At 39.4% G+C, this 72,089-nt stretch overlaps 1 protein-coding gene across 1 annotated transcript; it reads right to left on the reverse strand.

Annotated features, from left to right (window-relative positions):
• Positions 1–1,645: 1,645 nt before the first annotated feature.
• Positions 1,646–53,165, reverse strand: LOC128733157 (protein hedgehog). The gene is made up of 3 exons (XM_053826797.1): positions 52,133–53,165; positions 22,044–22,305; positions 1,646–3,254 (listed from the first exon to the last, which is right to left on the reverse strand). Exons 1-3 carry the CDS (start codon positions 52,649–52,651, stop codon positions 2,602–2,604), a joined length of 1,434 nt encoding a protein of 477 aa, XP_053682772.1. The 5' UTR covers positions 52,652–53,165; the 3' UTR covers positions 1,646–2,601.
• Positions 53,166–72,089: the final 18,924 nt, after the last annotated feature.

The raw sequence follows: 72,089 nt of genomic DNA on the forward strand, positions 1-72,089 counted from the left end.
GGAAGGGGGGGGGTATTGGTAGCTATGCTTGACAAGTAGTCATTTTGACTCCTACCTTTTGTCCAATGCTGGAAGGTGCATGAGTCGAACCAAGCTGTAATCTGAGATTATAACCGGATTCGAACCCACAACACCCCGGTTATAATCTCAGATTACAGCTTGGTTCGACTCATGCACCTTCCAGCATTGGACAAAAGGTAGGAGTCAAAATGACTACTTGTCAAGCATAGCTACCAATACCCCCCCCCCCTTCCTTTCCGCTCTTCCCCCTCCTTCACCAAAAAAAAAAATTTTTTTCATTTCTTTCCCCTACCGTCCCTTCATCAATTGTAGAACCATCGTTTCAAAAAAAATATTAATATATGTATGACCTCATTCCAAGGTCAAGACTAAAATCTTGAGATTAGTCTACCCTAATATGATTTATTACATTTTTGTATAAATAAAATAACTAGATATCTGCAATTATAGAAACCCTGCTATTTATTACTTTACATTACAAACTTATAAACCCGAAACACGCATTTTTCCTGACCAATTCTTTAAAATGTTCTGGAAAGCTTGAAAAAGTGCAACAAATTTATGCTCGATCTTTTCTTTTTAATAAAACATACGCATTTATGCATGTGTTAAACAGTATTGTATTATTTTTGGTTATTATAAATTGATTTTGAAGAATTTTTGAACAGGTTTTGGAGGAAATTAAATTAGGTATGGATAAAAGTGATATTGAAAAATCAGCACCTCTAAAAGTTGTAGCTATCTAGCGGAAAACAAAAATAAAGCACGTATTCACGCATGTATACTTTTTCCACTTTTTCTTTATTTTTTCGGAATGTGGTAAAAGCGAAACAAAATTATTGGAAGAAAAAGCACTGTGAAAATTTCTGTTATTCAAGAGATTTTTGTAAAATCTTTTGAAGCACTGGAATTCGGCTGCAGGTCTATTGTACTTGCAGAGTGTCACAGAACAGAAGTGTAAGTCCGAACGATTCGACGATCACAACTGGTAACAGAGTCTTTTTTGTTTTTATTTTTCTTTGGGAAGGTTTTCGCATAGAAGCGAATAACAGCAATATAAGCAGAACGGTCGCTGCCAATCGCATAGCAGATTTCACAAGCTTTCGTGTGCATTCGTATGCGTTCGTGTGTTTTCGTGGAAAAAAGTGACTCGCTACCGCCAGGTTCGCTAGTATCTGTAGAAAGTAGCAAGTACGTGTTTGGATTTCTACTTCCACTTCTGTTCTGTGAGAGTGTGGTCATTTTCACTTGAATGACATAGGTATATACTAGCGCCACCATATTCACATATCACAATTAAAAGATGCTCTTGTAGCTAAGACTACAACCTTTTTGCAGATTTATTCAGAAAAACTCTTAGCGTACGTTAGTGAAACCAAAACCATCCAAAATCATCAAAGTTTATTCCTTATTCAATTGATAGGTGTATTCTTCACATCAAAAAAGGAAGGTGTTTCTTTTGTGCGTAAGGCTATGCTGTGGTTTATTACAATAGATGAGCACACGAAGCCTGATTGTTTATGTTATGAAGCTATGCAAGCCAGGTATTGCCGAGTAGGGTTGGGTTTTCTCATACTTTCTCTGCAAAGTGTTCATTCTTTTAAGTAACAGATTTCATGTTTGTTTATTACAACTCATCATACTGAAGTCAGTAGTTTCGTATTTTGATATATTTACAAAATGTAGTTTGTTTGTTAAAATGGCAGATTAAAACATTTTCCGCCAGAGGAATGCACGGTTTCAGTTTGTATAAGTAGTCATTCATTCTATCCCTCGACTTTCGTTCGTTTGTGCGTTTGTGTCTTCGCTTAGAAATATTTCACCCTACGTTGGTCGAAGCTTAAAGTGAATTCGTTTTTCGTAGCTTTATGAAATGTTTCAAGTACTGAAAAATCGCAAGCCAGGCAAGTTCTGACTTGTTCCATTCGATTACGTTTCACACGAGAGCTTTGAGTTACTATTTGTTTATAAATAATATTCAGTTACATTCAAACTATAATTAGATATCACTTTTCTTGTAGTTACATAATTCTACTTAATAAATAATTGTTTTTAGATGCGACAACTAAAGGGCTCTTTCATGTCGTTCCACTTGGAAAGAAAAACAGATGATTCACTGGCCGAATTCTCTCAAACAGTATTAACAAATATATTTTTGGATCAAGATTTACAAAATTAGTTAGGTTGAAAGCTTTTTACAGTTAGAATAAATTATTTATAGTATTGGGCCTACTTACAAAAACTAGACGTCGTTACTGATAAAGGATATAAACTTAACCGCTGTTTTTGTCAAGATTTGTTGTCTTTAAATATCAAGGAGCGTTTCACAAACATTCCGAAGGTTGCTAAGCAAATTCTATTACTTTACCTTTCCCGCCAACGCTTTCAATAACATTGTGAGGGGTTCCTTACTTTCGCGTAGTCTCATTCATTCACATATAATTTAAGTAAATCTCACATACGGTCGCGTTTCCTTTCTTTAATTTTTCGAAATGAATCTGTTTATGTGTAAACAATAATTTACAAAATGTACACAATTAGACCACAGTTTGTTTCCCAAGCGGACATCGCCTTGGTCTACTAATGATAAAGCCAGTTTGCCGGTAGCACGTAGTCCTTGATTGCGTATAGTGATTTGGCATACCAATGAATGCCTTCGTGTCGAGGCAAGCTTAAACTGTCACTTTGACTGCTAAATTTGAAAAGATTCATTATTTTTCGTACCACTCTGTATGGTAGGAAACTGAGATGTGCCACTGTCTGGCTGTCGATGAGTGCGTAGCAAGAGGCAGCAATTGAGTCGACCACCACGGTACCCTCTCTAGTCAACGGAGCGTAGACCCCCTGTGACAGTTTGGCAGATATCCGCAGCACCCTTCGCGGTTCCAAGGTACTGTCGATATTCACCAGGATGTAGTCACCTTCTTGGATTCGATCAGCAAAAAAGTAGCGTACTTGACCGAGTTCTTTCTGCCAAATCATCACGAGATGGGCAGGGGTGACGGTCAGTTGCGCTCCATCTTCGGCAACAATGTGCACAAATTCTCGACTCTGGAGGGTGTCTCTGTCCATGAACATCATCACTTCACTGTAAACGGTGTTTCCGGAGCTGTCCACACTCAATACTTTTTCTCCAACCTGAAGCTCACTTAGTTTTCGTTTTTCGCCGCTAACTGTTAGCACCGTACTTTCCCCAGTGAAGCATCCGCTGGCGTGATTGGATTGGGATGAATCTGTAAAAACCAGAAATAACAAATTTGCAGTTAGTATTGGCAGTATAACGTAAAGGTATACATGATTGATAAGGGATTTGATGAAATCGATATCCACAAAGTACTACAAAGAACTAATAGGATAAACATATCGAAGCAAAAATAGCCACAGAAAAGGTGCCGCGGCGCCATGCTGTGGTTTACGTTTTACTATCTCTAGATTTATTACACCCTCCTCCAGCCGCCCTGACCGTTTTTCTCCTTTTCCCACAGTGTCCTGGCCCGCATCCTCTCTTTCAAGCCGGTGTGTATGAATAAACGTAACAAGATTTAATTATCAGCGTGGGATGGCTGCTCATCTTCGTTCGAACTGATTTCTATCTTCTTTCCTTTAATACTCTGGTTTTCATGCGGGAAAACAGTTTGGCTTTTTGAGGTTGCATGAATGTGGCCAGAAGGGAAAATAAACTGTATCAATGACAATGACGGCTAACAATAGCCTATCGGCAACAAAAGAAGGTGGAAAGAGGATCTGACAAGCCTGCCCGCCGGATCCTGTGTGAGGTCTTCTCGATCAAGGGACACCGAACACCGAATGGTTTGCCTTTTTGGGTGCGTGCGCTCGTGTGTGTAGCGATATGATCGCTATCTCCTGTATGTGCTGTCGTTCTGGTTGCGCATTTGTGTGATGATTTTTTTTGGAACCGAGAAGAGAGGAAGGACATTCTGCCGCTTTTGAACCCTGGTTGGTGAACGTGCATGCTCCCTGCAGGTCGTCGGTTAATTAAATCACGGAAGGGAGGAAGAGCATTTACTGATTTTTTTTTTGTTGTTGAAATTTTTTCTTAATGCTGAGATGTTTTGTAAAAACAGCCGACCTTCTTTAAGGCGGCGGACATCCTGCGGACATGTTTTGACAAGTTGTGAATAGTCTGTCACATCATAGGAATTAATGGTTATTTTCCATACCTATCAGAAATGGTTAAATTCTATTCTAAAATTTAATTTATAAATAAATGTGGCTATATTGACACCTTTTACTTTAATTTCATAATATATCTGTGGTCCGGTTTGTGTCTTCTTCTTCTATTTATGTGTTATAAATTTGGATCAACAGGATGATATTGTTAACAATAAATAAATCAAATTTTTGCTTTCCTTAACAATCAAAATAAAATCGTGTGGTAGGGACAAACAGTAGAGAGTATTCATTGCAAGAATAGTTACCGGTCAATCTTATCGTTTTCAATCCGATCAGCAATGGTTCCGAAACGGGTGAAAGTCTACGATAATCCATTTGGCTAACCAACTTTTGCAAAAAAAAATCAAAATCCTGTTTGTAAGTCTGTCAAAAAACTAATTTTCTAAATACATTATCTGTCCCAGATCACTAGCATTACCTTGGTCTTTATTCTTCAGCGTGATCGGACAATTCAGAGAAACGAAAAAGGATTGACTGGAAAACAAGGTTTGTGTTTGTTAAGCTCTCGTAAGTTGCACTCTCGAACCACCGTGCGGTATCTTTGCGGCAGGCAAAGATTTGTTCAGGTGTTTGCTATTATCTTTTTTCGGATAACCTCATAAGGATCACGGGAGTCAGGCGAAAGCGGAGCGTAAAAATAAGCAAACCACAAATATTAAATGTAAATTTTCGTGTCCTCTCTCCTTTCGGTTCTGTTTGGCAATCGTTTTCTCGGTTTCGGCAAGCTATAGGGTTTCAAAATGCCAACTCATGTGGTTTCTCAGTTTCATATCCCGTTCTCACCGGGCCGGTAGTTGCAGTCGAAACGAGCAACACAATGCGAAAGCAAAATTTTCAGAGGTGTTCTGTTGTGGTACTCAATAAAATAAACTGCCCGTCCTCAGAGATGTGGTCGCAGCGCCGCTGGGTGCTGCCTGGCCAACGTTTCGACTGTCGGTCGGTCGGTGTATAAGTGTGCTGAGTAAGCTCCGCAGCGCAGAGAGGTATCCTGCCGGGAAAACCAGTTTGCGTCTAGCGGGGTTTTTTTCTGCTTCTATCTTCAGGGTACCGACCGCCGATCGGTTAGCCGCGATGGACATCGGGAAATAAGCCAACCGTTCGGTTCGAAAGCTCAGCGAGTCTTCCCAAAATGGTACCTATGAATGAATTTTCGATTGGTGATAACCAGTTTGGCCGCGATGTGATAATAATTTGTCGATTTGCTTTAATATTTAATATTTTTATAAGAGGAAAAAATGCAAATTCCATTCGCTTTGTGGGTTTGTTTTTGCCTTCGTCTACGTAAGACTTCGGCATAAAATGGCGTCCCATGGAAGGCGTTTCATTCATCAACATACTTTCGAAGGAATTCCGTTGTAGGTTCGGACGGGTATAAACAGCGTTATAGTAGGTAACCAAGTGTCATCGAAGTTATAAAATCATCATTATAGTAAGTGATGCTTTCGCAAGCTCAACTTTTACTTTTCGCTTGTACCATCAGTATAACAACTTAATGTGTTTAATTTGAACTTATTTGGTATTAACCTTTTCTTTGCTTAGAATATAAACAATCCGGTAAATTTGATTACCCTATTGTTTTATGATATTTTGTTCATCATATGTCTTCAATCTTTTTCTTTTCTTAACTCTATGAACGATGCTTGTGCTAATTTCACACTTTGTTGTTGCATCTTTCATAGACAACTGACGGGTTGGAAGGTTTCTTAGTACATATTGCCTACGAAATATTCGAAGAACAAACTTTTGAGGCTTTCTTGTTGCTGAAAATGTCACGAAGTACCGCTATCCCCCGCTAATTTGAACGATTGGTCACGCAAACAAACGGAGTTTGTTTTTACCTTTGTTATATTATAACAAAGGTTTAAAAATTGGTCGAAAAACACGAAATTGATCCGAGGCCCGGAGGGCCAAGTCACATATACCAATCGATAGGGTTCGACGATTTGAGCAATGTCTGTGTGTGTGTGTATGTATGTAATGATTTTTTCTATCGCCTGTTTCTCAGAGATGGCTGAGCCGAATCGTTCGCTATTACTTTTGTTTGAAAGGTGTTATAGTCTAGTAGATCACTATTGGGTTGTTTCGTGATACGACGTTTCGTTTAAAAGTTATAAGCAAAAATGTGAAAAATACGTTACACGGGTTTCTCCGGAACTACATGACCGATTTCAACGGTCTTAGTATCAAATGAAAGCCCTTATTAAAGTTAAATTGTTCAGGAATTTTTAATTGAAAACAAACAAGTAGTTTAAAAGTTATGCTTAAAAAACCTGTTTTGACAAGGTAATAATTATCGCCTGTTTCTTAGAGATGGCCAAACCGATTTATGCGCTATTAGTCTCATTTGAAAGATAATATATCCTAATAGATCACTATTGAATTATTTTTTGATTGGACGTTTAATTTGAAAGTTATGAGCAACCGTATACACCACACCAAAATTAACAATAATATATAATGATTTTAACCAAGATAAATTACCTAATCTCAATTATTTTAATATCATACGAGAGGTTTTGACGCTACGAATATATATGCAAAATTTCATAAGAATTGGTTTTACCGGTCAAAAGATATTAATCCTCGAACACTCGCGCCAACTTTTATAACACGGTTACTCGCGCGCAAAATAGCCCCAAACCAAAGAAAACGTGTGCACTAGGGTTTTGACTGGGAAAACTTGGTTTTTGGTTTATCGAACCTTTGGAAGAGTTTCTTGAAATTGAAAGCTCTATCGTCTGGTGGAATTCAAATTTTGATTAATCCCCCTAAAAGTAAAATAAAAAAATATTTTTCTTCGTTGTCATTGTGATGTGTTTTGCAAAGTTATAGAGCCTATTATTACAAGAAATTTTGCTAAAGACAGGAACCTTCTATCTCTGCAGCGAAGATAAAAATATCTTATTTATTGTATATGAATTTGTAAAACCAGTTTTTCTATTTTCGCTCTTTTTGTAATTTTTCATGTTGTAGTACATGTACAATGTACAAGTAGTAAAAATACACAACTTTGCTGAAATACCTGTATGTTTGCTTGTTTAGGAACTGTAGAACTTTGATTATAAAGAATACCCTAATTTTGATTCCGAATTACTTGACTACCAGCAGACAGATACATTTTAAGCATTGTACATTTGTTGATAGTTTTGCTGCATACATTTTCCCAACAATTTAAATTATTAATGCATTGAATAATTATGATATTTTGCTCACAATAAGTTTGTTGAAGAATATACGTTAGTTAAACAACGATTTGTAACTTTATAACAATATGGCGTTGAAAAACCTACACGTGTTGTATAAAATACAACAGCGTGAGTAACCGAAAGTTAATCAAAATTGATGAAAATTATTCAAGAAAACTCTATTGATGTGATTCAAATAGAATGGCATTACAGGAAACTATGCATAGTTCAAAAACCTATAAATTAGACCTTTACTAGACAATTCATACGCTAAAGGATAAGATTTCCTCTTACAACTTACTTTTATTTGCACTTACTCAGATTAATAACAACTTACTTATCCTTACTCAGCAATTTCATGAAAAAAGATCTATCAAAATTTAAGTGTTCCTATTTTGTTCAAATTTTCTAAACTTAATCAATTTTCAAAAATTTTATGTAAACCAACGCACTACGCAACGTTAACCGATAGATGAATTATGTTCAGAAGATGTGTCGATTTCTATCTCAAATAGCAAGTAAGACCGTATAACAAAGGTTCCTTTCACCACTAGGTGGATTAAATCGGGTTTTTATTTGACCGACTGGCAACCCTAAATATTTAAAAACTTAAACAAACTGGCCGCCCTGCTTTTTGCTATTGTTTTGGTGGTTTGATTAAGTTGGCAGTTGCAAGCGGCAAATATTTCGTTCTCCGATCAAACTTTTATGAGAAATACCATCGGAAAAACGGAATGTGGAACAATGCTCCATTTTCCAGGTGTTGGGCTCTACTTGGTCTAACCATCGAGCACGCTTCGACCCTCTGCGGATGGTACCAACCAACCGGATTCGAGGCGAACACCATTTTTGCGGGTTTGTTGTCCGGCATTCGCACAACATGTCCCGTCCATTGTACCCTACCAGCTTTAGCAACTTTCTGGATACTGGGTTCGTCGAAGCGCTGCGCTAGCTCGTGGTTCATCCTTCTCCTCCATACACCGTTCCCACATACACCGCCAAAGATGGTCCTAAGCACACGACGGAGACGTTCAAAAACGGCCACTGTCTCTAAGTCTTCGTCGAGCATTGCCCACGTTGCGTGCCCGTAGAGGACTACCGGTCTTATTAGTGTTCTGTACATGATAGATTTGTTACGGGGGTGAAGCTTACCAGGCCTTATGGTCTTGTGAAGCTCGTAATAAGTACGGCTTTCGGCAAGAATACGTCTGCGTATTTCTCTGCTGCACTTGTTATTCGATGCTATCAACGACCCGAGGTATACAAATTCGTCCACCACCTTGAACTCGTCCCTGTCGACCATCACACTATTGTGGTGCATAGGGACATAGTATTCGCAACACTTTTGGAGGAACTATCGCAGCACAAAGATTCGGTCCGTGGTCGATCGCCCGTCCACAAAACCGGCTAGATAAATTCTCACGAATCTATTTGCGTTCACGATTCCGTTTAAAATGACGACGACAGTAGCTCTCGGTAAATTCATTTCATTTGCGATGAACTAGTGAGAACGTTTTGGGATTTGAATCCATTTGTTAATAATAATTTTACGACGTTTTTCTTGATTCACTTGCACTAATTCCACCATGCTTTTGATAGCAATAAGGCTTGTTCGCGACAAAATTTGGACACCCCTAAACACACACAGCTTCGGAAATACATTAACAATGAGTGAAATGTTTTGCAGAGTGGTAGACGTATGTCTGTTCTTTCTGAAAATATAACACTTGTTTATATTACAAGTGCTCAGCGTAAAATGGCGTCGAAAGAAGAGCAGGTGCGAAAAGCAATTGTGTGCGGTCGCAATGAAAATCCGGATCTCTCGTTAAGAAAACTTGCCGAAAAGCTTGGATTTCTTCCAAGCACTGTTCACAGTTTTGAAAATCGTTCGATACTCGCTTGACAACAGCTTGAAAGAAGGAAAGTGAAACAGAAACGGATCTGAGGAACCACCACAAGGATGCGTAGGTAAAACAAATATTACGGAGGAGACATGATCTTTCTGTATGTACCATTGCTCGCAAAATAAAAATGTCGCCAACATTCGTGCACATTTCTATGCAACGACAAGGCATTAGGTCTTTCAAGGTGTAGACTGTGCCTAACCGTAATGATAAGCAAAATACGACGGCCAAAACACGCGCTCGTAAGCTTTGTCGCGAATATTTAACAAAGTTTCCATGCGTTATAATGGACGATGAAACGTATGTCCTAGAAGACTTTAAACAGCTTACTGGTATGTCTTTTTACACTGCCATGAAACGGAATGGCGTTGCAAAGCATTTTAGGACAAAGAAGAAAGCCATGTTCCTAAAAACATATTTGGTATGGCAGGCCATATGCAGCTGTGGTCGAGCAAGCAAAAGTTACATCACTACGGGAACGGTAAACAAGGAAATATACCGTGAAGAATGCCTGCAGAAACGATTGTTACCGTTCCTACACAGCCAGGATGTACCCTCGCTGTTTTGGCCAGATTTGGCATCCTGTCACTACGCCAAAGATGTTTTAGAATGGTATGATGCTAATGGAGTCCATATTGTACCGAAGGAGGCGAATCCACCTAACTGTCCAGAGTTACGCCCCATCGAGCGGTATTGGGCTTTGGTGAAGAGAATAAGCAACAACTATAGATAAATTTCGAAAATCTTGGACAAACGCAGCTAAATTGGCTGCCAACAAGTCTGCACTGACCCTCATGGCAAGGGTAAACTCCAAAGATCGCCAATTTTTCATGCAGACCAAATAAGTAATATTAATTTGTTTGATAATTATTAACGATACACACATAAATGATATAAAATTGTTTCATGGATTAAACTTCTAGCAAATTTGTTTTATTGCAAAAATGAGATGTCCTGATTTTGTCGCGAACAAGCCTTATTTATGATTTTTGAAAAGATCACTTTGTAAACAAAATTAACGGGAGGATGGGTATAGAATTCACGTAACGCAAGACTGAAAGAGGATATCGGCTTACTATTGAATGATACTTTATCACCGTTTTGTCTTATGACTGTACATTAGACATTAAAATAATAAGAAAAATTACCTTGTAAATATTCATTTTGGCTGTGTGCCTTGTAATTTAAAGTCCACAGAGGTCTACGCATAATTAAAACTTGTGGAAGTTAGTTTTGAACATGAGATGAAGGTTAAAGCCATTCTAAATTTCCTATTTTTAAATCCTGCAGTTAATAATCACAAACCGGCCACTACTTACAAGATTAAACCACCTATAAATATGGAGTGAACCTACTAAGCTGTTCCAGGGGCCACACTCGGGCGGGACGTAATCTTCCAATATTGGCGGCTTATTAAATTGCAAAAACAAACAACATTCGAATTGTTTGTCATGCCATATACAAAAAAACTGACCATGCTGATGAACCTCACAATGTAGCTCACAACGTTACCGATAAGGTCAGCCAAGGGAACCGCATTTCAATGTTTGTGTTTTTGTATGTCTACAACTGTAAATAAACACTTGACAAGATTATTTCACGCGCTGGACAGCGAACGTCGGGCGGGGAGTAGAATGACAGAACGCCCATTCCGTTGCTTGTCCGGTGCACGGTAAGCCGCTACACAAGGTCTTTGCCGGTTCAACTGGCGAGGTCTGGCTGGACCAAACAGAGAAAAAAAAAATGGAAATTTCTCATCGAGTATTGCTGGTGGGATCGAGGGACGAGCTCACGCTCATACTTGATACTTTTGTTATTGTTATAATTTCACAACAAATAAATCTTGACATTTAGCGCTGTTGGCATGAATGATTCCTGGCTTAATCCTTTGACTCGGTCATCCGCAAACTTGGCAAGAAGATGAATGGAACGGATAGTTTTTATGTGTACAAGGGATGGATGTGTGACACGAAACCCCGAGGAGGCAAATTGCATTCTCACGATATCGAAATTAAATTTATTTGCATCGTTGCGTTGTACGTGTTGCCGCCAGTCTTGGGTTATTACGGACCGAACCAGCACGCCAAGCAGGGCGTCGGTCGTGTCAGCCGCCATAACGAGCATGATTAAAGGTTTATTAATGAGATTCTCTTTTAGGAAGTATCGTCGACGGACAGCCTAAATGTCTTCGTTTTCCGGCGGCACTGGAACTGTGGTACGTGAGATCTGTTACCATTTTCGTTTCATCTGCTAAAAATGGTGATCAATCAGGAAGGATTTGCGGCTACCATTGAGGGCATTGGTATGCAACAGTGTTGAACAGCACTGGGGTGGGCTCAGTTGGGGATTGTGCCAAAGTCAAAATGTTTGCATGCTGCCTAAACTTCGGCTAGGCTCGAGACTTGCTCTAATTCCATTAGGCTACGGATCCTAAACTAATTTGGCATCAAACAATCACAGTCCCTTTTTGTAGTTAATAATAGTGATTTCTTTGCTTGGTATTGCTGCTGCTGCTGCTGGGTGTGTATTGTGAAGAATAATCGACGTGGCCAACTTTCATTGCACGGCAGAGAGTTTACAGAAGGAAACCAACCCAGCCTGCAGATTGGCGTCAGAGGAAGCAGTTTTGCGTCGTAAACGCACCTATAGCAATGCGTGGTTTGCAGGTACCAATATCTGGCAGCGGTCCCAGCCGTCTGGCTGCCGAAGATGACGAAGCATGGGTCAGGGTCTGCCGCCATTTTATTGATTGAAATTCTTTTGCGCTTCTCCCGTGCATTCCGGTTGTGGGCTTTTTGCTGTTGATATATTTCAGACGATGTTGCCGCTATAAGATGCGAGCCACTGCCTGTTGGATCGCGTTTCATTTTTCCCTTCAGTTCTTCTTGTTAGTGGCTCTCGAGCAGCGGGCAGCGCAAGTAAAATGGAGAAGAAGAGTACGAAAGCTGCTCACCGCAAGGCTGTGGGAAAGAGACCGACTGCAAAATCCATTCAGTTCGGTATGCCCAATCTTTTGGGCGGCTTCGAACAGAGGAAACTACAAACGAGTGGAAAAAATGCTGCTTGGGCAAGCCATAGGCTCCTCGTATGAATACACTTTGCGTGGTTTGCGGTTTCTACTTTTTGAGGAAGTGCGATGAAAAAAGGAACTCTGAATTTGTCGGTTTGAGGGTATCGGTCATTTATTTTCACACGGATATCGGCGTGACAGGGACTTTACTATAAGTTATTGTACATATTCGTTAGCAGAGACCTTGCTGGGAAACGATTTCCGACATGTACTGCGGGAAGGTTCGAACATTTTGTGGAACAAATATTTGTGGGGGAAACCTTCGGAAGCTTCCTTAGCACAAATTTTCCAAAGTCTTGCATCAAGTGAAGGTTGAGATTTTTGAAATTGACCGAAATAAGAGGGTTATTTTGTGCATGTGATAGTGCTGTTGAGGGTAAATGATGAAGCCTTGTCTAATAGAGGGAGGTGTTGTATCTTTCAATAACCTATCATATTGATACAAGCAACTAATTAGTATGAATTTCACATATTCGTCATTTTGGAAAATGCTTTTTAAACCGTAGTCCTACTTAAAGGTTGATTTCTGGCTCGTCAAACTGATCTTCCTGCTAGTGCAGACGTTTCCACATCCACAAAGCCAAGCCAACACGCTTAACTCACAGTACAGAGTGATGCTTTTGGCCTACTTTGCACCTTGATTTTCGCCAAAAATTAAACACATTGGATGTGGCGAGCGTAATGAGAAAGTGAGGTTCGTTTCTCTCGTTAACTTAACGAGGAAACTACCTCGTCAAAGTACGCTGCAGGCTAGCGCAAGACTTTTTCAGTGTTCCTGCTGTACGGTGAAACCGTTTTATTCGTTATTGGGTAAGTAATCATCCGGACAGCATCCATCGGATGCGAATATTTCCACGGGTTGTAGGATAAGAGGTTGACCGAAGGAAGCCCGAAATGGACGGAAAGTCGACAACATAAATGTTCGATAGCATATTTATTACAGCATATTTTTTGATTTTTTTTGTTTTGCTTTTACGTTTTTTAATGGGATCGGTTCTTCAACGATTTGGTTGATTCCCTATAAACATACAACTTGCATTATGTTATGTTTATAGATTGCCCAAGGAATATTTTTTGCTTTATAAAGGGCAGTCTTTTTTCAGCTTATATTGTATAGCTGCTCTACAATTATTTCAAGCAATTTCTATTAAATGCTTATTCAGTCTGTTTTGGGAAATCGGACTCAGAGTTATTGGCCGCTGTAAGTTTATAAATCTAAATCTGTTCATTGACAAATAATTGTTCAAAAAGTCGTATAAGGTTACGAATCACTCGTTAATGCAAAATTAATTTTAAGAAACTTGACAATCACAATAGGTCCAAAAGTAGAACAGTTTTTTATCTAACATGCTCGTCCAGAAGGATAAAAATCAATAAAATACAGTCAAATAGTGAAATCTCGCAAAGCCGAAATTTGTATTCAGATCCGTTAGGGGTAAAATGCACATATTGGTATTCTAAATCAGCCACAAGCAAGAGTCAAAATGCGCCGATTGTTTCATTATATTGATTGCAAGCCGACTCACTTGATTCTTCTCCGCTAGGTGAAAGGCTAGTCTCCGCAGTTCCTCTGTTGTCACTTTTAGATTTACACACGGGTCTATTTGCTGAACGTGCTTCACTAGTTCATCTTTCCGGACAGCATAGACCCGGGGTGGCTCGCGCTGTATCAAAAATTTGTTCGCAGTCCTGGGCTATTTGTCGCCAATTCTCTGAGTGTCTCGCCACTCGCCCCTCTGTTTCTGGTACCAGTAAAGAGAAGAGTTTTGGCAGCACATCCGACCGGCGTCATTGCAATGCGGTTGGCTCACCGTAGCCTCTCGACTTTAGCAGCAAGGTCTCTCGCCAGTAATCTCTCCGCTTTCCGTTTGTACTCCGTCAAAAATAGTCCGCAACACCTTTCGTTTAAATTCGGCAACTGCACGTTTATCTTTTGTAAGTAAAATTTTTTTTTTGGAAGGTTAGACCACTGCGACCACTGATTTGATTTACTGTGGTAGTAAGTAAAGTTACAGTTTCGAGTCCGTAAACAACTACTGATTAGCGTTTTGAACATTGTTAGCTTTGTGCGGCGGAGTATGCTTCTTGATCGAAATGTCTTGCGGAGCGGAAAGTAGGTCTGACTTTCACCTTGCATAGTTAAGGAGACACCGAAAGTGGCTAACGTTATTGTGTTAGAGCGACACACACTGTACTGTACATCTCATGTGTTCGTTAAAAACCTAAACGTTTATTTGAATGTTGCATTAGTATTGGTAATATATGTCAAATGGCAGAACTTGCAAACATAAGCACAGCTGATCCGCAGCCAACCGCACCGACTACGAACATCCCGAAATATGGTTTATTTTCTTTATCAAGACATTCCGATTCAACTAAGATTTGCAGTAGCAATCCTATTGATCCTATGCATTCAATAGGATGGCTAATTATTCCGTTTGCATTGAAGGCGAATTTTTGATTGCTGGTCAGCTGTTAGTTTGTTTACATTATCTAAGCTTATCGATGCGGCAAAAGCAGAAAGCTCTTCAAAAGCTTATTGATGTGGCAAAACTTTGAGACCGTGGTGCTGTTTTTGCGGAAAGCGCTAGTGCAACGAAATATGTGCGCAACCAAATATCTATTAACCAATTCCAGATTATACGTTTTATGAACACGTAATGATCTATATGATCGGTTGAATTTATTTTCCATTAGCAATTATGTTTTGCTGAGCGTTTGTTGACATATACCGGGTCCATAAATGGAATGACAAGATTTAGGAAATTCTAACAGTACTGGGAGCACTGATTACGTGCTCTGCCAATACATATGCATTTTTAAGGCACAAAACAATACATGCATCGAACGGTAGCCATATATCCAGCCATCTTTGAGCCATTTTGGGTTTCCCCTTAAATCTCTTTACTCGTATTATTGTCGGCGGTGACTTGGGATCTCAAATATTTGAAGTCTTCGAGTTCATCACCGTTAATAGTCAATTTCCCATGGGAGGTGATCGTTGTTTTCTCTGGAGTCTCTTCCTACCATATATTTGGTTTTCGACGCATTGATCCTTCTAGTCTCCGTTTTTAACCTGGCGTTGATTTTCTTCGCTGTTCCCAAATTTCTAGTGATGATGTCATGGTCGTCTGCTAGGCTAGGATTTGGCTACTTTTGATTCGGTTTGTAGCTCTTGTTTCGATGTCCACTGGCCGGATCATATCTTCAATAGGGACGTTATATTAAATACGGGACAGTCTATCCCCTTGCTGGAATCCATTACGCGTTTCGAAAGGCCTCGAGAGTGCCTTCGAAACACGCAGATCGCTCTTTCGATGGTAGTTTTGATCAGCTGCTTCAGTCTATCCGAAAACGTTGTCTTGTGCATTATCTACCATAGTTGTTTCGCGCTCGACCGTATCATATGCTGCTTTGAAATCCTTGAAAATACGATACTCTCGATATTCCTGGAGGATTTGACGGAGAATGAAAATTTGCTCCAGTATCACGCCTGGTACTGGCCTACGAATTATCTTGCTGTTGGCGTTAATCAGTGTAATGCCGCGTTATTTACAACAAACGAGCCGATCGCCTTTTTTGTAGATGGAACAAATCACACCTTCGTTCCACTCTCCTGGATATTATCCAGTGGAGTGCCATTGCTAGTGGTTCCTCACTATTTTTGTAGAGTTTTGTCGAAAGTTTCTTTTTCAGCAGCTCTATTAGTCTTCGGTTGTCTGATTTCTCGATGGATATTTTTGGCACTATCGTGTGTGGTCACTCGCCCAGGTTAACGCCAGTTCCGCCTTCTTCGGTTATTGACGGTATTATCGTCAATCATCGAAGGACTGATTTTACCCGCGAGATCAATTCACAGCCAATTCTATCTGTTTTGAACTTTTGTGCATCGCAACACTCCTTCTAATCAATAGGACTACTGTAACCGAGATCAAGAAGTCAAACGAGAGATCGAGTTGTTGAAGACCAAGTAAGCTAGCGGTAAGGACCGCTAACCGGCAGAGCTTTATAGACATGACCGAGAAATGCTGGTAACGGCTCTACACTGGCTTATATCCAAGATTTGGGAAGAGGAGAACCTGCCGGAGGAATGGATGAAAGGAGTGGTTTGTCCCATCTACAAAAAGGGTAATCTGCTTAACTGTTTCAGCTATCGCGGCATAACGCTGGTAAAAGATCCCTACAAGGTACTCTGCTAGATCTTGTCACGCTGGCTGTCACCGATAGCACACGGTTTAGTAGGGAATTAACAGGCGGGCTTCGTGGGGGTTCGCGCAACTAAGGACCAAATTGTTACCCCTCGACAGGTCTGGCAGAAAGGTTGGGAGTACACCGTGCCCAAGCATCACATGTTTATTGATTTCAAAGCAGCATACGATGCAGTCGATCGAGATTAGCTATGGCAGAAAATGCACAAACACGGTTTTCCGGATAAACCGACGCGACTGATCAGAGCTTCATTGGACCGAGTTATGCGTTCGGTGCGCTTCTCGGGGACACTCTCGAGTTTCTTTGAGTTGCGGCGGGAATTCAGACAAGGTGACGGCTTATTCTGCATGCTGCTCAACATCGCCCTTGAGGGGGTGATCCGACGAGCGGGCATCGAAACGAGAGGCACGATTTTTACCAAGGGTAGTTAATTACTAAGCTTTGCAGATGGGTCAAAGACCTAATATATAAAAGGAAGAGACCCAAAGAAAACAAACACGTGCATCCCATGGACGGTAACCGTTGACGGTGACGAACTAGAAGTGCTGGATGAGTAACAAAGTGTTGGAAGATTAGCACTTTAGCACAGCATTTTTCGGTGTTGGTTGAGAAGGTTTTTTGCCACCACCGCACCGATGTAACGCGTTTTTCATGATTTTGTCCAGAAGATTTGAAAATGTGATTTCCCACCAAGCATAGATGAAATACGTACCAAACTACGAAACATTGTCGAGGAAGTGAATAATTTTTAAAAGGTGTGTCCGAATATTTTGTAAATTTGTGATAATAGTAAAATGAAATTGCAATTAACTCTGATTGCAATTTGTTCGAGAGCGAATTCGTCGCAGTTGCGACCGGTCCGTACGGAAAATGGCATTTGAGCTGAATATCAACAGGGAATCTCTTCGCCGAATTTTGAAAAGTGTCTAGCTAAAGTTTTTAAAAAACGTAAAATCCATGGATTAACGGAAGCAACAAAACTAAAACGGTAGGAAAGATGCAAACTGCTGCTCCGTTGGTACGGTGATTCCGAAGCAATTTTTTCTGATGAGAAGTTGTTTGTTCTTCAAACACCGCATCATGCTCAAAATGATAGGTTTGTGGTCTGTTTCGATCATTGACGTACCAAATCACAAACGGAATGTACCACGATACCAAAATTCATAAGCGGTCATGGTATGGGGAGACATTTGATATTGATATTGATATTTATTGAATAATTTCAACCGACTCTTTGGTATAAATGAAATATTGACTGGGAAAAGCCACCTTGAGATGCCCAAATCACACATCCTCAAAGCGGCATAAAAACCCAGCATCTTTTCAGTTGTTTCAAAGAAAGGGAAACTTTCTCTTGTTTCAAAGAAAGGGAAACTTTCTATCTAGAAATGGTATTAGAACATAATTTGATGTCTTACGTTCGGGTAATATATGGTGAGGAATATTACTACTTTCAACAGGATGGAGCTCCAGCCCACACTGCAAATCTTGTGCCGACGTGGTGTAAAGCCAATCTGGCGGATTTCATATCCAAAAAGCAGTGGCCTCCAAATTCTTCTGATTTTCTACCTCTGGATTTTTGTATATGGGAGTATATGCAGCAGAAGCTCAAGGATTATAAATATCATAATTTGGATGAATTTAAGTTAATTATCAACAAGATATGGGATGACATTCCGATAGAAGTAGTGCGTGCCGAATGCGTAACGACTTCAAAAAGCGTTTGAAGCGTGTTATTCAGGCAAAAGGCGATTCAATAGAGCAATGATTGTTTGCTGCGTTCTGTATTTATGGGTAAACAACTTCCAAAACTAAAATTCGAAATAAAGTCTTTATTTGCAAAAATATATGACTTTGTTTTTGTTCGAATATATATGTGTCACACTGTAAATAAATCTGTATCTAGTTGACGGAGGATGGTAAATGGTTGAATAATGCGCTCCACAACTTCCACCAATTTACACAGCCTCTTATTCAGCAACTCCTATCTCTTCCTCCTCGTGGTACCATCCGGGATACGTTCCTTAGTGGAAATCCGACAACCGGTGGAAACTAGGGTCGTATGCGGACAGAGAAGGGGGCACTCATGCGAAGGCTGAGTGTAAACTGTCCGCCTGCAAGACGGTTCTTGTAGGAGGTATGACTACTAAGAACCAAAGCAGAGGGTCCAAAGCCTCTAAAGGAGGATGGTTTTAATAGCTGTTATCCATGGGTGTTATGTAAAAACTTGAATGGATAAACCCCTAATCCAAGGTGTGACGCGACCCGTGCCGAGGGATGGGAGGAGGAATGGTGGAGGGGGTTCTATAAATTCTCTCGCCGCAACGGAGTCTGTGAAGTACCAAAGCGCCCTCTACAGTAATTTGCCCTTGCTGTATCAAGCGGTCACTGATGCAGTGGACGATTTCTTACCATGCATGCTCTCTCTGCCGAAAAAACAAATAAACGAATGAGGAGGAGAGGAGAATAGGGAAGGAACAGGACTTGAACGATGCGCTAGCAGAGGTTCAGTCTTGATCCTCGTCTATCCTCAACACGCCGACTCGTTGTGAGTCGACAAACGAAGATGCGGCTCCAACTCTCTACTGACGGGTCGAGATTAACTCTGCCAGATGTTTTTTTTTTTTTTTTTGGAGACTGGGCTGAAACAAAAGGAGAGCCGAACAGTAGGCTGGCTGTACAATCGCTCAAACAATCTAAAATATATAAAATAACGTGGAGTATGAGGGTTACTCAACAGTTTCTGAGTCTCAATAAGAGAGATCCCAGCATGCTTAATATATAAAATATATAATGTCGAGGATGAGAGTTACTCAAAAATCGCTGAGTCTCAATAAGAGAAATCTCAGCAAGCTTACCGGCCTTGCGACAGGACATTGTCCGAGTAAATATCATCTTCGGAACCTCGGAACACTTGCTCTGCAATCGTGAAGCACAAATAGTACGCAGACTGCTGTATCTCAAAAAGGGGAGATCTGGTTCGCGTCGCCGTTTAGGGTACTAGGTTCATAAACCTAGTCATCCCTGATTGGCACATGTCTCGCTTCAGCTACAAGCCTGTCACTTCCTCAATAAGTGATAGGTAAGCTTGAAGCGTATAGTAAAATAATAAAACGGGGCATTCCACAATAGTTCATAATACTGGGCGCAGTGGTAAGAGTACCCAACAGAAGAGGAGAAGGATCTAGTTGACGGAATTTGAATATACAATTCTACTATCAACATTTCGGGTATGAAAGGGGGAAGACAATGAAAATGCGTCCAACATAGCTCTAGCCAACCCAAGTTCCTATCTAGCACCTCCACGTGGCCAAACCCGGTAATGCTCTTTCCTTAAGATTGAGTAGCTGGGCTAGGAGGTGCGATGCAGCGTGAATCCTGTCTGCCTGATACCAAAATCGTAGTTTATGGCAGACGGCTGATCCACCCGGCCCCATTGTTAGGTAAGCCCCAACATATATTCTAAATGTTTGTCTCGTTCTAGCTCTTCAAAAACTTACTATACAACGGAAACATTGACCGTAACACTTGCTAATAATGTACATGAATATTTTGGGTTATTGTACATGTACGACTGATGGAAACTCAAATGATGGCATCATTATGATGCAACTATATCTGATGCAAAGGACTGCTGGTGAGCTCGTTCTATTTTTATCCATATTAATATTATTTCATTATATACCATGTGATAAATTCATTATATGCATTATATGAAAAATTCATGAATACAGAGGCATCATATGAGTGGCAGACTGGAGGATGGAGTGAGGAGTCAACCGGAATCACTAGGAGGAAACTCCTGAAGGTTTGAAACAATATTTACGTTGCGCTCTTCGAACAAACAAACCATCACGTGGGTTAAAGCTGGTGCAGCGAAATTGATTGTTACATGGAAGGATCCTAATGCTGGAAGGAAATTCTTATAATCCCGGAATGCGCACAAGTGTTTCTGCTTGTGGGTCCGCCCAATCCCTTTTAATCCTTCTACAACAGCTTTAGTGTGAAATTCATTTGACAATTAAATTTGGATCTACTGTAAGTCTACCCCAGCCACGTAGCCAGAGGTGGGGGCCAGGAGCCCTATCTTAGCTCCTGATACATTATATGCATATCTTACTGCTTAAAAATATAATACATCACAATACGTTTGATGTATTGTAGTTCTAAACGCAAAAATATGCATATAAAACAGTTAAAATCAAAATTGGGCCCCCGGGCCCCCCCTTCTGGCTACGTGGCTGGTCTACCCACATACACTGGCAGGACCTTGAACTGATGGTTTATTCCCCCCATACATACATACATACATACATACAATTCTGCTGTCAATATTATAATCGCACATATTCTTTTTGCTTTTTATTGGGTGATGGTTAATAGCGTGCTTAATCTATTTTGGGGAGAGTGTTACGCATATATATTTTGGACATTTACGGTCAGGAGCGGCTTACACCGCAGTGCAGACCCATGGACACAAATTCTCTTACAACACAAAACTCGCCATGCGGTGTGTGTTCTCCCAATAATTCCCTCTGCGTTTTTTTGCTGAACAAGCTCTTCCGTGTTTTACGCGCACCAAGAAAAGGCTGCGTACTTTACCACAACAAGAGCCGCTCTCTGCGCGGCTGGATTGTACACCTTGCGCTGGGGCAATTGAAGTGGTGTAATTCCGCACGTAGTGTGGCAAATGGCAGCGCCAAGTGTTGTTTACATGATCACTCACTGGGCGATTTTAACTGAGTGCTGTCATTCGCTCTCACTTTGATTTCGCTCGTACGCTGTGTGCATATTAGCTAGAGTTCTGAATTGAGAGACTGGCCATGTCACTCAAAAACTCGCATCATTAAACCAACGACACTCACTGATTACGTGAAACGTGTGTCGCTGATTTAATGATGACAAGTTCTCGCGAGCTACTGAGTTGCCATGGCCAGTCTCTTAATTCAGAACTCTAATATTAGCTGTTGAAGTGTGTTACCGAATCGCTCTTTACGACAAGGCATAAAACTGGAACGTTAGGCGCACAGTGCAAATGACAGCCCTGTTTACGGCAAAGTCAAATGGAAGATTCCAAAATATACTTATACTCTGTCCAAAATAGATTAATCACCCTACACTAAGCTATTCATAAAGTGTACACTTCATGGTAATCTGTCCTGTTTTTAATCAAAGGTCAACTCTTGGTCAAATTAAGAATGTGTGTGTGTGCTATTAAGTTCGAGTTCGAGTGGCTCACGAAATATCTTTCAAGATTGAAAAATAATACGTTTAAGGAACCGTATCATGTAGGAGTATGTCTACCAACATAACGCCGATATAAAAGTATCCAGTTACATCCCGTCCCGCGCAGGCAATCGGCGGAGGTCGGAAACAGATCAGTCAGGACGGCTAAAGTTACACAAATACGAACTTGGTTCGCTTGACACGATGAGGAAACGTGCTAAATTTTGATCCTACCTGACTTGACGGAGCAGTGTATATGGCTGCGGCTTTCATAGTACACCCAATCGAAGCCCGCTTCGACGGCCAACCTCGCTAGCATTCCAATCTTCGAGCGGTCCTTATCCGATGTCATAATATCCACCGCTCGGCCCTCATAGTGAAGCGACTCTCGAGCATGCATATGGTCCTCGTCCCACCCTTCGGTAACCATCAGCCGTAGACCGGGCCACTGGTTCATGACAGACACGGCCAAGATGTTGAGCTTTTCCTTGCAGCGCTGCAAACAGAACACAAACATAGTAGTTAGGAATGAAGGCACGTTTCCGATAATTAAATTAAATTATAATAATGATAATTAATTGTCAACATGGTAATTGCCATGAATTAGTGCATTGCGTTACTTGTTGACGCTGAGGGTATCTCAAACCGATTAGCCACCCTGCGGTTATCAAAAAAAAAAAACGTGTCAATGCGTCCAATGTTGCGTTGGATGTTAATCACAATTCTGTCGTGTCAAGCTAATTTTTGCACCATCGGGTACGCATTTCATTTAGGCGATTAAAATAGACCGTAATAACTGTAATAATCTGTGGAAGCATGAAATTATGTATTCACAAGAACAAGTGCCGAATGCAATCGTCTATTACACAACAAACTGTTGTCATACTGCCATGGCTTATAAAATTAGCGTGTGTACAGAAGAAGTAAATACAAAAACTTAAACTGAAATTTGTAGTTCAACTTTCATAAAAGTAATAATTTAACGGTATCGTTTCCAACTGATTCTGCAGTCGTCCCGAACTGTGTCATGATTCGGTTTCATTCCCGCACAGCACTCAACCCTAGCCATAAATATGACGGGAGCTAAATTGCTGCGAATTACCAGCTGCGCACGGGATGAAAAACTATGGTAAAAAGCTCGTTTGCATTTAATAATGACTTCTCGAGCCGGCTAGCAGCTGATTAACGAGGTGCGTGTAGCTATAAAAATAAAAATTAATCTTTCTTGCACTCGGCTCGGTTTCACTGCCGCTGCTGTGTTGTCGAGGCAACAACAGTCATTCACTTTCGGTGCGAAAGCGGCAGCACCTCAATCGCCATCGGCTGCTAATTTTCACCATTTCCTTGCATCCCAACTGTGAATCGAGATGCGAAGAGGAAATTGACAGCGCTGGAACTAAAATAACTGTCGAATTACACATCCGCCACCATAACGGTTTTCTTACCGCCCGTCGTTGTTGTTGCACGAACTTACAAGACGTTGGTTGTTCGATTGCTCGTTGTTTTTTTTTTCTTCTCTGACGGGCAATGCCGCCACCAAAATGTCTCAGACACTGCCACTTAGGCCAGATGACTCCACCTATGAGCGCGCGAAGAAGTGTGAAGGCGTGGCTTAAGTCATTAAATTCATTTTCATTTTGTGTATGTCTCTCCGGTTTATAATTTAGGCTGTTTTTTTTTCATTCTCTTTGGGAAGCACCGATTAGACGAAACCCGAATGTACACAAGTAAGCTTGAAACAATCAAGCGACTGAATCGACCGAGGACATTGCATCTGCCAATAAAAAAAATTTCATTTGACCAACTGAATCATTATTTGAGTGATTTGCTAAGAAATAATATCCGCTTCATTTCTTTTTTGTTCAACTTGCTGGTTGGAGTTCCCAAATTTTTTCTTATTCAGTAAATATCTAAAGAAGAAAATGAGAAAAAAAACTAAATTAAAATTTATGTTTATATTTATGCTCATGGCCGTTCCAGTTGAACAGGCTTTAGGAACCACAGAGCAACAGCAACTCCAATGGCCCCGTCCAAAAGAAGGCAGATTCAACACTACAGCACAACAACACAGTTAATCCGGTACACATTTCGTCACAGATGTCATATTAGATTTAAATGTTTTCACGGTTGTCAATTGAACTGGGTGTCCGATGAGACGCTTCGCCTTCGTTTTCCATCTCGTACCCTGTGGTAGTGGCAAAGCTATTTAGTCACCACCCCGGTGCGGTGTCCTCGAAGCGAAACGAACACGAGGTCAAAACGGAGAAGGAACCTGGACACAAAATGTAATCGATTTTCGAGACTTGTCCCATTCTCCACCGGTGTGCCATCCGTTTCTGCATTCGTCTTGCCGACAGAGGCTACCGCTTCGGCCGTCTTAGCTTTCGTTCAATGTTGGTTGTTGATTTCCAGGAATTTGTATAGTCTCAGTATCATTTGTCTTGTCTCGAATTCCGTCCTTCCGATCTCTAGCCGTCTTGTGTGCTGTTTGTTTTAAGGCTACCGTGGAATCGATTCACCTCGGTCTCCCAGAGCCGGTGGAATTTGTTACGGCGTCTAAATATTTGGACGTTTTAAGGTTTTAGCTTCGTTTGCTTTTTATTTTTCAGCCGGTTTTCCTCCGTCCCAGGCGTGAGCTTCGCTGGTTTGTTCCTGGCGAATGATCATCTGGTTTTTCTCGGTTTCTTCGCATAATGAATCTTCAGATAGCAGTGTCTTATTTTTTTCGATAGATTTTGTTTTAAAATCAACGTGTTGTTGTTTGAGAATTTCGTTAAATAGAAAAGATACTGCGATTAAAATCGTACTTAATTCTTAGTTTTCAATCGTATGAGGCACTCCTAGCAAATTGAAAATGAATGCGAAATTCAAAAGACCTGAACGGGCAGCAAGCGATGAACTCTCCGTGTAAAACAATATTCCATTTCATTTTACGACTCGATTGCAAACCATTCCGACTAAAAAAATGACCATGCACGATGTTAGTTTTTGAAAAAAATCCGAAAACAATCATTTCTCTAGGGATGAATGACTGCTGGCTAGCCGGTTATTCCGTTAACGTCAATTGTGCGCCTAATTGAATGTGTGGCAGCGGACAAAAACAAGAATCTGGCTTTCTGGAGAAAAAAAAGGTGCATAGCAAACAATATCAAAACAATAGAAGATTTATGTTTGCAAACACCAATGAGGCATGCGAATTTTTATTTCGCATTATTCCACTGTCTGTTGAGAAATCCCAAATCATGAAACCCGTCAGCTGCTACCGGTGCGATGTTTCGTTGTTGGTCCCCCGAGAACAGAGGATTAACTTTGTAGCAATAAAAGATCCAACCTTGAATAGCCTTCTAACATACACTCGTAATTCGTTGTACATTTCATTGAAAAGAATCTACCAGCCAATTGACATTATACCACAAGGCAATTTCGTTCGCAACCAATGCTACCATTAGGAAAAGTTTCCGCAGACGTACAACACTAATAATAAGAGAAAGCGAAATTTCAGATCTGGCCGCTTCCTCTTCAATATCCTACCCAAATGTTTACCCGAAAAACCCTCTTTAATTTTTTCTCATTGCTTTTGAATGGACCTAAAAAAGCTCTCATTGCTTTTTGTTAGCACAAGGGATAATAATTGTAAAACAACAGCAAATTTACACCATTTTGTTGGTTCCCCCTCTCGTTTGGTGCACGTTTTTCGTGTTTAACAATGTTTACTTAGTCGTTTGGCTGAACACATAGCTTGCCATCGTCGCGTCGGTTGGGTGCACCGTGTTAGGGGGCAACCGGCTGTTTGCTATGTTGGTTAGCGTCTCGCGTCCAGTAACTAAAGCAAGACAGACCGTGGGTGCGGTCACTTTCTTTGATACTGCAAACGGTGTGTCTAACGAGTCCGGGTATTAATGAAGACTAATGAATTCCTTCTCAGTCTTATAGTTGCCCGAAACAGCTGCCGCAAACGAGAGTTGTAGCACTATGTTTTCGTTTTGCAGGTCCGATATTTCCAGCAGCCTTGCAACGTTGGCTGGCTAATCTACTCTTTGTAGTCGGACATCCTTCAAGGATGGGCAAAAGGATTTGTTATTCAAAAAAAAAAAAAAAAATCTTTGACTTCTTCGGCGGTATGCATTCGGTACAATGTTTATGACGAGAGCTATAACTTTTAAATGATGAGCACATCGGTCGTAAACAATTTGTTAAGCGTTAGTAGTTGATCGAGCCCGTGTCCCGCTGGAGACCGGAATATAAATAAAGGCGGAGAAGACACTGTTAAGTGGCTTAAAACGCATTAATAAAAGAGACAACTTACACGACTTTTCGGTTAGCCGTCGTCATCTTCAGCATGAACGGCTGCAGGCTGGCGGAGTCGGAGTCGGGGCAGGTAGGTGTACGATGCGCCCGCTGCGGTAGTAAGAATACTAGCGCTCCGATGGAGAGCTAATTTCCAAGCGGCAGATTACATCCGTTGGGTTGGGTCGAGCCGGTCGAAGCGAGAAGCGAAGCATATTAAGTATAATTTGAGGTAATCTTGAAGTGTTGCGTTTTTAATCATTTTCATACGGCAGACGTAGAAGCGCTCAGCTGGAGCTTGGGGCAAAGGAGTGGTGGACTGTAAACGAGCAGTGGCGGTGCAAACTACTGTGAAGTTTTTGATGGAACTATCTGTAAATTTGTTCGCACTTTTACTTTTGTACGAAGCATGCATTTTTTTTTACTAATTACTATGCTATTGTGCTATAATTAGTTGGATGACTATTCAACCTATGTTCTTGAGTTAGGTATCATGCAAATTAATAAAAACAGCTGTTAGATAAACTGGTACGATAGAAAAATAAGTAAAGAACATCATACGTTTGACAGCACTGTACGGAAGGAGCCATGTTGTGAATGAAGAGTGGAAATTAGAACCAGTATCCAACTATCGAAGATATTAGGTTTAGGTTCAATAAATAATGTGCTTGCGGCGAATATTTTGAACCTGCGATTCTATTTTCTGCCTATGTGCATTCTATTTTCAGCCGGCAACAAACGCATGTATGACACAAACCACAACACTTAAGGACCAAACAGAATGCTGCGTCAACGCATCCGTCAGCGTCAGTTTGACAGTGGTTTTCAGGTCCAATTCCATAAAACCACTAATCAAACTATGAGCTCTACTAGAACTTTCTGAAGACTGGTATAAAATTATCTTCCGACCAAGTAGCCCACTCTTTAGAAAGTTTTTATAACCTTGTTAAGAATCAGGACATTAGCTCAAGCAATCTTATCACGCTCTGCCGAAAGCAACGATAAAACCGGTTCTGTCGATTTGGTTTATAGCGACCATAAAAATAATCGATAGAATAAAAAATAATTGTTGAACAGTTTCCGTAGTTGCGCAGCATATGCGCATTAAATTTTATCGTGCATATTGAATAGGTGGATAAAATCAACGGCCTATTAAAATTTTGCAAATATGGAAAACTAGTTGTTTTAACTAAATAAATATATTCGATTAGTCAGTCTCCATTCCCAGTAAAATCACTTTACTTGCTTCCTGTGACATGAAATTCCATTTATAATAAATTACTTTCTGTAAATCACAATCTCACATAGAAAAATGTTTTCGGTGTGGAACTATTATATTTTTCATAATAGCAGCAATGCAATGGTTAGAGCAGGTGGAGCGGGATCTGGCGGAAAGTACTCCGCCAGAAAAAAACTCGGAAAGTGTCCGAGGATTTGGAGGGCCGACAGAACGGAAAGCCACTTAAGTAATTACACTCAAGTCTTTTTTTACACGGTTTGTTTTTTTAGATTACTCAAGAACGGTGCATCTTAGGGACCAAATACAAAATTCGTAACGAACCTCTTCCAAATGTATTGAGAAATAATTGAATGATCCCTAAGTTGCCTTGTTCTTATTATTCAAAAAACAAACCGTGTAAAAAAAGTACTTGAGTGTAAGTAATAACAGCAACAGATTTCTTAAGAATTATGATCAGGTTGTTACCATATTAATTGCACTATAAACTAATAGATTTATTGTGGTTTGATTTGTTACCGCAATAAATTCAATTTTGTGTAGGCACGCCATATTGTATTACTTCGCCCCACTTATAGTAAGTGGAGAAAAGATGTAGCGCAGCCAACTAGTGTTATCGTGGTGCTTTATTATCAATGTTATTATGATTTTATAGCTGACTAAAAATAAGTATATTTTGACTCGCATCATCTTGGTATTGCGTGGCATTATGGAATCATAATAATGATTATTATCGCAATAAAACCTTTATAAAATTCACATAAAACCAAGCGGCTTTGCAATTGTTACTTGGGAATGTTACATGTAGCTATTCCTATGCATTCGAAGGCTGAATTCCCTGGTAACTGCCATCCAATCGCGAGTAGGGTGATTTATTGGAAATGTCCAAAATAGAGTACGCGTAACGCTTGTCCAAATTAGATAAATCACCCTTCGCTGTCAGGTGTAACTATAATCGTAAGTTCCACAAAACTGGTTTTCCGCGGTTCTGTTTTATCGCCAGACCGCCAGCCCTTCATTAATTTATTTGGAAGGGGGAAAAGCTTTTTTGAGATAATCATACATCATTCGCTCACGTAGTACATGTTTACAAGGCTTACTAGATATTTTGAAACCTCAATCAAAATTTTTTTTTTAATATTTACTACATACTAGTTGTAGCCCGCCTGCGTCGCCTCGCGTCTAATTGAGGGCGAATCGGGTGATGTGATAATCTAGATTCACTATAACGGTGATAACCGGAATGTATGACCAAAATGCCTATATATACCTATATATGAAATTCTATGAGATACAACTACGTTACTGATGCTGGTCTTGAATGCAATTTGGCATGGCTTGTTTGAGTCTTCACTTATATTTATATACTAAATTACTACTGTGGTGCTGGGGTTTTAACCCGGGTACTGACATCTTTTCATAGTTGTATAACGAATGTTGTTATGTTTTAACACCAATTTTCGACCTTCGGGCCCACACCAAATCTGTTCCCGGATAAGAAAGTGTTCGTAATTTCATTGCACATGTATTAGTTTCAGCATTATGCAAAGTATTTAGAGTGCGAGCTGCAATTTTTGCTACGAAAACATGTCGCCCTGTCAGTGGTCTGGTTTTCAGTACAGATGGAATAAGGTTTTTATAGTATTAGACTGTTTAATAATCAAACTAGTATGCAATTAAGACATATCGCCCTTGTAGGTTCGCTTTTGCTTCATTCAGTAGTGATATTCTAGTCTTTGAAAATCCCATAACCTTGCATTTCTAGGTGGAATATTGATATCTTTTTTGAGAGAACAAAATGGGGAATGATCTCACTTATCATCAGCTTTCCAAAAAATACTATTCTACATACATCTCTTCTTCTAGCCAAGGTATTCATATCCAACAGGTAGTGCTCAACACACGGTCACAGAACAGAAGTATATGCTACATGCTGCATGCTCGTGCACGCTACCTTTTACAGATAAATACTAGCAAATCTGGCGGTAGCGAGAGTGACTCTGCTCATATTGTTGTTATTTCTTTCTAAGCGAAAACCTTCAAAAAGAATGGCAAAATCGAAAAAGACTCTGTTACTACTTTTTGATCGTCGCATTGTTCGATCTTCTACTTTTGTTCTGTGACATGGTAGTAATTGTATTGGGTTTCGCCTAGCAAGCTTCTCATCGCAAGTCGCAGGAAACCTTGTTTGAATAACGGGTGGCAACTAAAATTTTGAAATTTTTTCGTGACGCTCATGCTCAACAACAAACGAGCTCAGAGAGAAATGAGAGTATGTATGTGTTAGCTCTCTCTCTCCTCTTTTTGTTAATATTTTTTATTTTGTTTATGCCTGCCCAGTTTTGCTAAAAATGGCGACGAAACAAGAAGCATTTCGGGAGCACGATGTACACTTCTACGAACTTCAACAGAAATCTCGGCAATAAGTATACGGTACAACATTTAAAAAGCAAATATGTTGCGGCTTCGACTATTTACCACATCCTAAGATGCCCAACAACTATTCGCAAGCAAGGCAGTGGAAGACCAGCCAAAATTATGGACGCAGGAGGACATCGTTCTTTTTATCGTTTCTTCAACAACAAGCCCTTTGGTTTGGCTATCAATTAAGATGTGCACCAGACGAATATTTGAAGAAAATATTGATCCCGTTCCTACTAAAATATCATGCAGATGGACAATACGTGTTTTGGCCGGATAGAGCATCATCGTATTATGCCAAAAAACACAATCGTTCCTGAATTCCCATTCGATCCCATTGGTACCCAAAAACCACAGATTCGGTAACCTTGTGGCCGCAGATCCGCTTTCATCATAAGTTTAAAACCAGCCGTTAAAAATACGAAAAAAGTAGTAATGGTCTCAGATTACTCCCTTGTGGAACGTCTGAAACTGTTCTCTTTCATGAAAGGTCAGAAGCATTTTGTTTTTTTTTTAAATCAGATTGAGTAAAATTTGCGTATCTTCTGTAATTGTTACTGATAAGAATGAACTTCTGTTTTGTCAGAAAATTACGTTGGCAATTATGATAACGAAGTGCTTTTGCGGCAATCATAATAACTTTATTTCCTGCAGATGATCGGGATTTCTGGGCGATTATCAATTGACAAAAGAGACCGCGGCCGAGGGCGCGGTGCAGGAGCAAATATCTGAATTACTGTATTAGAGTATTCATTTAACTCCTGCCATCAGATTTAGTACAGCCACCTCGTTCAATTTGTTCTCGTTAAACTGCTTCTTAAACTGCCGCCTTAAACTGCTTCGCGTTTCCAACAGTTTTTTTGGCCTTCTTGAAGTTCCATCCTATATTTCTTCATCGACCGGAGCTCTGGTGTGTTGGAAGCGTTATTTTACTTGCGCTCCACCTGCACGTTGTTAGTTGTACGTATATCACCGCATGACGTTGTTCCATAATGGTAAGAGGCCATGTTGCTTTAGAAAAGACGGCTGGTGTTTTTCCAAACACTTGTTCACGTAAATTTTCTGGTTGATTGTCCCCGTCGCAATGAAACTGTCGCTTTTCAAGCTACAAGTACAGAAATATTTCTTAGCGAACTTCGACCGTTTCATATGCTTCAAAATATCTGTCACCTTTGCACTTTCGGCTGTATAAAATCTTTTGCCTTGTTTATTAATCGTCACGGTAAGCAACAGGTAATCGAAGAACGTTGATCGAACAACATTGACACTAAATGTTGTCACTTTCAACGATTTCACTAATTTTACGTCCACAGAATCGAGTTCTGATATGAAGAAAAACATTTTTTTCGACGGTCAAGAGATGATTAAAAATATATTATCTTCGAGTAACTGACATACCTAAAAAAAGAGGGAAAGCTGTAAAACGACGAGTGGAAATGTTTAGCATCCCTTGATGATTCAGGTCGCACTGAAATTAAATATTCGTCGAAAATGAGCCATCGCATAATGGGCGAAAAAGAGCTCGGAATTCCGATAACTAGAAGTCACTACTGGTTTGGAATCTTATAAGATATTATCCCCAAAAATCATGGCTAATTACCCAGTATAAAAACTTAATTTTCGCCTATGAAATGAATTCAAATAACTTCCAAATGTTGTCAAAACATTAGAAGAATCAAATCCCATCTATGCCATACTGTGCGAAATGCTAGAATAATCCATTTTGCCCACTTCACGCTTAAATACATAGTAAAACCTAATTAAAGCGATTAAAACTCGATCCAATCAAATTCAGAAACACGAAATACAAAAAGTTAAAACGATGTGCAATGTATTTTAGCTGTAAACGGTTACAGCTGAATTCTGCAACCTCTTGATGACTGCTAATTTCAGAACGCAGATACCTACTCCAATCAGGGTTCATGGAACAATATTCCCATTCGCGATATGTTTCAACGAACAGGTTCAGCACAATCAACATTTGCGAAGCAACAGCGCAAGCATCGCAGTTCCATCCAAGGATTTAGGTCGTGGAATGTGACTACTGAGACGCCACGGGATACCCGATCCACCTGACCTGGGACCTGGAGCTAAAAGACGGTGCCGAGGCGATTTGGAGGAATTTCGGAGCCACCAGTAAACAGGGTACGTTCCTGCTTCTCGTTGTTGGTGGCACTGCCAGTGTTGACCGACTATGACAAATTCCCTATATTCGAGATGATAAATGGCCACCAGTAAAATCATTTGTCAGCTGGTCCAGAATAAGGTAGAAGGGTAAACGGGATTGAATCGAAAAGAGATAAGTATTAAATTACATCGCATTAATATAATTCACTTGTTTTGTCATTTCATTTCAAGTTCACGAGGACGATCAACGCAATCGGGAGGAGTGAAAACGGGCAGGCGGACAGAGAGAGCGAGAGAATCTCCACAATCGTATGCGCGGGCACTTCTTCAGTGGGCCGTGTAATTTATGTTAAACAGGCTCCTGGTACAATACGTTGTGTCATCGAGCCGGCAGCCGTCGGAGGCTGTTCAACAATACACCTCGGGTGTGATTAATAGCTCGCCTGCTGAATCCAGCAAAGGCAACTTGTAAGACTGGTGTCAAAGAAGGGCTGTACGGATCCGGAACGTGTAGATTGAAAAAATGTGATTAAAATGTAATCTTGCTTTAATAATATGCAACCGTTTGCCTGGTTCGCCTGGTTGACGGAACGGGAAAGTGGATAAGGTCGTCCAGAGGAAATCTTCATGTGTGTAAAATATAACAGTACACATAATGCCATTGAAGATTATAATCGGCACCCGACGAAGGAAAATCAATCAGAGACGATACGGGCATTGACGGACGAGGTGGTAAAAGCGGATCAGGTTTCAATTGTGCTGTGCTGAGCAGCTATTATAATGTACCATAACGCAAGAGGCAATCAACTTCACTCAACGGGCTCTGCTCGTCGGCGATCGGGTGGTGCGTGAGAGCGACCGGATGATCGACGGCATGTGATACGAATCAGTTGCTATTTAGGTCCCTCGGAGGAGTCTCGGCGCTTAGCGGCAGGATGGGGGAATCAAATCACAAGCAACTCACCAACAACAGGATAAAGGGGTCACGATGGATCACAAGTCTCGAGTTGATTGAGGAAGGTTAGTTATCTGCTTTTGTTGGGTGGTTAGATATGGGAGAATCCTTAGAAGTGGTCATTGTACCGTCAAGTGGAGTGCGTTTGGTAGGTACCGAACTGTTGGTACGCGTGTTGGGTGTGATCCCGTATCAAGTGTTGACGGTGTTCTAGTTAATGGTCCGGCAGTTAGAGTGGCCGTTCAATGAGATAGTTTTCCTCACTCAATTTTTTTTTTGGAGATCAATATCCATATATCCAAGCGAGTATCCGGAGTTAGTAATTAGATACTGACGAAACGACCGACAGACTGCCGAAGTAGCCACAAGGTTTTGATGGAATCACACCGAACAAGGAGTGACTTTCAGTATGATATTATTTGGAGGAAAACTGTCAAGCTGATTGTGCCTTAGGTTCACCGCACTGGCTGGAAGTATCGGATGAACGGCGAAGAATGCGACACATTTTGTGGTTGAATTTTTGGAACAACAGTAATGGAATTTCTCCGAAGGTTATTGCACGCTGGTGGGAACAAAGTTGGAATGGGATAATAAAAAAAAATCACTGTGGTTAGAGAAACGTTGGCACCATTCTCGCAAACTAGTTTTTAACCAGCCGTGATAGTTTTCTTCAAACGGCTCAACTATCCAGCAGGTTCAAACATTCGAGGGGATTAAATTTATATGGCATGACAGAGTGTTTTCCAGGCTGTAATGCTAAGCACTTTGATACATTACGACAAAATAAACGCCAATAAACAAGTACTTACGCGAACTTTAATCAAAGATTCGTATGTAAACCTTATATATAGAGTTGAGTAGGGTACCACGCGGTGTCAATAACTGCGCTTGCCGTATCGCGAATGTGGATTCGATTATTTATGGCAACCGTTCCGACGTCCGACAGACAGGTAGTTTTACAAGTGGTTATGTCGAGCCGTAAAATTATTATCGATAATGCCAGCCATTGCAGCGCCTTGTTCCTTACCCATTGGCTAGCATGGCAACGGTTTATTTGCGAATGTAGTAGACCTGTCCTATTCATCTTCGCAAGCATGAGAGTGAGCGAAGAATAATAACCACTTGACTTTTGCCGATCATGGCGTCCATGGCTAGGAAAAGTGTGGTGGATAGCCAGTATTGGCAGCAAAATAACGTCGTTTAGCTTGATAACTTATGGCCACTCACTACGATGAACGAGTGTCCTTCTTAACAACTTGACTACTAAAATTTCAATCATCAGGCATATACAGTAACTCTTGCTCTGTAATCATCCATAGCGATCCAATTTATGCTGCAAATATAGTATAAAGAATGAGCACAGCATACATTTTCCGAGATGCACTGCATCTTATGTTGTCTCCGGTATTTTGCATAGAAGCCAACAGGTTCATACGCCCAAGATCGTAACTGCCGTTTTGCAGCTGAGCATGAAAAACATGCAGCAAAACACGATAATATTTAGCCACAGTAACATGGACGAGTGTCTGGCTGGTTCGTTCGAACTACATAAGCCTGTGTGCCCACCGATGGTTAACAACGAAGACTACGAAATAGTAAATCTTGTCAGTTTCAGTTGATCGGAGAAGCCAATACAATAAAAACTGTACTCGAAGCGCGGTGGTGTGGTAAAACGTGAACATAAATTATATACATACTTCCAGTGTGCCGATCCATCCATGCTAAAGAAGTACAAAGTGGTTTTTCAAAGTTCATTCCAACCACCACTTTGGCGGCGCGACGAAGCCTGTCTGCTGAAATTGTACAACTATAAGCAGCGGGAATTGACTGCAAACCGAAAGTATCTACACCAGTTTCAGGTGAAATGACATTTATAAAGTTACCCCACTTTGAGCTCCCGCAGGCTTCAATTGCAAGTGTTTTTGGTCGATGGGATCTCGAAGACGCATACAACGACGAGCACCAAAATGGCTTTACGTAATTGCTGCTGCTGCTGCTGCTGCAGTCGACGTATATTTTTATTTCGTCAGAGCTTGGCTGAAACTTGGCGGTTTCCTGAAGTGGCGAAAAAAGTGAACTTCTGGATGGAAGGAGCGAAGGATTTATAGGGAATTCAAATGTGCTTACGCAAATAAAATTGGCGTTTTACGAATCCTATACCTAAGAATACTTGGAAATCAATATTTTGTTTAATAATAACCACTCAATCTTATTGATTCGTTTGAGAAACCATTAGTAGAATGACTAATCACCGGCGATGGGTGGATGGTATTACGTAACCATTGAGCCGAACTGCATTTTTCCATTGAAAAAAATCTTCATGTTAATCTTATATTAAGAACTCATATAGGGAAAAGTATTAAACAAAGAGACTGTAAAAACTGGGAGTCAACAGGAATAACTTAGCCATAAAGTATTCCAGATTTATGTTTTTTTTCCTAGAAAGAAAAGTACGTGAATCTACAGCACGTGATGTAGTTTGAGAATACTTTGTCAATTTAATTTTTTTTATGTTGGACTACGTCTTATCGCAGGGTGTCATTTCATAACTTTGATTCTAGTTACCGTCGCGAATATATGAAAGATTTTGTCAATTATGAATGGATTTTCATGATTTAGTCACCGATCGACTCATAATAGATGTAGCAAATATGTGTTTTCTATTATTACTTTCCGTTTCAATCATTAATTAATAAAAACCAATGAAAGGTTTCAAGGTCAAATATCCCCATACACTTTCTTCGTGTTCTCCTTGCTTTCCACGCAAAGACGACAATACTGTGATTTCGAAAAAGTGACAGAGTCTCCTCGTCCCAACAGATCGAAATTTCTTTACGACGATAAAACCTAGACCAATTTGATGTCTCTGCTTGAAAAGTACATCAGAAACAGTAACAAAACCCCCTCGTCCCAACGACGTTTTCTAACGACCGCGATTAAACTAACACCAATTTGATGTCCGTGTTAGCGAAGTGCGCAAGAAAAGGTGACAACCCCCTCACACCCCAAAAAAATTTCTTACGACCGCGATTAAGGGGTTATATACAGTTAGGAGGCTTAAAAAAGTGGCTTTTTCTAGAATTTTCCTGGAGAGAAAAAATGCTGTCATAGTCGGGCCATATCGGGTCACCGCAGAAAATCTAAGACATACGTATTGAAATTTTATATAGAGACATGAAAAGAATGAATTCCGTGAACAACGGCTCATATAGGTACAAATACCATATTATTAATTGTATTTTTGCGAAATATATTATTGCGAAAAATATTATTAATTGCATTTTTGCGAAATTTTGGCGATCTTGTAAAATCAATATTGCTACAATCGCCTTTTCCAAAGTGTTCAACTACGATGAAAAAAACAACAAAAATCTAGGTTTTTATCGTATTAATTTTAAATAACAAATATTAATCGGTGAGGAAAAACCTTCGATTAATTTGTAGAATATATCCCTAGAATTTGAAGTGATTCGGTGATTCAACCGTTTTCAAGAACACACTTTGATTTCTGTAAGGTAAAAGGACAGCAGTAGTTTTGTTCTTGATTTTGTAAAATCGTTTCCAAATGCGCATGTTCATCGGGCAACTATGAATGTTTAGTTTGAATACCCGTATGCATTAAGGCTCAAACCGGTGCGATTTAAATTTACAAATCCAACGCATATTATGATCTTTTTAAGTAACAATCCAAAAAGTATCAAATGAAATCAAATGACCACAGGTTGATTTGAATCTTGAAAGATAATGTATCATAACAGAGCTTGCAATAAATCTATCAAAATCTATATCTATACTAGAAGACCCGGCAAACTTCGTACTGCCACAAATTGGACTAAATATACGATATGTAAACTTCAGATGAACTCCTGCTGCGTTTTAGAAAAAGGGATATATTCTAGGTATAAGTCAAGTTTTGCCGTTGTCTAAGGAGTTCTGTGTTTCGAAACGCCGGGATTTCAGAGAATGTCTAAATTTAACAACTGTATTAAGTCATTAGTAAGAAATGCATATCGGTTGGTTTGCCAATCCCCGCAATATCATCAGTCGTGTTGGTGGTAGTTGCATTGAGTCTTGTTTTAAAAACTCTGCTGGTTAAAATTAGTAATACTGGATGTTAATATACTTGTTGTAAAATTTGGTACGACGGCTAATATCGTCTGCTGCAACGTTGGAATTTCTCGATAATTTAAGGGTCAATTTTATATTCTGATATGTATTCAATATCAATAGTCATTAGATTTTTTTTTATTCATAAATCTATTGATAAGAATTACCCAAAGGAATTGCATTGCTGAATCTCGATAACTGTTATTCTCAAAACAAACTAAATTTTATTATTCCACAAAATCAATTGATCGCTGTAATGTTTCCTTTGGTAATTCACGCACTAAAACAATTTAACATAAAAGCGTCATTTTATAAACCTTTTTACTCTTCTAAAGAGTCTAATACGAAATGAAATCGACTGAAAGTTAAATACGATTTTTTTTTGTTTTGATCATAGTCACTTTAACCAGCTTGGGTCATTCCTGAAATCCTGACTTCTGCGGGGTTGGGATTTGAACCCGGGTTCTCGGCGTGAAAGGCGTGAATGCTAACCACTACGCCGGGACTGATCCCTTAAATACCATGTATAATAGTTGCTTCGTTCACTTTTTTTTTAATTTCTAAATCATATGCTCTTACTGTTGATTTATTAGCTTGATATTCAGTTAACCCGAATATGCTCATAATCCGTTAACATATGCAAAATGTATTCTTCTTTTGATGATTGGGAAGTGGCAATTTAGTGAATTTAGTGCTTAAACCTTTTGTTAACCTGCACTGGATCTTCTGGCTACGCATCCGATGTAAAAAGGAATGAAAATGATTCGTGTTTGTTTCATAAATTTGATAAATGAATGAACGAATGAATGAAATTTGTTGACGCTTTAGGCTTGAGTTTAGGTTGATTAATAAGTTGGACCTATTGAAATGGATATTTTCTAAAATTGTAAACCCCCAAAATGTTTAATAGCATTGTTCGATGTGGCGATTTCAATGAAGGTAACCACGTGTTTGTTTGAATACGACAACGGTGCTGCAAAAAATCGTACGATGATCATAGCAGCCAATGACATGGCGCATACAATGCGTTGCGGGTTTTATATGGAAAACTAATTTTTCGAGTTTTCCTATCTTCCTAGTCAATTTTTCAATTTTTCTCGCCGTAAAAACATAGCGGTGGTGGAAACGAACACAATAAAGAAAAGACGGCTCAAATCGGACGCTCAGTTCTCAAGTGATGCGCGGTCGAACTTTTTCACTTCCATTTTTATATATAAGATATCTATTTATATAAGAGGCTTATGTCTGTACCGAAAACCAGGTCTCTGTCAGGACGTCATAAGAGGCTTATCGGTAGCTAAAAACAGGTCCCTGACAGGACGTCATGCTTTCGTAACAATGGATTGTATTCTCAGTTATTTCACTGGTCGACTGCTGGACTGCTCGATTGCTCAACTGGTCGGCTAGACTGCTCGACTGGACTGGTCCACTAGATTGCTCGACTGGACTGTTCGATTCGACTGCTCGACTTGATAGCTCGACTCAACTGCTTGACTTGGCCACTCGGCCCAACTACTCGACTTAACTGCTCGACTTAACTGCTCGACTAGACTGCTTGAGAAAATTATTCGATGCGACTGCTCGATTCAATTACTCGATTCAATTGCTTGACTGGACTACTCGACTCGACCGCTCAACTGAACTGCTCGACTTGCTACTCGACACGACTGTTCGTTTTAACTGCTCGACTAGACTACTCGATTCAATTGCTCGACTTGACAGCTCGACTCAACTGCTTGACTGGACAGCTCGACTGGGCTACTTGACTGAACCGCCTGATTCAATTGCTCGACTAGACTGCTCAACTCAACTGCTTGACTCGACTGCTTGATTTGTCTTCTCGACTCGCCCGGTTGACTGGATTGCTCGCTGCGACATCAACGTTTCGTTCATTTGAATCTGTTTGCGGCAAAAAATGGACGGTTCAGAGCCACTCACACAAAAAAGTCATTTTGCCCACCTATAGAATCAGCACAGTGGAGATAGTGTTTTTATTCAGTTAAATAAAACCCAATGCGAGCATAAAAACAATTCGTTTCAGTTTCAGGCTATGACTCTTTTATATGCAGCATCTTAGATCTATATTTATTGTAAACGTAAGATCTTCGCATGCCGTGATGCAAATAAATTTAATTTGCTGCTTTGTGTCAGTTAAGTGCTTGCAATTCTTTATATAATTTCAATTGTATTTCTGCCAAGTGTGCAAATAGCTGTAAAGTAGAATGTCGACAGAAACTAGTAAGATGCAGAGGACGTTAGTTAATTGATATTTTAACTGGTTGTCTACATGTTAGTTGTAAAACAATTATACTTCAGATCAATCTATCACAATAAATGGTGCTATCAACAATTTCGTGGAATTTGACGAATGAGAATCAGTGTCGTAAATGATACCCTAGAATAGTTATTTACTTTTTTGGTTTAATCGTAGTTGTGAGCAAGCTTCTTAACTAAGCTAACTTCGTCAACTGCAAACCAGTTTCAAACCAGTTACTTAAAGTTGACTACTGGTACAAGTCATGCAAACAATGTCAAAATGTAAAATCATCGCCAATCATTCAATTCAAGAAAATTCAATTTTATCTGCAGTTATTACTTGGTGGCCTTAAAAAGGCCGATTGATGGATAATATTCAGATGCGGCCTGGTGTTGGCTGATTTACTCAGCAACAAAAAACAAACGAAGGTATGAACCCCACGTGCGGTATTCGTAGCGCACTTGCACGCAGTTTTAATGAGCCAAGCGGGAGGCAATGATACTCATAGATACTCAGAAACATACACATGCCATCTAATGATCTGACAAAAAGCAATACTTCATCGAGTAAAACATGTTATCCAGGACCTTCTCCCACTCGCAAAACCCATCCACGGAATCCACAAAGAATAGTCGTTAAATCCCATAATATTTTGAGCCGATGGATGGGTTCATTACGTGAAATTGTTCGTATGCTATACATATCTTTCGAGCAATCGTTTGTAGCACGTCCAGTGTGGCATGTTGCGCCGTGTTGTTGAAACCACAATTACTTCACATTGTGGCTACGGGTGTGGTGGGGGTACAAAAGTAAACTCTGTCTCATAATTGTGAATGTTAAACTAACAATCGCGAAGATTTGACTGGTTATTAATCTAAAGAGAGCAAATTACTGAATTGTTGTAAATAGCAGAAGGTATATTATCCCAAAAAGTTATTCTCTGAGGAACTTCCATAGCTCAGATTATTTATGGACGTGCATCTACGTAGGCGTTCATACTCATCTAACAAGAAAAAGAATCATTTAGTGTAGCGCGGATTTAGTTTCTCAATTCCAGAATCTTTTCTACCAAATAATTTTCTATTAGACGTATTCTATGTTACCGTCAGTTTTCCTTCGATGCCGATATAATAAGCCAACCCGTTGCGTTGCAGCAACTGGTGGGGTTCGTGGGCTTTGAATCTTCGGCGCGGGAAAAAAGTTCGATGATCATCATTCTCCTAACGGGGTCGTCGATATTTAAACGCTGGAATCGCATTCCGCCAGACCGTGCTGCAGTGCCAAAGCCGACCCGAGATGCTCTCTACGCTCTACCGATGATGATAATTGGCGTTTCTAACAGATTCAATAATGATGCTGTGATAATGATCATCAATTTCATCACGATCACACTGCTTACGCTAAGCCTTAAAGCTTTTATTGTTTTATGGATTTTTATTGCGCACACTATTCGGTTTTTATGATAATGATACCGTTGTGTCGTCTGTGCAGTCTGCTTAAAAGTGAAACCCGGCTTCTTTGTTTTTAGAGGGACACTCGGATAATTTGCAAGTGGTGAGTGAACTTCAGGTCGGAAATCCATCGAAAGGAGAAAAAAACGCGTGTATAATCAAATTAACTAATTCTGCCTTAATTTTATTGCAGATCCGAAATCAAACGGTGTTTGGTGGATCTGAAAGCTGAATGTGTTGTACGTTTTGGATTCGGCGTTATAAATTTTTCATCTATCTCTGGTCATTTTCGTTTTTGGATGCGATTTATGTGTGCTGATATAAATTCCATAATTGATTAAATATTTGTGAGGTTTTACAACTCTGAGACTGACAAACGGAAACCGTCGGTTAGGTTCGTCATATCCTCAAATCTAGATCTTTTCCCCCGGTAAGTTATTGTAATCTGTTTATTATAGCTTTGATAGATGATAGCTTCGTAGTCTTTCAAATAGATTAATTTACGACCAGTATCACAACTTCTGTCGGAGATTGACTTGAAAGGCGGCATTGATTACTCAATCTACGAGCGAAATTTTATGTGTCTCGAGAACGGCAAAAGTAAGTGCCAATATTTACTAGCTTATTTCGAGCCATGATCGCTATATTTGTGTCCGTCTGAGATAGGTATTTTATGTTCAGATTCTCCGAGATAAATGCTTATGCTAAACTGTCGGGTGAGTCATTTGCGAGATTTGCACCTGGGTTATATTGCAAGAATCTTCGATTGAACCATCAATTTTTTAGAAGCTGTAGAATTATTGTAGGTTGAATTATTCTAGCCTTCCTATCGAACATCAAAAATCCCGTCTCGTCAAACGGTATCATTGTGATCCCCTCTAGATAAATACTAAACTTTAGATTCAGTAGTGTCAAATTTGTATGTTTACCTAAAAATGTCTTGCCACGACAAATTCGTAGCACGGCGATACGAGGAGATTTCTTGTGCGGGTCGCACGTAAACGTTAAGCTAATGATGGGTATACCGATACATATATCCCCAAAAGGCATACCGCAGTAAAGCATCAAATATTTGCACTGTCGCGCACAGCTGTCAAAAAAGTTTAATAAATATTGACCTAATGATAATTCTTTTCTCAACATCCTCGGCAAGTATTTTTTGCTACATATGCCGACATGTAGACCGATCGCCTGGTACTTAAAGTAGGTCCGGCGGTGGCTGAAATGAGCTGCATCATCATTGCATGTATAAGTAACACAAGGGTGTGAAGTACGTTGTTAACAATGTCGGTTTTTCTACAAGTGTTTTTCTACTCGGTTATGAAGAAATGTAACAATCCACCAAGAGCGCATAAGAATAGTACTTCACCTACAGCGTGAAGAATTCATCGGTAGTGTTGGAGAGACGAAATACAATATTTAAATCCGAATTGGAAATCATCGAACGACGACGAACCCAATGCAAGGGGGCACACAAATTTATCGTTATGATAATTTCTTGGCTTTTGCTACTAAAAGCTTTTCGGGGTATTAAAGCTTGTAATCGGTGAAGAAATAATCGTGGCTAGGGCGCGAAGAGGCAGCGATTGTTTAGTTTTAATGATTAAATATTTTACCATGTATGTTGGCACTTCACGCTGTCGCCTGATGCTTTCACCGGCCGAAGTTGTGGCGCATGTTTCAAGCCGCATCATATTTAGCTGGCTGCTTCTCCCGGTACCGCAAAGACAACTGGAGGTCGTGGTTTGTTTTTGCTTCTCGTTCGATTTGTTCAGGCCTAAGAGCTCAGTCAGGATTTACCTACCATTGAGTTCCGTCCGTTGTCGAAGAAGCGACAACCCATTGATTGCGAGGGGCCTGAAGAACGACAAACGTAAACAACTGGAAGGTAGGCAGCATCGACAGAGTGAGAGCTGCTTGGGTGGAATATTTTTTCTATAAACATTTTATACATTCATTGTGTATGTGCCACATTGAATTGAAACCGATTTTGATTCACGTTTGACGAACAGAAAGTGAAATTCGCTGCGATAGTTTTGGTTATTCAACTCGGCATGCAGTGTTGACTATTATTTGTATTGCAGTTTAGCGAATAAATGACAAAAATAGTTGTAGCAGTATAAGCAATATTACTAAACTGACATCACGGCTAGAATAAAATTGTTACTGCCCGAATACTATTCGAAACTATCGCAATTTAAGAGCGATCCGATTTTGTTCAAATTTTGTGTTCCTTATGAACCTTATGTTTATCAAAATATTATAATGTTAATTTTTTCGCATTTTCTTGTGACCTAAAAGATCTCCATTTTTAAAATTTTTAGAAAGCTGAGAGGTTTTTTCATAACATACAATGAAACCAGAAATTTCATGAATTTTAGAGATATAACACCAAAGTTACAAGAATGCAAAGGAGACGCGTGGTGTTTGGATTTTATCCGCTAAACAAACGGTAAATAAAAAAATCTGAATAGTAGTGGTTCAAGCATATGCAAATATTAAATAAAAATCACAAAACTACGCACCGAGGAACGAGTTTTTATATTCTTTTAGTATTATAACAATATCCTTAATGTGCCGATTTGAACCCATGACACTCAAGAGATTTTGGACGAAAATCCATCAGTAAACTTGGGAATCAAGCATAGAGCTAGCTCTAAATCACATCCACATGGTGTGACAAGTGACCTAAACCTCTTACCTCGATCTGTCGTTCCATTATCTGACATTAACGTCATGTTTAGTAAACGGGTTATACTTAGATACAGCCTCTGACAGTTTTATATAGTTTGGACCTTCAGTTAAATCAGTATCCTTAGAACTCATAATAATTCCACATGCCTCCCAGTTGGCTTCGAAGTATGACGCTGGCCTAATAAGCAAGTCATCGTATGTTCGAATCTCGGTTGGGAGAGGCTGTAAGAGTTAATAAGTTCGTAGCAACTGGCCCTGCAATTGTCCTGTGCAATAACAGCTGACTGCGAAGTCTGTCGTATAAAAACAGAAGGTCAAGCTTCGATAACGGAATGTAGTACCTAGGCTTTGCTTTTTAATAATTCCACTAGACCAGCTAATGACCAGCAAAAACATAGAGTGGTCCGAGTTTTGATCCTTGAGTCACATTGAATTACATGTAAAAAGCATAATGTTATGCTAAGCTAATGTGCGCCACCATAAATCGACCGAACAGAGGTGCATCCAACTTACGGGACCTCTCTGGGTTCAGTTAGTTTTTGAAACAGAGTATCGTGAAGCAATCGATCTCGCTTGAAGTTTGCAACAACTTGCAGCCCCGCATAAAGGGTATTACGTTAAAAATTTGGTTAATTTTAAACTATTTTTTTTATTACGCATTTAAAAACCCTGAACACCCCTCATTTTATAGGTGTGTGCATGCAGAATGATGCCGCTATTTTGATTTTAACTTTTGTGCTTCAGGTTTTATAAATATCTTCTTAGCAAGGAGGGCAATGCTTCGAAATTTTGCAAAAATCTGAACTACTCTCATGCCGAGTTAGTGTAATTTTGAAAATTGCCCAAATCAACTTTCACCAATGTATTTAAAAATGTAATGTTTGTCGACAGCCAGGAAGTCTGGACCGGGGAGAAACCGAAGGTTGGAAGACGCAGCTATGACAGAATGGGGCCATTGCTTTCAAGTGTAACCCCAAGCTTTCCGAGTTGCAAACAAGCTGAGAGTGTCATCTACAACCCTGCATAGAGGTAGTAAATAAGCAGGACTATCAGTTTATAATAAGGTAGTGACTGCATATAACGAGGGTGAATAAAATAAGGCGGCCAAAACACGATCCCCGGAGCTGTAAACGATGATACTGACGAAGGTCGATTGCTTGTTGATGGACGGCGGAACCTATATCAAGACAGACTTCAAACAGCTTTTTGGGCAAAAGTTTTATATGGAAACTGGAATAGGATACGTGCCAGACATTTTCAAGCATATGAGACTGTCGAAGTTCGAAGAAATATTTGGTTTAGTAGGCTGACTGTACCTGTGGTTTGAAGAGCGGTAGTTTTGTTCCCGGCAACCGGAATCGTAAAACAGGAAATTGGACTGGTCGTTCTTCCACCTTCAGTTCGTTCCTAAGGTCTGCGATCGAAGTCATACAGTGACAGCATAATTTCAGTAGTTCAGAAAAGCTGCTATCTATTGATAGCGCTACAGGAGGCTCTAACTATGTACGTTTTACCATGTTTCGATCCATAGACTTCATCAACTCGATGATCTTGGCTTTGAGGGACCTAAGCGTGGTTTGAGGCGTCCCTGCTCAACGACGCCCCACACAAAATAATCCAAAGGATTGATATCGGGACTACAAGGGGGCCAAATTTCCTTTTCCCAAAACTCCGGAACATTTCCAGCAAGCCATGTTTGTGTTCTGTATGGCAGTATGAGCCGGTACTCTGTCTTGTTGGAAGAAGAAATGACGTCCAGCTGCAACCTCCTTCATTCAGGGGGCAACAACATCCTTCAGAACCTGTAGGTGTACATCGTCTGTTACCTTTAGTCCTTGTTCAAAGAAATACGGAGATTACATCCCCCTCGCTGGAGACTACGCTTAGAACCATCGCATGGGTCGGAAACTTTGTTGATATGACGATAGGCACCTGACTACGATCTGGTGCACGCCACCTGTTATTCTTTCGCTTTACCTTTTGATCCTGATTAAAATTTTTTCATCAGAGAAAAAGATGACAGAATCATTATGATGAGGATGCTTCAGCCGACTCAGAAGTTTTTTAGCTTTCTTTAAATGCCACTTGTATGCCTTCCGAGTAGGTGTGTAGGATAGCTTATCACTTTTCCAAGCATTGCACAATGGGCAAACACGACGTAACCCCAATCCCAATAATCGTAATGCCAATAATTAGAAGCCGCTAGTTTAGAATCTTACAAGATACCTATTCCTATGTAAAAAATGCAAGGAAACGATTGGTGACAGTCCCATCCTGCGCAGACCTCGCAGACTGTTATCCCCAAAAATCATGGTAAAATCTAATTAAACAGTATAAAAACTTATTTATCGCTCGCGTTGTTTATACAATACACTTTTCTTTCCGACACTTTTATCAACCGAGCTATCTCCTTTACGCTTGCGCGCAATAAAACGACGACGGCTGACCGATTATTTCTTTGTTTCCACACCTTTCAGTTTACTCAACACTGTTTGTTTACATCCGACAGCCAATAGTATAAGCTATTCAGTGCTGCCAGACATATCTGGAACTGGACGAACTGGACATCAAATGGCCAAGCAACTAGGAATTTCGCAGTCAACCACGAGGAATATTTTGAAAGATGATCTTCGATTGATTCCATAGAAAAATCAACGGGAGCACGGCTTGACTGAAACGCAGAAGAGCCAAAGTCGAAAGCTGTCGGCAGCTGCTCAAACGGTGATTGTGCATTGTTGTGCAAAAATTTGAAGGTTGCATTGCTGTTCATTGAACCTAGTGTTAAAATCAACACTAAATATTACAACGATAATGTTTTGAAGAACCATTTGGTTCCCATCGTCAACAACACTACAAAAATGCACCATACTGCTTCCAACAAGATTCTGCACCGTCTCACCAGGCAAAAGCTATCACATGCTTGGTGTGAGAACGATTTTTCGGATTTTATTTCTTTCAAAGTTTGGTCTGTCACTTCGCATGATTTAAATCCTCTCGACTTCTACGACTGTGGGTTGACTGTGGACACTTTCAAGCAACATTCGGAGAAGATTTTGGATGAAAAATCTTAGGACATCGTGGGTACCAGCTGTAACGCTTTTCAACAGCGATTGTGACTGGTAATTAATGCAAAGGGAGAAAGATTTGAATTGGACTAATGTAAGACAAATGTTATGAATGTATTTTACACGAAATACACTCAAAATTAAAATTCATGCAAGCCATTTATTTTCGTGTTCATTTACTTTACTGACAGTTATTACTACTCAAACTGTAAATATAAGCTAGGTTTGGCCTTGGAAAAACGGACCAACCTAATTTGTACTCCCAATAGGGGCCCAATATTCAGATACCACGTGGACACAAAAATGCCAATTTTCAACGCCCCCCTCCCCCTCCGAGGACATCGACTCAACCCCCAACCCCCTCTCTTGTTCATCCACGTGGACAGTTTTTTTCTTATGTGAAATTCTATACTCGATTCTGTTTTCAATTTGTGTTATTCTGAATTAAAAAAAAATTAAGAAAAATACTTACGTAAAAGCAAGCTAAACTAGGCATGTTATCGAGTTCTAGTTCTTTTATCCATGCTAATCTTGTCCATTGCAAAAAAAAGGTGGACTACAGGATAGCCCGTTCTAGCTTGTTCTTCGCTTAAAAATTCATCTGCTTCAACCATATCACAACACCTCTAACACATCACAAGACCTCTCCGTTGTGGTCGTAAAATTTTAAGAAGCGAGTTATTTTACAAATACGTTGTCTATGGATTTTCTTTTTTGTGGCAAGCTGCATTGGATTGTAAAGCAGAATACATTGCTCATTGAGTGTAATAATGACCTAAATGATTAGGCAGTTACAAATATTTTTTAATGTTTTTGTCCTTCCGATGCTAGACAACTGAAAGGGGGGGGGGGGGGGTTACTCAGGCTTAACCATTTTTTGCCCCCCGATTTTTAGAGCCAAGTTTGAAGGGCGGGGGACAAAAACTTTATAAATAATTTGCATTGGCCTTATTATTAATCTATATTTGAGAGGTTTTCAAACGACCTAACTCGCAAGCTATGTCATTTGCAAAAGGATGCAGAGTTGTAATATAGTAATAAATTGCAATCAACATCTTTGAGTACTAACGCAGTTCTCGGTGCATATGTCTACGTCAACATATATCTCAGAAGATGAAAATGAAATGAAAAGATGAATGAACTTTATTTGATCTTATTAACAAACACTGAACAATGGTTTATACTGATATGTTTAAATGTTGATTTAGAGGCACAAATGAAAGTTCTATTTATTGCAAAACGATGTTGCTTGTCCACGTTGACATTTTCTATACCCCCTTCCGTGGACAAGCGTGAACATTCACGTGCCCTCACCCCGCTCTAAGCTGTCCACGTGGTATATGGATGGCCCCATGCGGTAGTTTCCGGAAGCGTCTATCAGCAGTCATTGAAAAGGAAGGAGATTTTTTTGAATAAAATATAATTTACAATTCCGAAAGAAAATAAACCACAAAACATTCCTCGCATATAAGACTAACTGGTGTTAATTTTCTAAAACTTGTCATTTACTGCAAAAATTCGTCACGCACCCTGTACTATACAATATGCATGGTTAATCATGTCACCCATTTTTAATTAAATACGTTCAAAAATTACTGACTATAGTTACTACTCATCCTTTACTCAAACCAATCAACTGTAGCATGCAGGGTAACAAGGGGTAAGAGGGACCACATCGATTTCGTCAAGAAATCCTTAAATTTTCTACAAATGCTCCAGTATGTTTTATTTATTAGACTATCTAAACACTTTCGAGACAACCTGTGGCACTCGGCCGTATCCAACGTCAAAACTAGAATCAAAACAAACTTTTCGTTCGCAGTGTCTTCATGCGATATAATTTCAGCAGCAACAAATTTAAGGTTATTCAGCAAAAAAAATCTACCCAATTTCGATTTTAACTGTTTTATATGCATATTTTTTCGTTTAGAACTACAATACATTAAATGTATTGTAATTTATTATATTTATAAGCAGTAAGATATGCATATAATGTATTAGGAACCAAGATAGGGCTACTGGCCCCCACCTCTGGCTACGTGGCTGGTCACCAGATCAATCCATAAATATTCAGTTGAGATGGTTTTCAGGGTTCTAGTAGAATATCTATCATTAACACTCACAACACGATTTTCATTAGTAGGTAGTATTATCACCACAGACTTCCACAAGCATTCTATGTATTTCAGCTGTACTTTTCTTCAAAACTTACGAAGCATTCATAACAGCCAGAGTTATCTTTTAAAGACGAACCGATCTAATTCATGCAACCAGTAGATTAAATTTGAACAAATAAAAGTTCTCTGTATCGATCGTTGCAAAAGCAGTAGTATCTCTTCATTTTGAGTCCACTTCCATTCTGATAGTAAATCCTTGAATTAGAGAGGCCTCTCCAAGCAAGCAACCGAAAAGGCACGAATGCTAGAAAGTGAGTGGTAGCTTCCGATAGATGATTAACTATATTAGCTATGCTTCCAATGATGGATGTTCATGTCGTGAATTCATAAAATGTATTGCAATTTTGTAAGAGTTAATTTTCTTCTCGTAGTAGGTTGGAGTCTTTTGGGCACCACAAATGCAGTCAATTTTCTCGTCTGTCGCACAGCGTCTGTTGCAAAAAATTGTCGAAAAATGTCACTGTCGCATGTTCAGTGTGCTGATCTTAAAACTCAACCTAGGTGTAAAGACTTTAGCGTTAAAAGTTTGCCCCTAGGCTTAGATCATACTTTTAGCAGACCTCCTCTTGGACAAACGTTCTATTTTTCGGACGGGCTTTTTTTTTTTTTTTCCATGTGTGGACTCATTACTGCGACCAGTATAGTTGATCTATTGTAATATCGCCCGGGTGTTTGCTGTATGACCTGCACTGCATTTTTTTTTGCTATAATCGCTATTGAGTGAGCGATATGCTTATTAAATTTTATGCGTGCTTGCGTGTATTGGGGTTTACCCTTCCTTCAAAGCTTAATCTACTTTACCCACTTATTCCTCGCTGCCAGCACTATCCCATATTATAGCCGTCCCTGGCGAGGACTCATTCGTACCTCTGACCAGTACACTTAACTATAGGAGGGACATTTGCACTGTCAAGAGGCTTCAGAGGGTAAATATAGAATTCAGCACGAAGGAAGGGTAAATGGAGGGGCCTGAGAATAAACCCATGCTAAAGTCACTTGACATCGAATGGCTTGATTCTACTAAGATTCGAACCCACGACCACTCGCTTGTCAAAGCAGACTCGGTAACCTTGCGGCTACGGAGCCCCCCCTTCGGACGGGCTTACTAAGTTTTCTCTGAAAAACCTCGTTAGGGTCTCGTTAATTATACCTAAAATTAAACGAATTTTATTACCCCGTGCAAACCGCTACGAACGATCCAGCCATCGATTTCTCGGAAAGGAGGCCGACGTGTATGTCATATATTTACGATTGTGGTGACACTTTCCATTCCCCCTGAGTCTGGGTCGGTAGCCGACACAAAAGATCTCCTTCAATCGGCAGTAGACACAGCTTCGCCTTCATTGAATTGATTTTTTAATATTTTGTTTACACTGCGCTCTATCTAATGTGCGCCCGTTATAATGGCATATTGATATAATCGTCTGCCGCGGCGCCGCCCCCAACCGGCCGGCCGTTTCGCTGAGATAGTTTCAACGGAAAACCCGCGCGCGGCGGCGTGAAGTGTAAACATCGTGATTGTGTCGCGGCTAACCCAGAGCCAGATAATATATGAAGAGAGACAGAGAGAGAGGAAGAGAGCCTGGCAGAGCCGGATGAATGCGAAAATTTATAATAAAGCCATTTGTTTGTGCACATTACTGCGGCAACACTTGCGGTATGGTGACGGCGAATCGAAATAAGATGCGCAAATTTGACGACGATAGATCGATCGCGGTCGAGATTCTGGCGTGCGGATCCGTATGGTAAATGCTGAGCTCGGTAGAGTGTCACCGATAGTCGGCCGCATTCCCACGTACTACCACCCATCAGGCGGAATTGGTAGACAAAGACGGCGAAGATGATAGGCAAATTGTTATTGTTTAGGGAACTGATATTGCAAAAAATTTGCAGATCAGTTCTTTTCTAGCTGGTCGGTATTTGACTAATCCGAATTCAGCAGAAAATAAGTTTTGAAGAACCCGCGCAGCAAGCAAGCTAACCTTCAAATTGATTTGTGTCTTATTGGGTCTCCAAACAAATCATGTTAGCTGAAACATATAATATCCAGTTGATTTCGTTCAAGTGTGTCAATATGAGTACATCTAATCATCTCCTTACTGCAGACAGGAGACAGTCAAACTATCAAACTACCAGAATGTTTACAAATCGAATAAATAAATATTATCAGCTGCCCCTAGACCGGCTATGAACAATGAGCACTTGTTTGCCGAACCCTGCAATTGTCATTGATAAACTCGCTATTGCCCCGGGTAGCACAGTAATCCATTAAGTAGAAATGTCACTTCAGTATTCGAGTGGAATGAATTACTCAGTGGTGTAGGATTGTACGCCGTTGGCGTTATCGATAGTGACGGCAATTTGCCTGACGTCAAATAGCGTAAGTAACCCTGTTTTCAAAACCAACCATAATGTTCGTGTCCTCATTGATTGAGCTGATTTGTTTCTTTTATTGTGCTATAATTCATTGCTGATAAAGGATTTCAACTAAGAATTGTTAAGACTCCTGTGCAGCAATAGCAGCATTTACCTTAAAATTCGTTTTCCGAGATACGGAACCTTCAACGGCAGGTGTGGCAGGTATCGTACGAGTACTTGCATAATTTTGAAATACCAGACAGATACTAGAATATTTTTGCACCAGAAATTGATGGACATTTAAGTTAATTCACATAAAAAATCAAAAAATGCACCGTTAGATAATTACTTGCGTTATCATCACAGCTTGGTGGCTTTTATTGTGCTCTAATCTATGCAGGCACATCATTTAATAGATCTGGGTTAGACATTGTCGGTCTAAATTTGGAATATTTTGTTATTTCAACTTCAAATACCTTCCGATAAGTTATCTACGCTTCCGACCGAAAAAGTCAATGATATTTTACTGGATTTTTTGACAAATCGAAGGCCATAAAGCAATAAACATAGTAGTCATAAAGCTTCAGTGACTTCCAACAGCAGTTTTTGTCCTTGGTATTTGAAAACACTACACAAGAAAGTTTTCAAGGATAGAGCAATATAATTGCTACTTATTTTATTATGCAGACAAACTGTTCTGACGCGTGCGGCCTTGGCCCAAACAGTCCTGTAAAGCAATTAAATTTATGGATCCCTGTTTGTTTTTAGTCAGATGGCAATTGCATTTACAACCAGTAGTGCATGATGCTACGACCATTTTAAATCATAATGTTTGGGAGCGTGTTTGATACTTTTTATCAACACAATGAATAAATGAAAATATGTTTAACCCCGATAGTTGGCAGTGCCAACTGTTTACTCGCTAGCACGTGTGACATTCATGACCTGTACGGAATATAATTTCATCTATGTATAGACTAGATACAACGCACTGATTAAACTGTAACCTTAATCGATACAGGATTTTTGACGTCTAGCATTTTGTTATCTAGAAAGTTACACTTATCGCCGCATTTTCGAGAAACAAAAAAAAAATTGCAACTCAGTGCCCATTCGAGACCGATAAGGTACGTTGCTATTCTTGCGCGCGCGTTATCCCCGTCGGTATCAATGTCGGTTGGACTTACCTGCGTCATGACGCGATCAGCGCCGGTACCCTCTTCATCCTTGAAGATAATATCTTTGTTGTAGTTGGTTTCCAGATTGCGAAACTTGGTGTCATTTCTGGAAATGGATCCTTCCTGCATACCGGAAGCACCCAGTGAATTTTCACTCACGTTAGGCACGTGCTGTTTGAACACCAGCGGCAGAAGTTTTCGGGTTCTTCGGGGGCCTCCGATTCCGCGGCCGGGACCGCACGACTGCACCTGGGATACCATATAGAGCAGAAAAATGAGCAGCATTGTGAAGTATTTCCTTCGGCCGTTGAAACAGTTTCTTCGATAGCAAATGTTACTGCTGGAATTAATTAGGTGGAACATTTTGTCGAAACACTTGAGTGTGGAGAATGTGGAATTTATGATTAAACTATTTTCTTGTGCTAGGTACAATGCGCAAAACACTTGAGTATTCGCCGTACACCGTCGAGGTAAACACACTTTTCCAGCAAGACACTTGTCACTTATGCCTTTCGCTTGAAACTGCATACAATTTATGACCGAACATTTATTTGCTCAATCACTTGTCAGCAATGGCAAAATCAAACACGATCTCAATTTTTAAAACTAGCATTTTCGTCTTGCGCAATTGATTCATTTCAGTAACATCACTATAAATTCATTCGACACACATAGGTAAAGCCACCGGTCAATTCACTCGAAATCCATCACACCGTAACGGTATTTGGCACTTGTCCCAATTCAATATTTTCCAGCCACACAAGATATGGTAATTCTGGGAAACGATGGCCCTAATTACGCCCAACAACACTGCATTATCCTGGCAGTGATAAATTTCGTCTGAGGAGCCGCGCTATTTTCGTTTCCTATTGTCAACTGAGGATCTTACTTGACCCACTTCTTAGGCGAGAGGAGAAGATGGTATTTCGACTAGCACTAAATTAGAACTAAGTAGATGCACGGTTGAAAATTTTCGTAGCCATGCTCTTTTCTGCGTTTTCTTTTGGGGTGGAAGAGGACAACCTCTATACACGAAACCGAACCGTTGTCTCGCACAAGCAGCTATCCACTCGCAGCGAAAATCCCAGAGAGCTATGGAAGAAATGTGAAGAGCTTTTGGGTTGCTCACAGTGTAAAAGGCTCGCACACAGAAAAAAAGCTCCGGCTTGGAAGGATGGAGAGAAGGTGCTTGGCCTGCTATTGCTGGGCTTCGGTGAGAGTGGCCGACTCGTTCGATATGTAATGTGCAATGAAAAAGGAGATTAGAAAGAGCTGGTTAGTCACCAGTCAAAGCGAGACAGCTGCCTAAAGGAGCATAGACTGAGCGCTTTGCGCGGTTCGATTGAGAGCGGCAACATGGCACATGGCTGGCTGCATACAGGTGAGTGTGCCTCAAAGGATCGATCTCGTTGATAATTTGCCTGATGATGGCAATGATTCTATTCAACGATGACGGTCGAATAGTGAATGAAGGCTCGAAAGCGGTTTTATAGTACTGCCCCATTCATAGAGTTTTAAATGCATATTTTCGTATCATCCTGCTGCTGATGATGTTTGCTAGTCTTGTGCGTATTTCTCAACGTTCCTCAATAGCGTATTTTATCTCGACTCTGAACACCATCTCAAACGATTTTATAGATTGCACTTTTTTGGACCCACGTTACGATTTGTGGTTGTTTGAGCGTACCCTAAAGAAATATGTAAGTCTAAATATGCATAGCTTCTCTCAAATTATTTTGCAGATGGGACAATTCCGTTACGTTCTATCACTTTGACTTTGAACAACGCAATCTGATCAACCGAATACAGGTGTACCCATTTAGTAACCCTGATCAAAAGTGCTCCAATTTTCAAATTTTGTCTATGGCTTCCTTTTCTGAATACAGGCCGGACTCGATTATCCGGGGATTCGATTAACCGGGGATTCGATTATCCGGGGACTCGATTATCCGGGTTTTTAGACTCGATTATCCGGGTGAAAAAAAAAATATTTTCAATGATTTATTTTAAACCTCAATGTTACAATTTTTATGCATAGGATGTTTCCGACTTGAAAAGTATTGATTCACCTCCCTAAAGCTACAAAATTCCTTTCTTATATCCCTTATACAGTTGGATTTCGAATTTGGCATGGTTCGATTTTGGCATGGTTAGATTTTGGCATGCCTCGATTTTGGCAACAAAAGTATCCGTTTTTGGCAACACAAGACATTTCTCTTCGAAAAATATGCTTAAATATCAATCAGTTTCCGCATACACGCTTTAAATGACGAAAAAATGATGCCCTGAGTATGTTCATGAAGAAAAGTTATGTGGTTTCGAACAATAATATTTTTATTGCCGTAGGACTACGTCTTACCGCAGGGTGTCAATAACTTATTTGCATCGGACGGATAGCTCTTGTCGGACTTTTCAAACATAAAATGGTTGCAATCGGTTATTAATGATATTTAGTCAACTTCTAAAGCATTTACATTAAATTTTTTCATATCGAAAAAGGGTCTCGATTTTGGTATGGTTTCGATTTTGGCAACATAGGCGACACGCATTTGTTGCCAAAATCGAAACCCAACTGTATCGGCGAACAAAACAAAAATAAATCCTGCGATGATAAAATCAGTTTTTTTTACTTAAAAAAATCATCATCATCATTATCATTATCATCATCAGTAAAAAAATTGCAAAAAAGGGATTTTATAACTTTAGGGGAGATTGATCAATAATAAAAAAACATTTATAATAACAAAATATTGAAAAATATAACATACAAAAAAAAATATTGTACAAAAAAAATCATCAGTGGAAAAAATCGCAAGAAATGGGGGGACTTTTGGGAAGATAGATCAATAATAAATAAAATATTTCTGATACCTAAAATTCAAAAAACTTGAGTTACCAAAAAAAAATTTGTACCAAAAATAATGATTCGATTATCCGGGTGATTCGATTATCCGGGCTGAAAATGAAAATGAACACCCGGATAGTCGAGTCCGGGCTGTATTTTAAAGCTATATTTTTTATTTGGCGGTCAGGGTTTCCTACCTGGCTTCTCAAAAATCATCATTCTTGCCATGCGACCTTTATTTTAAAAATTCATAATTGAATTACTTGATCGAAAATTCATTCATTGAATCACTTGACCTATTCTAATAATTTTGATAGCAAACGAAAGGTACGTCAATGAGTTTTTAACAAACATTGTAAGTTAAATGAGATTCCTATTAAAACTATTGGATTGAAAACAAAATTTTTGCAAACCTAATTTTGAGCGTGATGAAGATGAAAGTAATTGAAACCTTTCTCCTTTTGCTTTAATTTAGTCGCAACCGTCGTTGAAAAGCGTTACAGCTGGCACGCACGATATTCTGTAGCATTTCATCTCAAATCTTCTCCAAACGTTGCTTGAAAGTATCCATAGCTTATTCCTTCGGTGCTCCCTAGTTTGCCTAGCATGTAACCTCATGCATAGAAGTCGAGAGGATTCGAATCAGGCAAAGAGGCAGGCCGCTCTTTCAAAAAAATAAAACCTGGTAAATTTTCCTCACACCAAGTCTGTGTAGCTTTCGCCTGGTGAGACGGTGCAGAATCTTGTTGGAAGCAGTATGGTGTATTCAAATGGTTCTTCAAAATATTATCGATGTAATATTCAGTGTTGATGCCAACACCAGGTTCAATGAACAGCAATGGAATCTTCAAATTTTTGGAGAAACACTCCCATACCTTCACCCTGGAAACATTCTGGAACATTTGAACAGTCAATTTGTCCTGAGGAATTGTAGAAAGATATGCTGCATATATCCGATCATATTGTTGGTTGTGGTGATCCTGTAGCAGGAACATTTTTTCGTTCGTAAATAGAATTTTACAGCCACCGTGCCGCTTGAGCGGCTGCTGACATCTTTCGACTCTTGTAACTTTCTGCTTCTCGGTCAAACCGTGCACCCGTTGTTTTTGTGGCATCAATCGAAAATCATCTTTCAAAATATTCTTCATTGAATGCGAAATTCCCAGTTTCTAGGCCATCTTACGTCCAGACTGACTTCGTTGAATTCGCTTTCTTACTTCCGGTGTTCTTATAGTGCGTTTACGAGTAGGTTTTTCAAGTATTTTCCAAGAGCCGGCTTCCTGGTATCGCTTGATAGTACGAAAAATGAATTTTTGGCTGCAGCTTCTTAAAAATATCAGACGGTCGAAAAATTTTCGAAAACAAACTTAGTGCTACATGCGCGATTCACTGGAGGTGGGATATTTGGGACCTCTGGTCAACGTTAATAATAATACGAGTAAGGAGATTTAACGACGCATTCAAGCTGGAATTCGATCCTACATTTCCTTCCGCAAGATGGTTTGTTCAAGGAGCATATGCCACTGCACACTTTTACTATATTCTATGGCGGTTCAAGCGATACTAAATTTTGCTGCCAGTAAGTGCCTATTTCCGGAAAAAAATTACTTGTAAAAACTGTAAAATTTAGGCTTTAAATCAATTTTTAGGCAAATAAAGCAACATACGATATTAACACCTTCTCGAAAGTTACGTATTTTGATAGTATCAAAAGGTTTGTAGAACATGTCAAACTTGTTAAATGAGGTTTTGTGTACAAAAAGTTTAATAAACTGATTTTAAAGAGTTATGACAGAAAGTCAAATACATATATCTTGCAAACCATATGATGCAGATACTTAGTATCTTCGGCAAAGTTTAATAAAATTTAAAGTTCTACAACTTTGCCGAACTCATTAACATGCTATCTAGTTCCTATAAAAAGTAAATTTTTACAAAGGTGTTATCCCCTTAATATCTAATTGTATGAAAATGTCAACAGATGCTAAATACTTTTCTAAGGAACTTCTCCGAAGTAGTAGTAGTAGTAGGGGAAAGCCACCATCATTTCAAGGACTTGCCAATGTATGTGGGTAGAATTACAGTAGATCCAAATTTGATTATCAAATGAATTTCACACTAATGCTGTTACAGAAGGGCCAAAAGGGATTGGGCGGACCCACAAGCAGAGGCACTTGTGCGCATTCCGGGGTTATAAGAGTCGCCTTCCAGCATTAGGATCCTTCCATGTAATAATCAATTTCGCTGTACCAACTTTAACCCACGTGATGATTTGTTTGTTTTGAATTGAGAAGTGCCATATTTGCTTCAGACCTTAAGGATTCAGGTTGGCAATCCACTCCATCATTCAGCCTTCCACATTTATGATTTCAATAATAATACTGTTAATAATATGATATTAAGATGAAATGTGGTATATATAGGTAAAAATAGAACAATCTCACCAGCAGTCCTTCGTATGAAATAAAGTAGCGTCCTTTGAGGTTCCATAAGTGCTTCTAATAGTTAATTTAATTTTTCATTCTGGTATCCATGTGCAGTATTAAAACTCGTTTTGGCCAAAGTTTTTACTGTATAGCAGTAGATGCTTCATAAGCTAAAACGAAAAAAATAATTAAAATAACTCATTAGTCTTACCAATTAGCTAGACCGTGTGGCTCCGCCGTCTGCCCAAAACCTCGGTTTTGAAGTCAGGCAGCCGGAAACCACCCTGCATCGCACCTCCTAGCTTGGCTACTCAAAGGAGCATTACCAGGTATGGCCACGTGGAGGCGCTAGGTAGGGGCTTGGGATGGCTAGAGCTATATTGGACGCTCCTCATTTGCCTTCCCCATTTCATACCCACTTTTCTAAGGAACTTCTCCGAAGACACCTAAACTCAAAAACGTCAGAAAAAGGTAAGGGGTCTCAATTCATCATAGAAAAAAATCATGCCTTCAAAAACACCCACATGCCAAATATGGTTCCATTTGATTAATTAGTTCTCGAGTTATGCAGAAATTTGTGTTTCATTTGTATGGCCCCCTCCCCTTTTGTGAGGGGAGGAGTTTCTAGCCATCATAAGAACCTTTCCTGACACCAAAAACCTCTACATGCAAATTTTCATACCGATCGGTACAGTAGATTTAGATTCTATAAGGAAGATAGAACATTCAGAAATCCATTTTTATAGGCATAGATTTGTACGGGAGCCCCCCTCTTAGTAGGGGGAGGGGTCTTTTGCCATCTAGCCCCAAAAACCCCTACATGCAAATTTTCACGCCGATCGGTTCAGTAGTTTTCGTTTCTATAAGGAACATAGGGACAGACAGACAGAAATCCATTTTTATAGGTATAGATAACGTGCACAGCCCTCACCTCACAAGTGCCGATGATGACAGAGAAGAATTTTACGCGCACTTGAAGCGCGAATACGACCGTTGCCCAAGACGAGTTGTCAAAATCATCATCGGGGACTAAAATGTTTAGGTTGGGCAGGAGCAGGAATTTAAACCAGTGAGTGGACGGATCAGCGCACATCCGAAATCGGACGAAATCGGCCGAAGATTTGTCGACTTCACCACCTGACCATACGTAGTACCTTTTTTCTAGTATAATCTCCACCATCGGTATACCTGGAGATTACCCAACCAGACGGAATCACAAATCGACCACGTTCTGATAGATGGTCAACACTATCGACATTGTCAGACATTATCGACGTTAGAACCTACAGGGGCGCTAACATTGATTCAGACCACTACCTAGTTATGGTTAAAATACGTCAAAAACAACTGTATAATCTAACGCGACTGCAGAAACCTAATGTGGCCGAAAGATTCGCGTCATCTCTCAAAATCACGCTGCTGGAGCGGCTCAAGTCCCTCTTGAGAACTCTTGGAGTGCCGTAAAAACAGCCATTATGAAACTGCGTAGCGGAGAATGTCTAAGGTCGTGTGGCACCGAATTGACGTAACGAATGGTTTGACGAAGAGTGCTAGCAGATAATGGATGAGAAGAAGGCAGCGCGGGTACAAGTACTTGGTAGAGCCACTCGTCAGAATGTAGAGCGATACAAACAGAAGCGGAGACAGCAAACTCGACTCTTTCAGGAGAAGAAGCGCCACCAGGAGGAGAGGGAGTGCGGAGAACTCGAGCAGCTGTACCACATTCACGGCACATGAAAGTTCTATCAGAGACTCAACGAATCTCACAAAGGTTTTGTGCTGCGAGCCGAAATGTGCAAATCCTTTAGAAGTGCCGCGAATTCCGAGTCCCCACACATCACCTGTTCATTGATTTCAAAGCCGCATATGATTGTGTAAACCAACAAAAGCGATGGAAAATTTTGGATGAAAATGGCTTCCTGGGTAAGCTTACTAGACTTATCACGGCTACGATAGAATGCTGAATCCGATGCTGTGTGAGAAATTTGGGAGGCTTGTCGAACATTATGCTTGAAGGGGTTATAGGACGAGCGGCAATCAACATGTGGAGCTCAATTTTCAATAAATCCAGCTTTTTTATCTGCTTGGCCGACGACGTGGTTGCTGTCGGTAGCACATTTGAGGCGGTGGAAGATCAGTACACCAGACTGAAACGCGAAGCACAGAAGATTTGGTTGAAAATACATACGTCTAAAACGAAGTATATGCTGACGGGTGGGACCGAGCGTGACAGGGTCCGCTTAGGTTAGGCAGTACCGTGGTAATCGGCTGGGATGGGTTTGAGATAGCCGACGAGTTCGTATATCTTGGCACACTGGCAACAGAGCACAACATTACCAGCCGGGAGATTAAAAGGCGTAGTGGGTAATCCGGGTATAACAGACACTGTGGGTAATACCGATACCCAATGAATTTTTAAGTTATAGGCTGTTTTTTTGCAAATTTTCCAATGCATCCTATTTACACTTGTTATTTCTTACGTTTCGAGTCATTTTACAACCGCCGAAGTCCTGAGTTGACAAAAAAGTATGAAGTTCTGTGCTTAGGGGCACGAACGAGGGGCTCACGTAGGACTACGAATTGAATGCAGATTCAATTCGATAAAGCTTAACATTTTGCATTTAATGTATTGAATGCTCTGAAGCATTCCTGTCAATTTGATACAAGAAGACAAGTTTAAAATTCCTAAATGGTCGTGCTCTGTATATTAGTTATATTAGTTATAGTGCTTGGAGTTTGTAGTTCCACTAAGAGTTTCATCAGGCCACAATCACACTTATTCTGCTGATTGAGGACGATATTGCATTTTGAAAATATTTGTGTGACTTGTAGCACCCAAGTCAACTTAAGGTAACTGGTTTGAAACGAATGTCGACTGGTTTAAGGATCTTGCTCAAAACATAAAATATTTGCCATTGGACGCACAACTTATGGTTGAACGGAAAAAATAAATGAATAATCTGGGTTTTCGCTAATATACGAACAACGAATTAAAATTAGGGCAGTTAAAATAACATCAATTCAAACAATATATTAAACGCGCAAAACCTCTTTTCGGATCAGACAGTCGCTAATTTTTCATCACTTCAAAAATTGCTACACCACGTCACATGCATGAATATTCCGTCAACCCCTTTTTCATATAAGATATCAGTTTTGAATAAATTCTTCCAGTATGTGGATGCAATCGGGCGTAAGATAGGGTAGATTCCTCACTTTTTTTATATCTGTTCACTTTCAGGACTTCAAATTGGGCTAAGTTTATCGCGATCCTAAGATCTCTTGTTGGGATGAGGAAATTTATCACTTGCTCTGGCTCACTTTCCTAACACAGACATCAAATAGGTCTACGTTTATAGAGACCCTAACAAATTTGGTTAGAACACGAGGGCTTTTCTTTTTTAATGACGCACTTCCCAAGCACAGATATCAAATTAGTATAAGTTTGAACGTCGTTATGCATCTTCGACCTGTTGGGATGAGGGGGCTTTGTCATTTTTGACGTAGGACTACGTCTTTGTTTACTATACTGGGACTGGGTAGCACTTTGTAAAAACGAGAAATAGAAGTGTAACGTTTGAATGAAATATTTCAAACGCTAATAGCTACTATACTACTGAACGAAACATAACAGTTAATATGTCGTTGGATAGATAAAATGTACAGCAATTTTATAGTAACATACTCATAATAATTTTTTATACGCTAATAGTGAAAATGTGTGTAAAGATTCAAGGTCGAATTTTTCCATACATTTCCCTTGTTATCGCCTAGCTTCACAGACACGGACGACAATTAGATACACCAAAGGATTTGGATCCAAATGATAACCTTGAGACCACTTTGTAAGCCACACCCCTTTTCCAATCCAATCGGCAACATCGATGGCTATTGACGGCAACACCGACCCCGAAGACAAGCGGAATCAGAGGGCAATGGCCAACGTGAATCCCACACGATGCACTTAACATTACATTTTGCATTATCCCCATCGCAGACATGCGAAGTTGTTCGATAGCTTGCTCAATCAGTGTCGGACAATCATTTAAGCAGCAGCAGCCGATCTGGTTTCTCCCATACCTACACTAGCTTACAAGTAGCAACGGTAGTGCCAGTGACTATAAAATCGCACACTAGGTTCGCCGTCTGCTCATTTACCGCACGATCGCACTGACGGTTAGACGGACGGTCAGTATTTTGATAAAACTAATCCATTTTTACTTTACAGTGATTTGGTATTTCCTATCACTCCTGTATTAGCGGGCAACCATCATCCTAGAGTCTAAAGGACCGAAAAACGACATCCATCTATATATTGGCAACAGTAATTATAGTACTGATTTTTAAGAAGTGCTATCAGCTCAAACATAGTTCTTTTCAGGGCCACCAAACAATTTCAAACGGTTTTTTTCAAAACCACCATTGATTCAATGAAGAATTAAATCAGAGTATTTCGCTCTTCTTTTACAAATAAACACTCAAACAATGATACTCACAAATACTCAAATACAGTATCCCCCCGCTAATCCGACACCCAATAATCCGACGACTCAATAGTCCGGATCTCGCTAATCCGGAAAATTCCGAATTAAAAAGTATTGAACTTGACTTCTTTCAATCGAACACTACCTTTGTTTGGCGTCAGAATGGCACTCTTTCTAACTAAATGGAAATGGTACATGGTGTTGCTTCTAACTACGTTCACGTTTGCTATGGCCAAAATATTTTCATTGCTATTCTTAATAGACTGATGTGCTTGCACTTATTTCGACACTAACTAAGAATTTCAAAGTATTTTGTTGAAGAAATTGAGCATTACTGAGTATAAAACATAGTTATTGCGTACTTACGACAAATATTTTCAAAAATTTCCGGAGTTGTTTACGTATGGATGTAAACAAAACCACATTTCAAACTCACGCTGGCTGACGTCAGTTTGACTGTCGGATTATCGAGTCAAAATTCGCTAATCCGGCTATAAATTTGTCGGATTAGCGGGGCGGTACTGTATGCATATGCCAGAAATGCAGTTTACATTAGTCTTTGATTTAATTATCAGACATAAAGTTATACTTCATCGATTAAAACATGTTGTCCATATAATGAGTATTATATGACACAGTCCTACGTCACCCTTTCGTACAAACCTTAGGGCTGTATACCTTGTAGTTTTTTTATAAAAATGAAGGAAAAATGTAACGAGAACCATTAAATGCAAGTGTAAAAACTGGAATTAGTGCAAATTTAGGAACGGTTATATACAACCGTACTGCTTGTGGTACGAAAACATTATTATCGCTACTACTTATTCCGATCAATTATAGAGCGTGGATTTTTAGTTAGACAATTCCTTACAGTTTTCAATTATTTAAAAGTTTGTTGGGGAAATATGTAACGCGAATACGAGATATGGAAACATGTAATTTACTGGATTGTAATGGATTCTTAGAAAAATTTCTAATCGATTGATCTATTGAGGGATGACTGAGTTATAAGCATGCAAACTATAACCATTTTACATTTTTCTAAAGTGCACCTCAATATGAAAATCAAAGACGTCAAACAATTAAATTTAGTTTTTTTTTAAATTTCATTTTATGGTTTTTTTTCTTTTCTCTCGCTTTGGCGTAGACCGTTTGGTCCATGACAGCCGGTCATGGTTGCGTTTTGTTTACAATACTCAAAAGTCAGAATTGGTTTAAGCATTACGTCCTACGTTTTTGTTGTTGGAACTCTCCAACTCTACCTGTAAAGGTACCATACTTCTAAAACTGTAAAAATTGATATGGGACTCATATGCGAGTGTACATCGCCGCCAAATTGATCAAAGTTAAATGTTGAAATTTTCGCAATCAATGGTATTATACCACCATACCAGTCTGCCTCCACTGTTGTCTGCTTTTCCATGTGTGTATGGACTTTCCCACACTCGCAAGAGGAGCCTCCGCAAGAGGAGGCATTCATTGGTGAGTTCAATAAGTCGTTATACAAAAACCTGTGCCGAGTCGACTGACAGGTCATTTCCACTGCGAACGCAACGAGATAACGAAGAAACTATGCTCCAGCGGCCAATGTCGAATTGTATGAGTTTGTATAAAGATGAAACATACTGAAATAAAACGCGAAAAAGAACTATGTATACCCAAGAAGGCATTCAACCGATCGTGGCGCAGAAAGCTACGCATCCATGAGCAGCAGACGGCAAATGATGACGACAGCTGAATAGCCAGAAGATCGAGAGATGAGAAATACCTCAAATCCCGCCCTTTCCGAAACTAATCATTTATATAAATGAGGTTTCGCTCAATGGTTTTTTTGCCTCTCTCACAGTGTCTGTTCGCACTCACCGATGGCTGCTGGTCCGTGGCAATGGTTGTGTGGGTTTTAATATTTCGGCTCTTTCCACAGCCATTCGCGAGTGGTTTGCTGCCATGAGTTACCCCCGCTTTCGGAAGGTTGTGGTCGTAAAACAGCTTGGCCGCCGATCACGCTCAAAACGATTCCGATGAGGGTGCCTATCTAAAGTGCCATGTCGTTAGCTTTTGAAGCACCGCTACCAGGGTATAGCGGGTGGGGACTTTATGGTGGTGTTTCTCCGGTCACGTACCTGACAAGAGCATTACTGGATTGCGTGCCGTCCCCTAGGCCGGTTCTCCCGGGCGAAAGCATGCTTGAAATCGGTACCGTAAATTTTCTTGAATACGTATTAAGGTTTCCTAATTTTGTCTCGAGATATTTTGGTTTGAACAGTAATTTGTTCAAATTAAGTGGTTTATTTTGAACGATCAAAATGATGCCAAATGATCATCAATGATATAATTTATTTATTTACTATAAAGGTATTTTATAATATATGACACAGTAGGTAAAATTCCATGTTAAAAATAAAATATAGCATTTACCAAGTTGAGTTTGTATAGTGTCTTCATCAAAGATGTTCTTTTATACATCATAAATACAACTGAAAACCACTAATATTCGAATTCAATAAAAGAATTTTTGTCAACCTGATTCAGCAGCAAATGACATTTTCTTCGGTACACAATTTCATCTTTTATGTTGCTTAGAAATAAAGTTCTAAAGCGTCAAGGATAAAAAATAGTCGGAGCGCGTCTCGGGTGAATATGGCGTGTGGAGTAAAAATTGCTGGTCACTATTCACCAAGGAGTCAGATAAATGGACATCCATCCATCTATATGCGGTTGCGATACGTGCACCCATCTCTATGCGGTTGTGGTACGATTGTTTACCTAAATCCAATTTCGTTGGAATGATTCCAATGGTTATAAATACAAATCTGTACCTACTACACTTTGTTGTATATTTTCCTAGCGGTGAAATATTCTATTAGAGAGCAATCGCAAAAATGTGTGATATTTGATGAGTTGTTAACGCTACCTTGCGATTACCTCAGTTATCTCTTTTCTGTTACGTCATTAAATCTGATCACGTTTGCTTCATAAGTAAGCTCAATAGGGTAAAATGCTATCAGAAATTATTTTTTCTACACTCAAAATATTCTGCACATAACCAATAGTAAATTTCCATATGAAATTTCATATGATTATCATGTGCCGCATATAAACACAATCCTCCCAGAAATACACATTATTGAAATTATACGCATATGAATAGTATAGCCAACTTTTTCGCCTGCACATAAATGATAACTGTTTGGCACACAAAGATCATTCACTGGGCACACTGCAAAAATCTATATGTGGGACACATAGAAACTATACGAAGAGTTTTCTCAGTGTAGGTCGATAGAATCGATAGACATCAAATTGTATAATATGGCTAGTATTGGGCATCGAAACAAAAATAATCGATGTTGCTAAATCGATGTCAATAGTCTCGAAAACATCGGCACATCGATTAAATCGAGTGTGCGGCATCGATGTTAATTGAATCGATGTTCGATGTTGGCAAATGAAGGAAATTGAGCTGCCGATGTTCCTGATCTTTCAACATTAGCCAGACTCTTTTGCGCGTCTGGTGATATCCTGACAAACCCTTGCTTTTAGCTGATATTGAGAAAAAATCCTGATTTTTCCTGACTAAGAAAATTATAAATCTATAGAAACACATAAACCAGACTCCCTACAAAAGCTTCTGCTGGTTGGCTGCCAGCTGCCTTTCTAAAGTTTAACTTTCAAAAAAGAGTTCCATTTTTTCCCACCGGTTTGTATCAAAGATTAAGAACTTTTTGTATCAAGGATCAAGATTGGAAATAGATAATTTCTCATTTGAATGGAATGGGAATTTTTAATGGAGTCCACTTGAGCAATTTATTGCAGAAAATAAAACAAAGTGACGGTATGATGTTATACTTACTCGCCGTTCTTCTTAATGGTGCAGTCATTCGGTTCGCATATATGCGAAGTTTTGCAAGATTTGAATAAAAAATTCATACTCTTACGAAGTAAATTCGAATCAGCAGCGCCGTCAACTGAGTAAATCGCGCCGATCTGAATTGTCCAGGATTCATCCAATTTGTTCTATATCAGGACATCGATTTGAATCGAAAAAATAACATCGATGTGATCGATTTTTCTGTGAGCTCACATCGAATCGAAACATCGAAAAATCGGTGCCGGAACATCGATGTTTCGATTATCGATGCAACATCGCCCATTACTAAATATGGCAACGAGCACAGTGTGGAATAGTTTACCCTATTTGTTAAGGTCGTAATATTAGCAAACCGCAAATTTCCCCAGAAACGACGATGTCATCCCGGAATCAACTTGTGTATATACGTACAACTATACAAACTGAAATTATGTCATATACTTTACAAGGGGCTTTTCCCAGCAGTAAAAGTTCGATCTTGAACCTATTTGCAACGTACGGATACAGAATGTACGAAAGATGAAGTGTATTATTTGTTGTTGATTAGACTCTATCGTTTGCTTTAGATGCAACGTAGTACTGTTTATCAATATTTCATTTCAGACAACATTTTTATAGTAACGGGGAACTTATATAACCATAATAAGTAATAATAATACGGGATTTTCGTCAGGATCGAGTCACAGCGATTTTTCAGTTTGAGTAACACGTTCTGTCTATGTACAAGCATTGTAAAACTTCTTTCTGTGACAGTTGACTTTTCGCAACACCGTGAATTTTGATCGTGTAATTCAGTGGGTAAACCATACACAAACAGTTTTCCAGACGTAGTGACCAAGTTGTGCCTTATAAGAAAATAATACAAAAACTCCATCCTTTAGGGTTTTTTGTAAACAACAACTCGGGCCATTTATTTATGCAGTCAAGGTCGACTCACCATAATTTCGAGCGCAGTAATACTCCGAATGTTCCGATTTTGTCAGCCCCATATTGAAATTTGGGCTGATAAAATGGGGAAACTGACAAAGACTTAAATCCTTGCAATATCGAAGATTTCCACTAAAAATTAAATTTTAATCCACAATTGATCAACCGAGAGATCTACCCAATCTAAACAACCGGGCACAGCACACTGATCCAGAGCCTTTTTGGTGCGAATTTTGAGCGAGTTTTGAGCGGGAAAACTTGGTTTAAGGTTTACGAAACTTTTGGAAGAGTTTCTTAAAATTAAAAGCTCTATCGTCTAGTGGAATTCAAATTTTAATTAATCCCCCCAAAAGTGCAATAATTTTTTTTATTTTTCTGCAGTTTAAATATAACACATTGATGTGTTCTGCAAAGTTTTATAGCATATTATCACAAGAAATTTTGCTGAAGACAGTAACCTTTTATCTATTCAGCAAAGATAGAAAACCCCTATTTCTCATACCTATATGAAAAATCGTTAAAATCAGTTGTTCTATTTTTGCTGTTTTTGTAGTTGTTGTATGACTTTTTCATAAATTACAAAATTGTACAAATAGTGAAAATACACAACATTATTGAATATAGTATACCTCTATCTTTGTTTGTTTAGGAACTGTAGAACTTTTAATATTAAAATATCTAATTTTGACCCCGAATTACTCGCAAAAAAGACCTCATTTTATACAAAAACTCTCCCCAGAGAATCAGAAAAGTTTCATGCAGACTTAAAAGTTATATAAAACATGTTTAAAAGCACAAAAATTAAACCAAATTTATAGGCTGACAAAATCGAGATAAAAGCTGATAATATCGGGGGTAGACAAAATCGGGAGTTGGCAAAATTGGAACGTTACTGTATTTGCCTAAATTTAATTTTCTGATTAACTGAATGGTGCCATCTAACCGCTAGTGTTATTTTCGATAGTAATTTCAATTTTTTTCAGATTCCTTTTTTATTTAATTTTTTTTTGTATGGTCCGTATTAATACGACCAGTATTTTTGATCTATTGCGATTTTATTCAGGTGTTTTTCTGCATCTCGTATTTTGTTCATTGGTATTATCGCTATTGAGTGACTGAACTGATTATTATCGTGCTAGAGTGTCGGTGACCCTTATTTCCTTTATGTTGTACTACTTTTCAATCAAACTAGCCCTATAGAGATAGGAATTGCGGTGATTAGCTATAATTTGCTCTTGGATAAGAGGTTTCTTTACACCCATCAGGCCAATATCATCCATAGAAATAGCACCGGTTAGAGGCTTCATTGTCGGTGAAGCAGAGATCAGAACAAAGGGAGAGTGTGTTTGTGTGTGTGTTTTAACTACTTTGCATCACAAATCTCGGTCCTAGATCCAAGAAGTGGAGCAAGTTATAATTTGCCCATGGAAAAGAGGCTTCATTGTTAGTAAATACAAAATTATATATGAAGGAAGGATATGGAGGGACCTGAGTATAAACCCATGCTGTCACTTAATATCGAATGATTCTACTAAGATTTGAAACAATATTCACTTGCTTGTTTAGGCAGAGTTGGCTACAGAACCCTTTACTTGTTCATATTACCATTACCTGAAGGTTGAACAAGAAAAACATTCCCTGACATTCTTTGCATAAATTATATTCCTACTTCTCGGCAGCCTAACTCTATATTCGCTCTATATCCGGGTTAGGCCATTGGCCTTGTATCATTGTTTAGTTGAATTTGAATAAAGACATTTCATCAAGTCGGGTCAGAAAAGACTATTGACCGCATACTACTCCATCGTGCATGAACAAAGACTTATAATGCGACACCTCAAATTACACTACAATTAAAAACTAGAGCAATGGAAGTCAGATCAACTACCTAGCACCACGTTGGTTATATCTGAACAAGTTCCGGGGCTCCCGGGAACACTCTCGCAAATGGCCAGTTTCGCACGTCGCAAGTCACTAGCTTGATCGTCGAAAAGAAACTTTGATCTTATATAATTGTTAGGTTACAGATTCATATAATCACTTACATTGTCGCTGCTACAGTGCCACATCGCTGATAAACAAGGCGCTTACAGCGAACGCAAAAGTAAAGGGGACGCATGGTTATCTTCCTAGAGGCAATATCGGATGTTTACAAAATTGGACAATTGAAAGATAGATTAGATAGTAAATGATTCAACGAGTGCCCCATACACCACTTATTCAAATTCTGGTGTAATGCAAAGAGCAAAATCGGAGTGAAAAGAGCGTGCCAAAGCCTGTGAACGAGGAATATAAAGAACCAATTGAATGACCAATTGAATTTACAAACTATGTATTAACGTAGAAAGACTTAGCATGCACGTTTTAAGGCTCGCAGGGTATGCAACCCTTAACAAAAGGAAAATTAGATCTAAGCCACAGGTTAGTAGTGTGACAGAATAAACTGATAAGTCAATTTTAGTAGCAGAATAAAACGGAAAACTTTCCTCTTAACTCGTAAGTCAATATAGGGGGAAGTCCCCCAGCGCCGGACAGCTCCCAATACCTGGCACTTCTGACTTTCATAGTTCAAATGATGCACCTTAGTAGCTAATATTATAAATCAATAAAAAGGACAAAAAATTAACATGTGAGATTTTACAGGTTAGAATCATTCATGAAAACAGAGATTTGTTAGTACCTAACGTCGATCGAATTCTTATGTTTCGGCTAATTTTTGGATCAGCATTACAGTATTATTCGGTCGCATAAAATTTCGTTTTTCATGTATAAAATATCTTTAATTAAATATTTTTCAAACTCCATAGTTAATTTTTCCACTAAGTTATTCAATTCGTTAATAAATATAAATTGTACCCAGTGATTCCCGTCACCCAATACCGGACACCGAGCCGTCCCCCAATACCGAACAGCAAAATGCTTTGCTTGGTTCAGTCAAATTGTTGAATGAAATCACAATTTTGTAAAAAAAGGTATTGAGAAGAAAGAAAACATCACTTATACTAAACCGGTTATCTTATATATATGAAAAAAATCAAGGAAAGTTGATGGTCAATTTTTCGAAGAACACAGAAGAGCTTTGATGTAGTGCATAAAAACTGGTGATTTTTATTCAAGGCAATTTTTCAATCATCTTTAGTCAACATGTATGCAAGCAATTATAAGCCCTGAATTAGTTCATTTTATGATTTCTATTAAGTGTCCGGTACTGGGAGACACAATTTTTAAATAATTTTTATCGATTTCTCATTTGGCTTCTAAAATGGATCATTAGTGATGCAAGTATGTATGTGTAACATATTTTTATTGGAAAATAGTCTTCTAAATTACTCTTCCAGTTAATAAAAACTGAAGTAATGCTAAGGGCTGAGTTTATATATGTCAAAATCCTTAGGTGTTCGGTACTGGGGGACTTCCCCTTATATTTGCTTTAGCTCAATTGGGCGCAGTATTCTATATTTTCACCCATAGATTGGTGTCAGCACGTAGAATCTTCTTACAGTGTAGTTTTGAAAAAAAAATGGGAGAAGGAATTTAAAAGTGAGTTTATCTGTTACCTTGGTTTGCAGGCAAGTAGCAAAAATAAGATAAATTTACTACTCAAAATCTGAATTTGTTCTCCTTAAGATGGTATAAAGGGTGTTCACGATAAAATTGCGACACACTCAAATTGCTCTAACTTTTGAACCGTTGGGTAAAATTTATTAAAACTTTGCATGGAGAAAGCACAAAGTGCATTTTTTATACTGCGTGAGTCTTTTTATCAGGTGTGCAAAGATATAAAAAATGCCGTCGAGAGAACAGTTCGTTCGAGAAAAAATTCTGCACAAGTGCATTGAAAATAAGAATCTATCGCATCGTGCCATCGGTAAAAAGTTGGGAATCCTGAATGCTACGGTGTTCTCGTGTTATAAAACGGTACGAAGAACATCTGACTGTCAATCGTAAGTCAAGATGCGGAAAAAATGTCGTCCGTATACTGTTAAGGATCACACCCGCGTAGTTGGGGCCTTCGGCGGGAAACGGAAGTCCTCCATTCTAGAGGCAATAAAAAATTGAATATAAGCAAAAGTTTCGTGCAGAAGGCCAAAACTTGAGTTTAATAACGTACAGAATATGGTCGCGAAGAGCCGTGCCCAGAAATTATACGATCAAAAGTTCCAGCTCAAAAACCACAATGCTGCGTTATGGACGACGATACCTACGTGAAGGCGGACTCCAACCAGATTCCGAAAAACCAGTATAAGCAACGGAATAATTTAATGTTTCAGCGAACCTTCGAAAACAGAAGATGACAAACTTAACGCAAAAATTCTTGATTTTTAGATACCATGAATGGACCGGTGCATTTGAAAGAATGTCTCCATAAGCGACTTCTCCCTTTTCTGAAGAGTCACAACTGTCCTATTATCTGCTGGTAGGATTTGGCTTCATACCATTACGCAAAGGCTGTGCTGGAGTAACTTTAGGCAAATAATGTCGATTTCGTGCCTAAAGAGCATAACGCCTTAAATACACCGGTGCACAGTGGCCAAATTTTGAAAAATACGCGAACATTAGCAATTGGGTAAGAAATGCGTAATTTTTCAAGGGTGGTGTCTTCGGAGAAGTTTAATGATAAAATATAGCGCATCTTCCTACACTATTAGGGTGACCGTGAATTCACCTTTAGGGTGATACGAACTTTTGTTTTCTTTAAATATTTAAAAAAAAATTTTTTTCTTCAAAAAGTTGCAGAACATACTAAAATAAGCAACTTTGCTGAATATATTAACTATCTATCTCTTGCCGGTTGCGAAATATAATGACGTGTTAAAAAGGTGCGCTTAAAAATCAATTATGCTTAACCCATTATGACCCGGGTATACTTAAATTTGGACCAAATGAAGTGAAACTCTGTAATCTATTATATTATGGCTCGAATGTGTCGGGAAACGTAAAATTGTTATTTGGAATGCTTTCAAGGTCAAAATATCGCAGGTTTAATATTTCATAGGCTTAGTTTCAAACAAACAAATTACAAAGTTATTTACAGATTTCTTATCGAATTTTGTGATAGGCTTTACATATAAATACCAATTTACATGTCAGGTAATGTTTCGTCACTAAACGTAGACTTTTTCTTGCGTGTTGGAGACAAAGTTTTTTTTCGCTCAGATGAAATGACAAAAACTGACAAATTATATCACACACACATCAGATTGATCTCTTGTAGTGATATATTAGCAATGCTAACTATTGAAATTCAGCAGTAAACAGGTTTTGAAGACGAGGTATGATATATCATACGGTAGGACATAATGGGTTAATAACTTTGCACACGATTTTTTCACTGCTTTCCTGTGTTCTATAAAGTTATTCAGTATACTAAAATACACATTTTCACTGAACACTGTTCAGTGAACGCTAGGAC

This window comes from Sabethes cyaneus, chromosome 1 (genome assembly GCF_943734655.1).
Source record: "Sabethes cyaneus chromosome 1, idSabCyanKW18_F2, whole genome shotgun sequence".
Classification (NCBI taxonomy): domain Eukaryota; kingdom Metazoa; phylum Arthropoda; class Insecta; order Diptera; family Culicidae; genus Sabethes; species Sabethes cyaneus.

What these genes read in the sequence shown, in the direction of transcription:
- LOC128733157 (XM_053826797.1), bottom strand. Translation starts at nt 52,651, where the DNA reads ATGCAGTTTCAAGCGAAAGGCATAAGTGACAAGTGTCTTGCTGGAAAA. An exon ending in CTGATCGCGTCATGACGCAG is followed by an intron (nt 22,306 to 52,132) that starts GTAAGTCCAACC and finishes TTCTGTTTGCAG; the next exon opens with CGCTGCAAGGAAAAGCTCAA. An exon ending in ACACTGCTCCGTCAAGTCAG is followed by an intron (nt 3,255 to 22,043) that starts GTAGGATCAAAA and finishes TGGTTTTTACAG; the next exon opens with ATTCATCCCAATCCAATCAC.